The sequence below is a fragment of the Ictalurus punctatus genome, chromosome 16 (assembly GCF_001660625.3).
Source record: "Ictalurus punctatus breed USDA103 chromosome 16, Coco_2.0, whole genome shotgun sequence".
Classification (NCBI taxonomy): domain Eukaryota; kingdom Metazoa; phylum Chordata; class Actinopteri; order Siluriformes; family Ictaluridae; genus Ictalurus; species Ictalurus punctatus.
In genome coordinates this window covers 7,249,555-7,321,643 of record NC_030431.2, presented here as the reverse complement: position 1 = coordinate 7,321,643, position 72,089 = coordinate 7,249,555, and the positions used below count along the sequence as shown (strand labels likewise).

The 72,089-nt window shown below is 39.4% G+C and overlaps 3 protein-coding genes and 1 long non-coding RNA gene across 9 annotated transcripts in view; 3 read left to right on the top strand and 1 right to left on the bottom strand.

The window, feature by feature from the left end:
- The window catches only part of vps37bb (VPS37B subunit of ESCRT-I b), a 13,286-nt gene extending 10,126 nt beyond the window's left edge, over positions 1 to 3,160 (top strand). Inside the window, exon 4 of the mRNA XM_053686951.1 lies at positions 1,360 to 3,160. Within this exon, the coding sequence (XP_053542926.1) occupies positions 1,360 to 1,782 (423 nt within the window). The 3' untranslated portion in view covers positions 1,783 to 3,160. The remainder of the gene's footprint in view (positions 1 to 1,359) is intronic.
- A 22,232-nt stretch (positions 3,161 to 25,392) lies between these two features.
- sec14l7 (SEC14-like lipid binding 7) lies at positions 25,393 to 33,517 on the top strand. Of its 2 annotated transcripts, XM_017489242.3 has the most exons (12): positions 25,393 to 25,550; positions 25,690 to 25,765; positions 27,488 to 27,531; positions 29,121 to 29,183; positions 29,293 to 29,481; positions 29,683 to 29,778; positions 29,886 to 29,946; positions 30,103 to 30,186; positions 30,312 to 30,418; positions 32,055 to 32,194; positions 32,293 to 32,462; positions 33,014 to 33,517. In XM_017489242.3, exons 1-12 carry the CDS (start codon positions 25,497 to 25,499, stop codon positions 33,124 to 33,126), a joined length of 1,197 nt encoding a protein of 398 aa, XP_017344731.2. In that variant the 5' UTR covers positions 25,393 to 25,496; the 3' UTR covers positions 33,127 to 33,517. The 2 variants fall into 2 exon arrangements, with proteins under 2 accessions (XP_017344731.2, XP_047017057.2); XM_047161101.2 differs by lacking the exon at positions 29,121 to 29,183.
- Positions 33,518 to 34,500: 983 nt separating this feature from the next.
- LOC108277004 (uncharacterized) lies at positions 34,501 to 39,284 on the bottom strand. The gene is made up of 2 exons (XR_001815043.3): positions 36,949 to 39,284; positions 34,501 to 36,857 (listed from the first exon to the last, which is right to left on the bottom strand). It is a non-coding gene; the product is annotated as an uncharacterized LOC108277004 (long non-coding RNA).
- Positions 39,285 to 39,496: 212 nt separating this feature from the next.
- LOC108277002 (metal transporter CNNM4) lies at positions 39,497 to 70,400 on the top strand. Of its 5 annotated transcripts, XM_017489237.3 has the most exons (9): positions 39,497 to 41,055; positions 43,185 to 43,328; positions 43,417 to 43,551; positions 43,661 to 43,830; positions 57,700 to 57,792; positions 62,321 to 62,417; positions 64,089 to 64,178; positions 67,525 to 67,700; positions 69,399 to 70,400. In XM_017489237.3, exons 1-9 carry the CDS (start codon positions 39,687 to 39,689, stop codon positions 69,813 to 69,815), a joined length of 2,691 nt encoding a protein of 896 aa, XP_017344726.1. In that variant the 5' UTR covers positions 39,497 to 39,686; the 3' UTR covers positions 69,816 to 70,400. The 5 variants fall into 5 exon arrangements, 4 of the variants coding, with proteins under 4 accessions (XP_017344726.1, XP_017344727.1, XP_017344729.1 ...); XM_017489238.3 differs by lacking the exon at positions 64,089 to 64,178; XM_017489239.3 differs by lacking the exon at positions 57,700 to 57,792 and having other exon boundaries at positions 39,558 to 41,055.
- The last annotated feature ends 1,689 nt before the right edge of the window (positions 70,401 to 72,089 follow it).

The following is a 72,089-nucleotide window of genomic DNA, read 5'->3' as shown; positions in this document are numbered from 1 at the left end:
AAATTGTGAGGGCATCTCCTGTGCACAGCCCGGATCAGCTCACCCCACAGATTTTTAGTTGGATTCAGGTCTGGGCTCTGGATAGGTTATTCGAAAACATTGATCTTCTTTTGGTTAAGCCATTCCTTTGTTTGGATGTATGCTTTTGGTCATTGCTGTGCTGAAAGGTGAAATTCTTTTTCATCTTCAGGTCACTAGCAGACACCTGAAGGTTTTGCACTAAAGTCAACTGGTATTTGTAGCCATTCATGATTTGCTTCACCTTGGTAAAAGTCCTAATTCTGGCTGAAGAAAAGCAGCCCTAAAGTATGATTCTGCCTCCACCATGATTTACCATGGGTATAAGTGTTCTTTTGGTGGTGATTTTTGCACCAAACATGCCTTTTGGAATTATAGATTTATTACACCTTTTGGAATTTGACTCACCAGACCATAACACATTTTGCCACAGGGTTTTAGTAGAGCTTGGAAGCCCTTTCTCAAAAAAACATCCATCTAGCTACCCTATTCTATAGCCCGTACATGTGAATAATATATGAGAGATTGTTGTCACATGCAGAGAGTAATAAGTACTTGTCCAATATTCCTGCAGCTCCTTTAACATTGCCATAGGTCTCTTAGCAGCCTCCGTGGTATTGTCCTTTTTGGAGGAATGTCCTGTTCTTGGTAATGCCAGTGTGGTGCTCCATTTTCTCCACTTCTTGTTGATGGACTTCACAGTGTTTTATGGTGCATCTAATGTTTTGAAATTCTATTATACCCCTCTCCTCATCCATACTTAACAAGTGAGATGCCACACATACTTTGTAAGCTCTTTGTGGACCACGGTTTCAGCAGTCAGATGTAACCAAGAAGATGCCAAGAAAATCCTACAGAAACAGCTGGTCTTTAATTGGGGTTAATCAGAATAATTTCACTGACAGCTGTAAGATAATTACTACTGAACATGAGATTGAATCTGATTGATTGATTCTGAACATAGCCACATCCCTAATCATAAAAGGGTGTGCACACTTATGCAACCAGTTTGTTGGAAGTTTTAGTTTTTTTTTGTTGATGTCTTGCAAACCCCCCCCCCCCCCCCCCCCCCAATGTTTCTGATTGTTTTTCACTTTGTTTTTATGTTGTCGCTTCACATTTTTATATCCTTTGTGCAAACAATTCTCATTGGAACAGAAGTGACATGAGTGACTTGCTAGTGTGAATGTAGGATGAGGAATGTATATAGGTTTTTGGACCCACTAATGGATCGTGAGGATTATGTGGTTAAGCCAAAGCAAATTACCATCCCTGTATTCCTATCTACTTTACTGCAATACAAGGAGATTATTATTCTGAATTACCTCATTGTTATTTTAGAACATGGCAGACTCCTTCCTCACTGGTGATTTGTCACTGGACAACTTCATTGAAACCTATCAGAGCAAGAGAAAGCTGGCCCATTTGCGGCGTGTGAAGATTGATAAGCTGCAGGAGATGGTGCTCAAATGTTTCCAGATGCCACAGGCATCAGTCGAGCATGTTCAGTCTCAGACGCCCACTTCCACCCCTCCCTTCGATGGCCAGGTTAATGGCTTCCCGGTTCCTATGAGGGCCGCACCTTCAACTTCAATCCAGCTGACTGGGCAGCAGCCCGCTTTACCCTATCCAGCAACTCCTTACCCTCCTGTCCAAATGCCCAACATGGTGCCATCCTACACAGGTCCACTGACACAGCAGTACACACCAGCATTTCCTCAGAGGCCTGGTCTTCCCCCGAGGACTGGCTTCATCATGCAGTGAAATAATACTAAAGTATTTTTAAATGTAAACGAATAACCCGGGCATTTACCCTGTTGCTAAACAAGAAGTTTGTATGTTAGCACTTTGGTCGTTTATCCTCAAGTGTTCATGGATTATTATAAACTGTTCTTGCTTTTTGTTTCTTTGTTTCTTTGTTTTTGTTTGTTTGTTTTGGGGTAACTGCAGTCTGTATGTTTTTCAGTCAGAAATGACTTTTTGTAGACGTATCCACAAAATGGACCAGTCCATGTCCAACTAAATAGAAATCTAATTCTCTAAAGAAAATAGTCCTTTAGAAATATCATGGTAAAACCATCAAATGATTGCACTGAATCTGCAAGAAATGTAATTTCTTCATGTACCCAAGTTTTACATATCAGTGAGAGATCAGTTAAAATTTTTCAGAAGCACCGAATTACATACTCATTAGAAAGAAACATAGATATGTATATTTGCAACATTTTGGAGGGAAATATAAATTAGATAAGTAGTATGCTGTGCATGTAAGGAAATAAGTATGACACATTGTAAAAGCAAAGCAAAGAAAAAAAACCTACCATATTATCACCTAAAATTTTGGATTCTACTGACCAGCAACCAAAGACACTTTTCCTTTCCGATTACCCTAAATCATATTACCACAAAACCATAAAACTCCAAAAATATATTGTGTTTCATAAGAGATTTTGTTTTGGTTTTGTGGTATTCTGATTTAAACATGCTGAAAACTAAACATTTCAGCACATATGCAGTTATTCATTGCTATTCTATCTGTCTTAAGGCTGTACCATTACTATAATTAGAGGTAGCACACAAAATAGCATTAAACTAGGAACGTATCTAATTCAAATTATGAAGAGTTACAGGACTTGCAGTGTTATAAAAGACATTTGTACTATGCAGCTCTTTCTAAACTTCCCCAACTTGTTATTTCATCCAACAGTGGAACTCTAGGTGCCTGTACAAAGCCATGGCAAAGTTGTACATCATTAACTACATCCTAGATATGGGCAGGTCTCAAAAGCTATATATTTGACAAAAAAAAAACTGTATGATTTATGATCAGTTTTGTCTATGATGAAATTATTGGTGATTAGTAAAGTCTTTCTGCGTTCAAGTGAACAGCCATAACTCAAGCGTGCCTTGGAGAAAAGTTTAGTTTTTTTTTTTTTTTTTCTCCCATTGATTTTCAAACCATGATTTTTTCCTTGGTGTCTATCAGTCGCAGAAGGTGTTATAGCATAATGCACAGTTCTCAGTACTCTGTGATACACTATGTAGAACACAAGTATAATATGTTTAAATTCTTTCTTTAGTGGTGAATTTTTGGAGGTATTTGTCTTTTATAAAAATGCTAATTAAAAGAAAATTAGTCAAATCTGTTGAAATGTCTCAACAATTTTTGAGTAACATTTGCCAGAATCTGCACCACTGTTTTTCTCTAGTGGGGGAAAAAAATACAGAAAGGAAGTTCCAGTTAATGACCTTTGTTAAACAAATCTTTCACCAAAATGCCATTTGCACAAATGAACTGATTTTATGTAGAAAACACCAGAAATCTTGATCATTTGCAAGAGAAATCTTATAAAACCCAGTTTAGAAAAGAACAACTGCTTTTTAAATATTATTATTTTATTATTATACATGTGAATATTTATCAATATTTATTATTATTAGGAATGAACAACTTATGTAAAATTCCAATTATGAAACACACAAAAATGAACATTACAAAACAGATTAAATTCAAATTAAAATAATAACAAATTAATTATCAAATGCAAATCTACTCCTCTCCTTCTCCCTCCCCTTCAACCGAGTCAACAACGACCACTTCATAATCTTTCTCCAGATCTGTCAAAACTGGAGTTTTGACAAAATCTGTCAAAACACACACATCTAAAACTTTTTCCTCCTATCCATTTGCATACATCAGGTTGAACTTGTGATTCAGGCAGGCACAGGCCTTGGCAATGGCAGTGTTGCTCAATGTGCACACAGCCCTCTGTACTTTGGCAAGGTCACCACCTGGAGCCAAGGTTGGTGATTGACAGTTGATGCCAAACTTGAACCATTCAGTGGAATATTTTTGTTGAATCTTTATAAAACACCAACACAAATTACAACACTTAACATTCCCTAGAAAGCAAAATAAAATTCTAATGATTGTGTTATTACCACTGTATCAAATGTGTGTGAACAAATTATTTTTCTGATGAACTACAATATATACCGTTATTGATAACAATTAACTGATCAGACTCTGTCCTCATTTCACCATCAAAAATAACACCAGTCTGCTCTTGCAAATATAGGTGACCAGCTTCATTGTTCACATTAACATGCAGGTACCTCTGAGTCTATTTTGTTTAATTACATCTTTAATGGTTCATTGTAAAAGTATTTTGTAAAAGTTTACTTCTATGTATATAATTAAATGTGTTTTTTGTTGTTATTTTGATTTTATAAATCTTTTTATTTACAATATTGTTGCTGTTATAATTTCTGTTACAATACTGCTGTTGTTATTCAGAACCATACTAGTATCTTACAATCATTAAAATTCAATACACTTACTATTTAGATTTTTCCCCAGCTTTACATTGACAGTTGTCAGTTGTTATATTCAAGCTTACACTGTCATATAGTCCATACAGTAAATTGTAGTGCAATCTGAGGTTTGCCTATGGTATCTATATAATTTAACAGTACATTTTCATATTTAATATCTGCAAGTGCCCTGGACAAGCAAATTTTTTGTGAAGGCTATTAGTTTAGTATCCTGGGGGACAAATAGGTTTAACAACCAGATAAAGAGAAAAGCATCTCAAAGGAGGAAACTCTGCATCGACCCTAAGCACACAAGTCATTCTACCAGAGAATGGTTAAAGAAAAATAAAGTTAATGTTTAGGAATGGCCAAGTTAAAGATCTGACCTTAATCCAATAGAAATGTTGTGGAAGGACCCAAAGCATGCAGTTCATGTGAGGAAACCCACCAACATCCCAGTGTTGAAGCTGTTCTATACTGAAGAATGGGCTAAAATTCCGCCACGCCGATGTGCAGGACTGATCAACGCTTAATGGAAATGTTTAGTTGCAGCTATTGCTACACAAGGGGGTCACACCAGATACTGAAAGCAAAGGTTCACATACTTTTGTCATTCATAGACATATCTTCCAGAAATATGGAATTTCATTGTTACGCAAATGATACCCAGTTGTACCTACCTCTGAAACCTGGGGATATCCATACCCTCTTTGATTGCATTGCATGTCTTTTTTTTATTATTATTCAACTCTTAAAGATAGACATATCACTCTGTTGTAAAGAGTAACTTTTCTCAGTTGACACGTACCGCTAAATTAAATTCTATCTTTACATTTAAGGATTTGGAGACAGTTTTGCATGCTTTTAGTACATCATGTCTTGATTATTGCAATTCCCTTTACATGGGAGTTAGTTAGTCTTCACTTTCATGTCTGAAACGTCCTAAAATGCCACTGCTAGACCTTTTACAGGTACAAGAAAAAGAGACCGTATTTTACCATCCATGGCATCTCTACACTGGCTATTGGTCAAGTATAGAATTGATTTTAAAATTTTACTGTTTGTTTTTGAGGTACTACATGGTCTGGCTACACAATACATCAGTGATATGATGAGTCCTTCAGGCAGGGCATTTAGATCTACTGATAAATTACTGTTAACCATTGCACGTTAATTATTAAAACATAAGGGTGACCGTGCATTCTCAGTAGATTCCCCTAGACTGTGGAATATGCTACCTTTTAGAGTAAGATCTGCTTCAACCATTAATAATTTAAATCTTGCCTTAAGACCCATCTTTTCTCCTTGGCATACAACTGTATCTAACCCGTCTTAAAGTCATGTGTCTACTTATCATTTTAACAAGGGGATTTATAATTTGTATATTTTATTCTTTTTACTGTGTTTTGTTTTATGTTACCCTGTCTTGTGCTGTAATTGTTGATGTTGAACCTCGATTCTTTTCAGCTGTATAGCCCTTTGGTCAGCTTCTGCTGCTGTTAAATGTGGTCTACAAATAAATTGAATTGAATTGAATTTCTGGGGATTTTAATCATGTGTCACTCTCCACTACATTACCAAAGTTCCACCAGTTTGTCAGTTGGTGGATAACAAACTACATCAATTTCTGCATGAACACTATAGTTCCAAGCAGAAGGAACAGATGGGGTGGGTGCAGAGGGAGTTAAAGGTGAGACAGAGGCAGAACAACAAATCCCACAGAAGGAACCCGGAGGGTAGGCTTCAGCAGAACAAAGCAAATGAAGTGTGAGCTGGCATGAAGCAGATCACAGGCTTCAAGATAAACAACAACTTGTGGGGGCAGTCTAAAAAGTGGTAAAGAGCTGAATTTGTTCTTTAATAGGTTCAGCTTGACACCCTCCCCTATGATTTCCTCCACTCCCAAAGACCAAACATCTTTTCTCACCCTGTCATCTACACCAGTTCTCCCCTGCTCATCTCACAACCGTTCACCCCTCATCATGCCACAGTCTTCTTCAAAGGACTCATACTTCTACCTAGGTCACTACTGGCCAGGTGAAGAGACAGTTAGAGAAGCTGAAACTTGGGAAATCTGCAGGGCCTGACAGAATCAGTCCCATGGTACTGAATGTTTGTGCCAGCCAACTGTGTGGGATCCTCCAGCACCTCTTGAAGGTGCCAGAGCTGTGGAAAACATCCTGGCTTTAACTATAGACCAGTAGCCCTAACCCGAGTGCCTGCTGATTAGCACTGAAGCAACACAGGAAACCATGCTCTCCCCTTCCTCTTTACCCTGTGCACCGCAGACTTTCAGTATAGACTGTATCTCTGCCATCTTCAAAAATTTTCTAATGACTCTGTGGTGGTCGGGTGCATGAAGGATGGACAGGAAGACGAGTACAGGGACCTGGCCAACAACTCCATGGAGTGGTGTGGGAAGAACAATCTGCTCCTCAATGTGGCCAAGACCAAGGAAATGGAGGTGGACTACAAGAGTAAGAGGACCACAACTAACGCCATTACCATCATGGGCCACGGCGTCGAGTAGGTTGACACCTACAGATACCTTGGTGTCCGTCTCAACAACAAGCTGGACTTGAAGGTCAACTCAGAAGCTATGTACAGGAAAGGGATGAGCAGACTCTACTGAGGAGGCTCAGGTCCTTTAATGTTTGCAGCAAGATTTTAAAGATCTTCTACCAGTCTATGGTAGCCAGTGCAGTCTTCTTTGCAGTGGTATGCTGAAAAGGCAGCATCTGAGCTGGAGTTGAAAAAAATTCAATTCAATTCATTTTTATTTCTATAACACCTTTAACAATGAACATTGTCGCAAAGTAGCTTTACAGAAATATATCAATTCAGGTTATATATCTTAAATGTATGAATTTATCCCTAATGAGCAAGCCAGAGGTGACAGTGGCAAGGAAAAACTCCCTGAGATAATATGAGAACGCAACCTTGAGAGGAACCAGACTCAAAAGGGAACCCATCCTTATCTGGGTGACAACGGATAGTGTAATTATAAATAAATCCCTTCTATAATTGTGTACTACATAGTCAGTTAGTGCAATTATGTAACTAGAAATTTCATTACAGATTTCACATGAAGTCTATTTAGTTGAACATATCCACTTTTCACTGATGGAAAGATCAGTACAAAACTGTTTGTGGCAATTGCAGTCCTAAAGTTATCATAACAATTGTACTCCTAAGCCATCATAGCATAACTGTTCATATGTATTGTTGTCCAAAGCCATCTTCATGCTTTTTAAGTGGTAGCATCCTCAGTAATCTCAATGATCTTTAGGCTGCATCATGTGGGGCCATCCTCAGCAGCAGCGAGTGATTTCCAACTGATGAGAACTCCCACCAGAAGTAGAGCATCAGGATGGATTGGGTTGGTCCGGAGAGCAGAAGGGGTCAGGATCGCTGGAATCTCAGGAGTACCACATGTAGCTTGATGGAGAGAAAGAAAGGAAGAGTGGGAGATCATTATCTGCTCCGTTACCCAAGAAAAAATAATCACAAAAGGCATGACTAAACTAATGTTTTCAGCCTGGACTTATATACTGAGACTGTGTCTGAGCCCCAAACACTAATTGTAAGGCTGTTCCATAACTGCGGGTCTTTGTAAGAGAAAGCTCTACCCACTGCTGAAGTCTTCACTATTCGATGAACCAACAAAAAGCCTGCACTTTTTGATCAAAGTACGTGTGGCATGAGACCATTCAATGCTGTATAGGTAAATAGTAGTATTTAATAATCAATGCAAAATTTGATTGGGAGCCAATGCAGTGTGGATAAGATGGGAGTCATATGGTCATATCTTCTGGTTCTAGTAAGGACTCTTGCAGCTGCATTCTGGACTAACTGGAGCTTGTTTATGCACCTGCTGGAATAGCCAGACAGGAAGGCATTACAATAATCTAACCTAGAGGTAACAAAAGCATGAACAAATTTTTCTGTATCGTGTAATGACATTATATTTCTTATCATAGCAATATTTCTGAGATGAAAGTAGGCTATCCTAGTAATATTATCTACATGAACTTCAAATGAAAGACTGGAGTTAATAATCACATCAAGGTCTTTTACTGCTGCACATGATGAAACAGAAAGGCCATCCAGTGTTACTCTGTAATCATAAAGCTTATTTCTAGCTGCATGTGGTTCTAGTACAAGTACTTCTGGAAGAATTAAGTAAAAGGAAGTTGATGAACATCCAGTGTGTAATGTCCCTTACACAGTCCTTAACTTTTTTAAGTTGGTGTCTGTCATCTGGCTTTGCTGAAACATACAACTGTGTGTCATCAGCATAACATATGTTATGAAGCTAATACTATGTTTATGAATAATTTTGCCCAGAGGTAGTATATATAAAGAAAAGAGAAGTGGGCCTAAAACAGAACTTTATGGAACACCAAACTTTACCTTAGTATGTGTAGATAAATCACCATTTACATCTACAAACTGATTACGATCAGTCAAAAAATACATGAGCCAGGAGAGGCACATTCCCTTAACATCAACCACCTTTTCAACATTTTCTTCAAAAACTGCTCTAAGGTCAAGCAACAAGAGCAACTGACACAACCCAGATCAAAGGCCAGTAGTAGGTCATTTACCACATTAACTAACGCTGTCTGTCTGTGAGGCTTCTATCCTGACTGATACATTTCATGAATGTTATTCCTATGTAGGTATGAGCATAGCTGCTGTGCTACAACCTTTTCTAAGATCTTGGAGATAAAGGGTAGATTTGATATTGGCCTATAAATGGACAATTGACAGGGGCCGAGGTCAGGTTTTTTTAATCAGGGGTTTGATAACTGCTGGTAAAACATTCTAATTGTTAATCTGATATCTACAGGGTTAGTTATAAAACTGTTTTTAAATTAATAGTCAAAAATTTTTGCCTGATATTTTCAATTTTTCCACAGAAAACAATTCATGAAATCATTGCTGTTATATAATGATTGTGTTCATGTTTGTGTTGTGGTCTTATTCCTAGTTAATTTTGCTACAGTATTAAATTCTAAGAGATGCATTGATTTAGCAGCACTAAGAGATTTTCAATAGTTCAGGAGGCTCTCCTTCCATGCTGTTTGAAATATTATTAATTAATTTTGACGTCATTTACATTCTAATTTTCCACTGGTCTGTTTTAAGGTGTGAGTATAATCGTTATGCCAGGGCGCTACCCTTTTCTCTCTAATTGTATTTCTTTCAAGTGGAGCTACCTTTTCTAGCAATAAAACTGTGCAGTAACTGATGTGAATGTACGTTTGATGCAGTAGCGTGTCAACGTGCATATATTATGACTAAGACACATTTTAAATTAGATGAGATTATGATCTGAGATAGCTTCAGAATGCAGAAATGTGACTGTTTTCTACATGTTTTCTACATTTAATCTGAATGGTAGTATTAGATCAAGAGTGTGACCACCATTATGACCACCATTATCACCATTACATTCTGATTGACCCCTACTGAATCATGGTTATCAGAATGAATATTAAAGTCTACAACAATTAATGCTTTGTCTAAAGAAACAACCGAGATGAAATCTGCAAATTCACAAAGGAATTCAGAATATGACCCTGGGGGTCTGTAAATAATAATTAGCAAAATCGACTCTGTAGACTTATTTTTTGTAGCTACATATGTTGTGCTAGTATCAGTGGTGTAAAGTATTTAAGTAAGTGTACATTGTTACTGTACTTTAGTATCTTTTTGGCTACTTTGTACTTTGACTATCAATGATTTTATAAACTTTTAATCTCTACTCGACTACATTTTTAAATAAATATAGGTACTCTTTACTCCACTATATTTCAACTGACAACGACCTTTACTCGTTTCATTTTGCATGACACCCTAACTTTTTCTGCAGTGGTTTGCTTCTGGTATGTAAGAGGCGATATCACCATCTACAGGGTACAAAGGTACTAGATCTTGTGCGTTTTGCCCCTACCCAGCAAACGAGGCTACTCCACGCAAATGTGACTGCAGCTAGTTGCCAAATCGCAAACGTTTCATATATCAGATGAGGACGTGGCTGCAGCCAGTGGTGAGGCCGAAGCCAGCACATCTACTGCCAGCACTAACGACCATATATGGCCTTATTTAAAAATTTTAATTTGTTTAAAAGTTATTTAAAAGTTTTCGTTTGTTGGTGTACAGAATGACTCTTATAAGATGCAGGGTCTGCTTTCTTTGACACGAATCACCAAAATAAGTGCCTTTAAGAATTCAACGTCAAATTTGAAGCAACACATTGAGGTAATAGTTAATTTAATGTTAATTTAATATAAAGTTAGCTAGAGAGCAATATGCCATATTTAACCTTATAACTGTATTTTCGGCATATATTAATACTTTTACTCAGGTGGTATTGGAGTTGGTGATTTGTAACTTCTAATGGAGTCATTTTCACAGTAATTTTTACTCAAGTACAGTTTTCAGGTACTAGACACCTCTGGCTAGTATAAAGAGCTTTAAACGTGTTGAATTTATGACTAGGTTTTTGTGTGAAGCCTAGATTATCATTAGAAATTAGTTTGATTCCTTCTCCTCTGCCAGATGGACAGGGCTGATGTATATAACTGTACCCAGGAGGACTAGCTTCATTTAATGCTATGTACGTATTTGGTTTAATCCACATTTCTGTTACACAGTGCATTAAACAGATCAGTAATGGTTTTATTGATAATAAGTGCTTTAGATGTAAGAGATCTAATATTTAACACTCCTAGCTTCAGATCAATGGTGCTTGCTGTACATTCAGTATGATCCAATTTTATGTTAATTAGGTTAGTAAAACAAACTTTCTGATTATTTCTACAATTTTGTTTAGCTCGGGGTCTCGAAATTTTGGAACCTGAGTCAAGATTCGGTGCAGCTATTAGACAGTTAGCCTGCCTCCCTGGCCTTGGCTCTGTATTGTCACTGATTACCTAGACAAGTTCTGAGACTATGTGCTACAGTATACTGCAATAAATGAGAGCAGCACGTTCCAACTGAGATGGATACTGTCCTGTCCTAACAGGCCAGCCCTGCCCTCAAAACTACTCCAATTATTTATAATGCCCACATTGTTTTTGGAGCACTACCTATACATCTAGCAGTTCAGTGACCATAACCTGCTGTGAGCTACATCGCTACGCTGTATTGGCAAACTACTGCACTGGACATTGCCGTCGCTAATTTACACACCTCTACAATGTTACTCTTAGTAACCTCTGACTGCCGAAGGCATATATCATTAGCTCCTACATAAAAAAAACTATATTTGAAAACCTATGCTTGCCTAAGACCTAAGATTTGACCTCTTGTGTCTGGCACCCTGATTCTCTGTATACACCTAACTAAACCTGCTGGAGCCCCTAAAGGCATAGCTAATTTCACATGCCTTAAGATAGACTCTCATATAACCAGAGCTTTTTCAGGTTTCTCAGCAGGTGCTTCACAGAGGAGAGTAAACCTGTTTGACACATGAAGCAGAAAGTACTCCCATGGGCAAGCCTTACCATTAGCTTTGGCTTTGCTATCATGCCATAGATTCGTCACCCATTCATCCCGCTGTGAGGACTCTAATGCAGTAGTTGGGGGTTTGATAAAACTTCATCTAAGGTATTCAGACTTTACCCTACAGAAATTATGCTGCGCTTACTCTCGCTAACCTTCTCTAGAGTCTGGAGGTACACCTCTGAGGCCTGTTTCACACTGGATGTGTGAACAGATCAGAAGCAGCTAATTTTTTTCGGCACCCATGGTAACAACTTAGAGCATTCACACTGCACACCTAAGCGGCATGGCAGCACGTAGCAGGAGCAGAGCAGAAGAGGCAAGTCGTTTCGGCGCCTAGTCTATTTTTGCTGCACTGCTCACACTGAATTAAAGTGATAGTGCATTGTTCCTTGTCAAAATAAACATGGGTTGCAAGGGCGTAACAATTGGTAAGCAAGTAATGCAACTGCATCAGGGCCTGCGAAGTTCGCAAGTATTACATATGGGCCCTATCATCCATAAGCAGGACGTGTTTACATTAGTATACCCTGGAAAACCATACAATGCCTGGCAAATGGTGATTTAAATACCATGTATATGTATCAAACTTCTGCTTGATATTGTGTCTTTGACATCATTACCCAAGTATATAACACAGTACCAGAAACAATTATAATATATATGTATTTCTATAAAACAGTTTAAACAAACTATAAGAAGTTTTTTAATAAGGATTGATGGATTTTAGTTTGATTTTCCAAAAAAAAATAGGCAATGGGGATTCTGGGACATTACTAGTCATTGCAAACATGTGTAGTATATGCAAAACAGAACCTAGTTGAATTTGAGTTAAACAGCGATGCCATGGAGTTTAAGTATAGACACAAAAGCGGCTTTTAGAACTAAAAACTAAAAGAAGCGGCAGAGGGACAAAAAAATAAACTGCAAAAAATAGAACATTTCTTTAAAAAGCTAAGTAGGAATAGATTGAGTGAGCAGGAGAAAGAGAATGAGGAACCTGCAGTGACAGTTGGCAGCAGAAGCAGCTCGCTGGCTAATATTCAGTACCAGGACATGCAACAGTAATGAAGATGGAGAAAATGTGGAGGAGGAAGAGAGTGAGACATCTGTAGCAACCATTTGCAGGAAAAGCAGCTCGGTGGCTGGTGCCTGCACAAGCAGGTCATCGAACAGCACTGGAGAAGGTGAAAGTGTTGCATTATATAAGTGTCCCAATGATATGGGGCTTAAGAGGATCCCACATGACTAGATCTTAAAGATTTGATCGAAAACTTCGCCCAGAGGAAAGCCCAGAAATTGCCGCTACAGTCATGGAGTAATGGAGTCATAGCAGTCATGGAGCTGATTTTATATATACATATATATATATATATATATATATTTGTATATATATATATATATATATATATATATTTATATATACGTATGTATATGTATATATATATATACGTATATATAAATATATATATATACAAATATATATATATATATATATATATATATTTATATATAAGTATATATATATATATATATATATATATACGTATATATATATATATATATATATATATATATATATATATATATATATATATAGCGGCTCCATGACTGTTTAGATTGGCCATTTTATTGGCCAGAGACTCAGAACGTGAGCCGGCACTTGGTGGCAGCTGTCAGTCACCGCTTCTTCAGCACTCTCCGCTTGTAGCTCACTTTCCCAGCAGATAGCCCAATGATTTGTGCACTGGTGTAGGTGGCATTAATCTAGCTTGCACTTCAGCCGGCGTGCACTCCTCTTTTCGCCTTGGACTCGATTTTTGGCTCTTTTATTTTCTATCCTTTATCCATTTGAATAGTGGGCCAAGCTCATTACGGTTTCTCCCTTTATACCGAGCCCTCCCTGTAACAGTATGTCCACACCAGAACGTGAATCTGTGAATCTAGAGTGGATAGGGGAGATCGTGGCTGGCCAAGCCACAGCGCTAGGGAAACATGAGCAGACCAGGGGCTACCCTATTCGCCAAGGTCTAGGTGGTCTCGGAGTGGATAGGGCAGATCCAGGCCCTGCTGCAGCTCCAGGTCGCCTCCTCTATATGCACTGCCCTGGCAGAAAGCCCCCAATCTGAGCCTCCAGGGCCAGTTTCCCTTGTGGTCATGGAGAAACATTTCCTGTTCCACAGACTTGTGCATGGCAGCCAGGAGGGTGCAATTCCTTTATTTTACAGTGCTCCCTTGTCTTTGACATGCAACCCTCCCAATTACCCTCAAAGAAGGCTAAGATAGTCTATATAATTGCCCTATTGACCCGTAGAGCTGTGTCCTGGGCTGGCAGCACCGGTCTGGTTCTCATCTTTGGGAATGTAATCATTTGAGTGCCAGTTTGGATATCCTGCACCCATGTGTGCTGAGCAGGAGGAGGAGGTGGGGGTCCTGGCAGCAGAACAAATGGTGCTCCAGTATTGCAGGGTCTGGCAGCAGGCCAAAACAGCTCTGCAAGCAGCCGCCCAGAGGAGCACAGCGAGCCATAAGAGGCGCATGGCTCCCACATTTATTCATTTTTACATTTATAAATTTAGCCGACGCTTTTCGCCAGTAAGTGTGGCTGGAAACTAAAGACTTGCCGTTGCGGGTGGAATAAAAAAAAAATCTGGTGCTTCGGTATATTGGCCCATTTAAAATCCTGAGAAGGATAAATCCCGTGATTCACCGGTTGGATCTCCCCCAGTCCATGAAGATCAGCCAGACATTCCACATCTACAGACTTAAGCCAGTCCTTTGTAGTCCCTTGGGTACTTCAGCTGAGCCTGCCCCGCCCCCACCCTATATTGTGGATGGTTTCCTGATCTGTGGTACTGTGGATCCTGGACTCCGTGTCTGGGGTGGCACCCAGTATACTGCCAGCAATGCCAGCTTTTGACTTTGAATTTCCCAAATTATGTTAATAGATACCCCTTCTCCCTATGAGGGCACTAAATTGAAAAACTGGCAAACCATAAGCCTGAGGAGAGTAAGTAGCTGAGGCTTATGTTGTCCCAGGTCACTGGCCAAGCATGCCAGGTGACCTTCCATGGCACACTCATGCCAGAGGACAACGGGGCAGCCTCCCTTGTCCACCACCACTCCACCATCATTGTCATGCTCAAGCTAGAGGCCAATGGAATGGCCTCCCACTCAATGCTCAAGCTAGAGGCCGACGGGACTGCCTCCCAAGCCATGCTTACTCCAGAGGCAGACATTCTGGACCTTTTCAGCCTTATTATAGAAAATAAATTGATTCATGTATATTTACTGTAGTAACATCGATCTTACAGAAACCAGCATAGGGAGGAGAGAAACCCAATGATGAATGATGAAAACCCAACCTGATGAATTCACACTGTTGTTTTTAGACACTAGTTAATCTTGATTTTCATTCATATTTGCTGTGATTAAACCAGGAAGACACCAATGTGAAAACATTTTAGGGCATTTTAGAAAGCTTCAAAAAAGTGAGGCCTGTGGGGCCCAGCTATGTAACCTAGCCTAGGCCAAGAATTTTTTTCAGTTTTGGAATGCCCATTTCTAACAAGCCAAACAAAACCAAAATTTCTGCTCATGAAAAATGTGCTGTGTTGTGAAACTTCTTGTTGCTGAAAAAAAATTAGTTTGATTTTCATTTCAAATTGTCCTGTAGATGAGCAGATTTAGCTAAGGGGCTAACATTATACATCTATAAATCTTGAATATATGTGTAACTAATATGGATGGACTAAGATTTATACATCTTTTTATTTAGACATCTGTATATAAACTTTTATCTAAAATAGCCATGGAAAGTGGAAAGTAATTGTGCCGGCAGATGCTACCACTACTTCACACTGAGCTTATTTTAGAGGGGGAAAAAAATGTCTCTCTTATATGAGCCTTACCAGTTTGCTATTTTGCCTAGTCCAACACTAGATCAACAATTTTTTTTTGCCAATGGTATAATGGCTTCTTGCACAGTTGTTGATTGTATCCTCTTTTCCAGTAATGAGCTGTTCCTGGTGAAAGACCTGTCTGTAGGCTTCAGTACAAACCTCCTCTTAACAGAAAGAAACATGCATATCCAGACTTTTGTTATGTTGTCATTTAGCATCTTGTCATATGTATTTCCAATATAAATTGCAACAAGATATTTTAAAACATTAATGCATATGTACAGAGGCAATTTCAACACAAGGCAAAGGGTGTTATTCCAAGTACATGACACTGCAGAATGGAGGAAACTTAGCAAAACAAAGTTACAATATATAGTTATTTATATACAACAGTTAGTTCTGGTCCACTAATTTGATTGGTTGAGTGACATTCCAAGAGTGCCTATATTTATTATAACAACACTGGGACATTTTACTGTGTGTATAACTCTGCTTGTCTGTGTTCAAAACATAAAATTACATTTCCTAGTTCAAAATGATTACTACAGTAATGTTAGTGGCAACATTAGTGGACACGGCCATTAATCCACCCATCCATCCATCTTCAACTGCTTACTCCTTTTCAGGGTCACGGGGGAGCCTGGAGCCTATCCCAGGGAGCATCGGGCACAAGGCGGGGTACACCCTGGACAGGGTGCCAGTCCATCGCAGGGCACACAATCACACACACATTCACACACCCATTCATACGACACGGCAATTAATACTTTTCAGAAATATAACTTTTTCAAAATATGAAAGCTCGTCTGATGCAGAAGAAGGTACACCCATTTTACCCAAGGCACCTTTAACGGGAATGTAGTATAAATCAATGTGAGCTAGTTTTGGTGAGCTTGCACCCACTGCAGCCACAGATTTCTGTTCTTAGTTGACAGAAGAGGAACCCGTGGTCATCTGTTGTTGTAAATCGTCTGCCTCAAGGCTTGACATGTTGTGCATTCTGAGATGCTTTTCTGCTCATCACATTTGTACAGAGTGGTTTTCTGAGTTACTGTAGCGCCTATATATCAGCTTAAATCATTGACCTCTTTCATCAAAAAGGCTTTTCCATCTGCAGAAATGCTGCTCACTGGGTGCTTTTTCTTTATTGCACCATTCTGAATAAATTCTAGATACTGTTGTGCGTGAAAATCCCAGGAGATCAGCAGTTATAGAAATACTCAAACCAGCCATAGATACTCAAACCAAAGCATCTGGCACCAACAATCAGACCATGGTCAAAATCACTGTGATCACATTTTTTATCCATTCTGATGGTTGATGTGAGCATTACCCAAAGCTGTTGGCCGCTATCTGCATTATTTTATGCATTTCACTCCTGCCACATGATTGGCTGATTAAATAATTGCATGATCATTCATGAATGAGTAGGTATACAGGTGTTCCTAATAAAATGCTCAGTCAGTGTATATGATGTAGGAGTTTTCATGCTTTACGATTAGATTCACACAGGCTTCACATTATTATTATTATTATTATTATTATTATTATTATTATTATTATTATTATTATTATTATACATTATATCACCACATTATTATAGGGCAATACATTTCACATTTTTGAAGGTATTAAAGTATTTGGCAGTATTTTATTTTCAAAAGCAACTCACCCCCAATCACCAACGGTGAATGAATGAACAAAGCCCAGTCCAGAGGATGATAATATTTTTAATTGTGGTACTTATCGGTAGGCAATGGTTTATTACTTGTATGTATGTGGAAGTGCCTTCGTTAACATTATTTCTTGTGCGTTATCGTGTTGGTTGATTAAAACACTTCCCTGAGTTTAGGGGAAATTTACTGTCTACTGGTATCTCCTATATATCTCCTATATTTTTGTGCTTTATTGCTTCTATTAAATAAGATACTGATTTAAAAAAATATTCTTTTTATACCAAACGAGAGAGAGAGTCGATTTCTGCTGATGTCATGGGCCTAAACATCTCCTCTTCTCTACGGATGCAATCGGGCATGCAAGTCACATGGTGATATTGTACAGTTACCTGAGCCCTTGCCTGATTAATTAATGATTTACTGGTCAATTCAAATTCCTGCAAAAACATCACATATTACAAAACTTGCATGCCCATGGTTATAATGAACAAACACTAACTGGCAAATTTTTACCATAACATAAAAGGCAAAATATTAAACAGGCTGTTATTATGAGTATTATGAATTATGGTCATCTAAAGCTTCAACATTTTGTCTCCTTGTAAGGAAGGTTCCTTTTTTAAGATCAACTGATCAGATATTTTTTCTCTAGTCCGGTAACAGGGCCATTTTTAAAATGTGGACATTCTATGTAGTTTCTATATCCTAAAGAATTTAAAGCCTGAATAGGCCTACTTGATGAGACTATCTATATCCTTTTTTCCCCCCCGAATGAATCAATGCCTGGCTTAGGATAGTGTAAAATCTGTTTAATAGTTGCTTCTTTTTTGTGATTGCAATGTTGATTGCTAGGATTCTGAATTTTTGCACATTTTTTCTAAAGTTTATAATTGTCAAAAAGCGAAGTGACCGCTTGTGATCAGATTTCTTTATTGTTTCCACAGGCAAACAGCTGTTACACATATATTATGGCACCAGAAATGTCCTGCAAATGTATGGTGCCCTCCACTAATATTGGCACCTTTGGTGATATTGAGCAAAGAAGGCTGTTAAAAATTGCCTTTATTGTTTAACCTTTTGATCTTTTGTTCAAAACATTCACAAAAATAGTCTGCTCTCATGAATAGCAAACGATTGCAAACATAATTATCCAAAAAAAAAAAAAAAAAAGCTTTGTTAAATATAGGTGTAAAACAATTATTGGCACCCCTATGAATTCATATGAGAAACATATATTTGAAGTAAATTCCCATTGACATTTATTTATTTATTTATTTATTTATTACTACTCCTGGGTGAGTAAGAACATTAAATTGTTCAACCATGACTTCATAGGCCAAATTCCCTTAGCCATTCATAACAATGGATAAGACCAAGGAATATAGCTGTGATGTGTGGCAAAAGGTTGTTGAGCTTCACAAAATGGGAAGTGGCTATAAGAAAATAGCACAAGCATTGAAAATGCCCATTTCCTCAACCAGAGCAATAATTAATAAGTTCCAGTCAATTGGAAATGTTATGAATCAACCTGGAATTGGACATGGGTCTATATTGTCTCAGGGCACTGTGAAAAGTGTTAGTTCAAGTGGCCAAAAAATCTCTAAGGATCACAGCTCGAGAATTGCAAAAATTAGTTGTCTTTAGGTCAGAAAGTTTCCAAAACTACAATCCGAAGTCAACTACATCACCATAAGTTGTTTGGAAGGGTGTCAAGAAAAAAGACTCTACTCTCATCCAAAGACTCAAGCATCTTCAGTTGGCCAGACACTACTGGAACTTCAAATGGGATTGGGTTCTATGGTCAGATGAAACCAAAATAGAGTTTTTTTTGGCAATAAACACCAGAGGTGGTTTTGGCACACAAGTACCTTATGCCTGTTGCCCCACAAGTTTAGTGTACTGTAGAGGGGAGGGGCTGTTTCAGAGTTGTAAGCAGACTGAGTAAGAGCTGAGTAATGCTGCTCATTTCTCCTAATACCTTTTTGTTTTTTCTACATTCTTTCATCCACTGTCCAGGTTTACCGTAGTAATGACATATACCCTCCTTCTTAGTGCATTTACGAATTTGTTTATTCTCTCTGTTTACCTTGTTTCTGCAATCTTTACTTTTGCTTTGAGTTTCATTTGACCATTTGAGATTTATGAAGGACAGTGCATTTCTGTACACTGATGAAAGGCCATCAAACCAAATACAGGCTAGTGGACCATTGTCATCTAGAACCTTCTCAGGAGTATTAGCTATAACACTGTTTGCTACAGCTGCTTGACAAAATCTTTCAGTGACTTACAGTTTTATCTTTCTTCTGTACACAACTAGTGACCATTGACCAGTCTACCTTTGGACCAACAATGTTATTTAACACTCTCAGAATTCCCTCTCAGTTCATTTTTGCTGGCATGTTGAAATGCAGAACTATTTACAACAGTTCCAAAATCAATTAACTTAACCCAGAAAAATTATCATGTGTTCATGGCAAACTCAGCAAGTCTTTCGAATGCCTCAGGATGTAGAGCTTTATTGGCTGTTACCAGTTGGAAAGGGGAGTTGCAGATGGAACAATATCAACCCCTTCTACTCTACTTTTAGCTTTTTTACTCATTCCACACACTTCAACTGCATTTACAACTTTATCTACCAATCCAGTATTGCCATTGTCCTCTTGTCAATATAAAGACAGTTAGTCAGGATAGCTTACATATGACGGTTGGGTTGGTCTTTTTAAGGGAACCAATTAGGCCCCTTTTTACAAGATGTAATATAAGTCTCAGGTGTCCCCAGAATTTGTTTGAAGTTTCAGCTCAAATTACCCCATGGATAATTTATTATACCATGCTGTAAATGCCCATTTTTTTGTGTGTGTGCCGCTTGAAATGCAAGTGAGCTGCTGCTCCCTGCACCCTTTCCAGAAGAGGACTGTGCCTTTACAGGTCGTGCTTCAGATACTATGGCAACAACAAATCAGGAGAACCAATATAACTGACACCGTTAATACCAGTGTTCAGCCCTATATGTATGAATTATAAAGACAGTAAGCGTTTTCGGCTTAAAAATAAAAATAGCAACATAGCTCTGGTTTCTGTGAATACAATAAGAGACAATGGTAACTTTAGCCACATTAGCCATGGAATTTGCTAAGAAGCAAATTCAGAAAGGCGATTTTGCAAACATTTGCAAAATATAAAGTGCGAAACTTATGTGTTCTGGATATAAAGCTGGATCACGAACAGTTGGTACTGATTCATCCTTGAGAATCAACTTTTCAACAAATCCTGCTTTGTATTGGCCCTCGTTCACAAAACAATCTGGTGCAAAATGTGTCGAACAAACATATATGAACATATTTATTTTTTGGGGCACATTTCCTTTAAAAATGAAACTACTGCACTTCGTCTTCAGTGGCTCTGATGCTGAGAGTACATGAAGTTCATTCTTACAGCCAACAACAGAGCACTTACAAAGCTTATGAAGCTGAGACATTCTTCTTATCACCATAGCTGATCCAGTGTGGAGAACATGGCAGGCTGTGTTCAGCTCACTCAGGGGAGGATCTATGCTAATAGAGTCCATCACCAGTCGTGGGCAGGGCCTGTTCCAGTGTGACATCACATTGGATAGAAAACACAAACAACTCATTTTGAGACACTGTTTATGATTTATGAGGAATATAAAAAAAAGGAGTGGGTGGATTTTTACCTTTATAGGGTGGTTGTGTACACACACTGCCAACACACATTTACTGTATGTTCAAACACCATGTAAAACTAAATTTTGTATAATAGGTCCCCTTTAAGACACTTTTGGTTGAGGCCTTGTTATGGTCCAGCTTAGCAATACATTCAGCTTGTTATTGCGCTATGGATAAGATAATTGTCTCTGACGGCAGATAATGCCTTTTATAGTTCTCTTCCTAAGACATGCACCCAACACCTTCTTCCACTCTTCAAGAGACCATACCTTTTTTGGATGAATACCAAATTTCTTTGTTAAATTTAGTCTGACTGAGTCTGTCACTATTGAGTCCATGTGTTCGCCTAAAAATAATTTGAACTCACTATCTGTCCATAAAGGGGTAGCTAGTCTACCTTTCTCAGTGGTTGGAATTAGTCTAGCATTCCTTTTAAACATTTCTAATGTCTTTTTGACACAAAAGGACACTTCCAACACCTCCCTGACAAGCAGAGGATAATTTATTTATTTATTTATTTTTTTAAACACACAACACTGTTGTTAGCCTTCCCTGATGGGACAGAGGCTACACCAATAACTTTTCTGACAAAGCAGATGATTAACTTTATTTGTGTTACGGTACCTTGTTAGGAAGCAAGCGCGGGCGGTTCTAAAACAGGAAGGCGAGGATCAGGCTGAAGGTGAATACGGAAGACAGAAGAAGGTCAGGTGATCGGGCGAACAGTCAACACTGGGCAAGGCAGGTAATCGTGGTCGAGACACAAAGTACAAGATCCGAGAACCAGGTAAATCCAAAACAAGTACCGAGGCACGACAGAGACGAGAATTCTGAACGTTTACTTCGCGAGCTAGTACTGTGCGAACTTCCACTTAAATACTGTGTTTGTGAGTGTGTGTGTCTGTGATTGAGTGCAGGTGTCCGCAATCAGAATTCCGGAGAATGTGAGAATGTGTGTGTCTGGGAAGTGTAGTAATTGTCGGCCATGTTTGTAGTTCGCGCTGCACTCTGGGAACTGTAGTTGAGAGTTCGCCGCGATGTGACAGAGCCCCCTCCAGGAGGGCTCACTCCGGGAACCAAATCCCTTTGAGGCCTCCCTCTCCTCTGCAGTCCTGGTTTTGCTAGGTGAGCGGCATGAAAGTCCCTACACAGACTTGGGTCCAGAATGTCCTGGGACAGGGATCCAGCACTGCTCCTCTGGGCCATATCCTCCCCAGTCCACCATGTACTCTAGTTTACCTCTCCGATGCCTGGAATTTAGGATTGTCCGGACGCGGTAGGCTGGTTGGCCGTCGATTTCTAACGGCTCTGGTGGGGAGTCACCTGGCACCGCCGTGGATAATGGACCCAGTATAATTGGTTTAAGGAGAGAGACATGGAATGACGGGGTGATGCTGCTATGCTTGGGCAATTCCAGCCCGTACATGACCTTATTAATTTGTTCCTTGATTCGGAAGGGGCCGATATACCTGGGGTTAAGTTTCCTGCCCGGGAGTGTCTGTTTCAGGTCTTTCGTGGAGAGCCACACTCTGTCCCTGGGTTGGTAGTTGGGATGGTCCCTCCGGTGATGATCCACCTTTCGTTTGGCTGTGCGTGAGGCCTGCACTAGATGTTGGTGTGTGCGTTCCCAAACCTGCTCACTCCGGTGGAACCACTCATCAACCACAGGCAAGTCAGTAGGGTTGGCGTTCCAGGGGAATAAAGGTGGCTGGTAGCCCAAGACACACTGAAAGGGGGTGAGCAGTGTTGCCGAGTGTCGCAAGGAGTTCTGTGCATACTCTGCCCATGGGAGGAATTGGCCCCAATCCCCCGGGTTCGGGGCACAAAAGGTTTGGAGGAATCTAGTTAACTTCTTGGTTTGCCCGCTCTACCTGTCCATTAGCCTGGGGGTGTTAACCTGAGGTGAGGCTAATGGTGACACCTATCTTCTCCATGAAGCTGTCCCAGACTCTTGATGTGAGTTGTGGACCCCTATCACTCACGATCTCTTCCGGGATCCCGAAGTACCGGAACACATGTTAGAACAGCAGCTCAGCTCATCGATCACTAGGATTGTGGTGTTCCCCTGCGACTCTAGCAAGTCGGTGATGAAGTCTAGGGCCAGGTGAGGCCATGGGCATGCCGGGATGGGAAAGGGCTTAAGCTTACCAGCTGGAAGTGTACGCGGTACCTTAGCCTGGGCATTTAGAGCATGAGGACACTATTAATTGTACCTCCCTAGACATATTGGGCCACCAGTATTTCTCGGCCAATAATCGGTAGGTAGAAGAACAGTGAACAGCGGGCCTGGCGAGGCATGAGATGTTTGGCTGTCCTCAGATACTCAAGGTTCTTATGGTCGGTATAGATAACAAACGGGTGCATGGCACCCTCCAGCCAGTGCCTCCACTCCTCCAGCGGAACTCCACATAATAATTGTGTTCTGGTGAAGATAACTTGTTGGAGAAGAACACCACGGAGTGCAGCTTGGGCTTATCTCTGAGCCTCTGTGAGAGAAAGGCCCCTACCCCTGTTTCCAAGGCATCAACCTCCACAACGAAGGGTCTGGAGGGATCAGGGTGCCTGAGGATGGGGCCGTGGTGACGGCCCTCTTGAGCTTGTCCAGTGCCTCCTGGTCGACTGGGGTCCAAACGAGTCACCTTGGCTTGCCACGTAGGAGGGACGTCAGGGGGTGTGCTATGATACTGAAACCTCGAATGAACTGTTGGTAAAAAAAAAAGTTTGGGGTGTGGGCCATTCTACCACCGCTTGAACCTTCCGTTGGTCCATGGTGACCCCCTTCTGACTGATGACATATCCCAGGAAGGAGATTGTGTGTTGGTGGAATTCACACTTCTCGGCCTTTACGTAAAGCTGGTGTTGCAGGAGGCGGCGCAACACCTGCCGTATGTGGCCAATATGCTCCTTTAGGGGCACAGAATACACCAGGATGTCATTGATGTATGTAATGACGCTCTTCCCCAACATATCTCTAAGGACGTCATTACTTAGACACTGGAACACCGAAGGGGCATTAGCAAGCCCATAAGGCATGTCCAAGTTCTCGTAGTGTCCGGAGGTGGTGCTAAATGCCGTCTTCCACTCCTCCTCCTCCCGGATGCAGACCAGGTTGTATGCGCTACGCAGGTCCAGCTTCGTAATGATGGTCGCGGATCTTAGCTGTTCAAGGGCCGCAGGTACTAGTGGCAGGGGATACCGGTATTTGACTGAAACTTGGTTTAGGCCTCTGTAATTGATACAAGGTCGTAGGCCCCCTCCTTTCTTATTGATGAAGAAGAATCCGGCAGATGTGGGGGACGTGGAAGGTCTAATGTATCTGTTGGAGTGCCTCCTGAATATATTCCTCCATGGCTCTATGTTCAGCTTGGGAGAGAGGGTATACATGACCTCAAGGTGGGCTGGCTCCGGGAAGGAGCTCAATTGCGCAGTCGTAGGGGCAGTGTGGTGGTCATCTGCTTGCTCTCTCCTTGATATTATATAATGATATTGGGTCTTCTGAGTGTGCATTGGTGAAGATGGAAAACACAGTTGAACAAAGCTTTGTCTAAAACTGCTCAAAAAGAGCAGCTAGACTGTTTGGTGGATGACTGTATGGTGTTGACTCACAACTGCCTGTTATGGAGTTTCGTCATTAGATAGTAGCTTATAGCATAACTCAAGTCTGATTGCCTCTCAACTTAATTTTGTTTGGGGCTGTCTAGTTTTTATTAATGTCATCCTGCCCCACCAAAATTTATGACCACTAGCTGCTGTTGAATTCTGTTCTGCATATAAAACAATATGATTGTTAATCAATGCCCTCAAATGCTCAGTAACCCTGATCATTACTGTAGATCAGTGGTCACCAACCCTCTTCCTTGAGATCTACCTTCCTGCAGGTTTAATCTCCAAACAAAATCTAACACACCTGTTAGCTGATCAAGAACTTCTTAAGGCAATGATTAGATGATCAGGTGGGAACAATTACAATTAGAGCTAAAGTCTTCAGTAAGGTAGCTCTCCAGGAACAGAGTTGGTGACCACTGCTGTAGATGAATGAAATTAAAATTAAATTGATGAATGTTGCCATTTCAGTCATGTAATAATTGCATGATTAAAGCCATTATCAGTAGTAGACTTTTGCTGGCAAAGCATACAAGCTTGGTGGTTTCCTACTTGGCCCCCTCATCAGTGAACTCTAAAATGACATAAAAACAAACATTTCTCAGAATGAGCAAAGGTACTGTGTGGCTTCTCGTTCTCCATAAACCCTGTCCACACATGTTTTTCCCAGAGGACAAAGAGCAGTTCTTACCCATACCTTATAAATACAACAGGTATAGAAATATGAACACAGCAATAAATGAGCAATTCACACAAGTTTCAGGTTTATTAATTACGTAAAGCAAATGAGTGGACGTGTAGGAGATCTCAGTCCTAACCAGGCTGCGGCTCTGGAACAGGTAAGCATGGTTTTATGTGATCCACCTTAAACTGCAAATTAAAATATTGCACCAGGTTCAGGAACCATTATATGCATTTATAAAAAATGTAAACACTGTTGAAAAATAAATAAATAAAATTTGTTGTCATTTTGTCTAGTTTTGTGAGAGAATTGAAGATGTATATGCCCAGCTTCCTAATCAAAGCGACCATTACATGCTTCGCTGGCTCCGAGGTAAATGGCAAATGATTCACATTTGGAGGGTATTTTTGAGTTATATCATTTACAGGTCTGCTAATAATAGTGCACTTTTATTTATATATACACACACACACACATATATATATTATATATATATATATATATATATATATATATATATATATATATATATATATATATATATATATATATATATATATATAGAAAGAGAGAGAGAGAGAGAGATAGGGCTTTACATATACAATGTATATGCATCACATTACTGCTTAAGCATTCTGATAATCTAAATCCTTTTCATTTTCACAAAAAAAACATTTTTGAAAAAAAAATTTAAAAATGTATTTAAAATATATTGTATAACAATAACAAGGCCAAAATCAAATGGAAAAACATGTTTACATATAATTATAATTGAAATTCTGTGCCTAGCACTGAAAGTTGCACAGAAACACTCTAGAGACAGGCACGATGAATGTTTTGTGCATATAATTTTCTCACTCAATATTCCTAAATTTTTACAATTTATTCTATTCTCTAATTTAAATAAATTGACATATTTGTTGGCTCTGCTAACATTTTATGGAAGAGAGATTCTTCCTTTTTTACATTAATGATTTAGAAAATTTGCGTTGGTATGCAACAAATGTGCAATCATACATTTTTTTTTTTAAATTATCAAATTAGCAATCCGCAAGTATCCATCAGTCTAGATCAAATCAGTTCAAGCCATTTATCAAATTAGAAGAGTCAGGATTACAGGCAGATAACTCAGTCCATTGCAAAAAATTATATCATAGGTCGATTAACTTGTTTTGTTTTAGGGGAAATATGTGCAGTTAAAGCTACTTTCAGAATCACAAGGTTTTATTCACTTGTAAATGGAGTACAAGGAAAATTTCCTAGAGCAGGTATCAGCAATCTGTGCCTAATAAGCGGGCTTCTTCAGGTAGTCACGTTTACTACCCAGTTAATAGTTTGTTCATGTTTGTCCTAATGACTTGCAGTTTTAACACATGTGCCACAAGAGAAGTTCAAGGTGAAATGCTTGATGCTTCTGAAGCAAATATTTGTAGTTCCCTTCATCTGAATTTTTATATATTGCAGAAGTATTTGCTTTTCCTTTTGAACCATATTAATGATTAAGATGTGTCCTATTTACTATGAACTGCTTACAGCGAACACTTATTTGCACATTTAAAGATTTAAATTTAAATCTTGGAACCAGAATATAAATATACAATAAGATAAAGCTGATAGTATGAGCCATATAGTGATTGTACAATATGGTGCAAAAGCCTTAGACACTCTAAATTCCACCCTGAAACACATTAAATATGTTATTTTATTTATATATATATATATATATATATATATATATATATATATATATATACACACACACACACATACATACACACACACACTCACACACACACACACACACACACAGTATTTGTGATGTGCTTAGGAATTCTGATACTAATTTGTTGGTTGATGCTGTATTTTTGTTATTCCCATGTGAAGCAGTTGAGCTGTTTCTGAAATACTCAAACCAGCTCATCTGGCACTAACAACTATGCCAAAAAATCACTGGGTTTCCATTCTGATGATTAATGTAAACAATTAACTGAAGTTCTTGACCTGTATCAGCATGATTTCAAGCACTGTACTGCTACAAGTTTACAGTTTGTAGCCTATTCACCTAGTGTTTTCTTCTGTTTTTGTCTCTTGTAGCCAGAAGCTTCAATGTCCTGAAGGCTGAAGCAATGCTGAGAAAGGTGATTCTTATTATTCCTTATTAATCTAATCTAAATTAATTCAAGGCTTTATGGCCAATGGCATTGCTCTTTTGAGACAAAATGTCATGCAAAATGTTTTTACGGCTATGTGACAATTACAGTGCATCCGGAAAGTATTCACAGGGCTTCACTTTTTCCACATTTTGTTATGTTACAGCCTTATTCCAAAATGGATTAAATTCATTATTTTCCACAAAATTCTACAAACAATACCCCATAATAACAATGTGAAAGAAGTTTGTTTGAAATCTTTGCAAATTTATTAAAAATAAAAAACAAAAAAGCACATGTACATAAGTATTCACAGCCTTTGCTCAATACTTTGTTGAAGCACCTTTGGCACCAATTACAGTCTATTTTGGCACCAATTACAGCACATGTATTTTGGGGAAGTTTCTCCCATTCTTCTTTGCAAGACCTCTCAAACTCCATCATGTTGGATGGGGAACGTCGATGCACAGCCATTTTCAGATCTCTCCAAAGATGTTCAATTGGGTTCAATTCTGGGCTCTGGCTGGGCCACTCAAGGACTTTCAAAAAGTTGTCCTGTAGCCACTCCTTTGTTATCTTGGCTGTGTGCTTAGGGTCATTGTATTGTTGGAAGATGAACCTTCACCCGAGTCTGAGGTCCAGAGCGCTCTGGAGCAGGTTTTCATCAAGAATGTCTCTGTACATTGCTGCATCCATCTTTCCCTCAATCCTGACTAGTCTCCCAGTTCCTGCCGCTGAAAAACATCCCCACAGCATGATGCTGCCACCACCATGCTTCACTGCAGGGATGGTATTGGACAGGTGATGACTGGTGCCTGGTTTCCTCCAGACATGACGCTTGCCATTCAGGCCAAAGAGTTCAAGCTTTGTTCAATCTTTGGTCTGAGAGTCCTTCAGGTGCCTTTTGGCAAACTCCAGGCAGGCTGTCATGTGCCTTTTACTGAGGAGTGGCTTCCAGATGGAAGGCTGGCCACTCTACCATACAAGCCTGATTGGTGGAGTGTTGCAGAGATGGTTGTTCTTCTGGAAGGTCCTCCTCTCTCCACAGAGACATGCTGGAGCTCTGTCAGAGTGACCATAGGGTTTTTGGTCACCTCCCTAACTAAGGCCCTTCTCCCCCGATCGCTCAGTTTGGCCAGGCGGCCAGCTCTAGGAAGAGTCCTGGTGGTTCCAAACTTCTTCCATTTACGGATGATGGAGGCCACTGTTCTCATTGGGACCTTCAGTGCTGCAGAAATGTTTCTGTACCCTTCCCCAGATCTATGCCTCGATACAATCCTGTCTCAGAGGTCTACAGATAATTCCTTGGACTTCATGGCTTGGTTTGGTTTGTTAACTGTGGGACCTTATATATAGAATTATATATATTCATAATTCGACAACGCGGTAGTATAGAAAGTTTTAATGGCACAAATGTTGTGACAAGACACTTGTTTCCTCAATTAACTTTTCTCTGTGAAGAGTTAAACATTTTGAAAATTTCTGTACTTTTTTGTAGTTCCTTTCAAGTGTTAAATCTAGTAAACACTTTAAACAAGTTGAGAGCAAGCATGTTCATCAATGTGACTGATTTCCAGCATTTGGAATTTCGCAAGCGTTTGCAAGTAGATTCAATCCTAGAAGACTGGAAGCCACCAGAGGTAAAATTGTGATCAGCAAAATTCAAAAGAGCCAGCACAATTAATTAGTAATACTTTTGCCTTGTATAGTGTATTTTGTTTTACATCTTATGTGAGATGATATGTTCAGGTAATCGAGCACTACGTGTCTGGCGGGATGTGCGGCTATGATCGAGAGGGAAGTCCAGTCTGGTATGACATTATTGGCCCCCTTGATCCAAAAGGCCTCCTCATGTCTGCCACCAAGCAAGACTACATCAAGACCAAAATTAGAGACTGTGAGCTTCTTCGGAGAGAGTGCTTAAGGCAGTCTGAGAGGGTAGGATTTGTCTGCCCTGTTTTAACTACTTAACTCTCTTATTCTGTTTACTGCTTAGCAGTGTCTCAAGGTGTCTCTTTTAAATCTATTAAAGAAATCATACCTTTGCAAACCTTAGCTTTATATTAAATATATACATTCATACAGTATACATATAAATATACATTTTGTATGTTAATCTTGTGAGGATTTTTTTATCAGCTTGGGAAAACAGTGGAGTCCATTACTCTTATTTATGATTGTGAAGACCTTGGCCTTAAACATATCTGGAAGCCTGCAGTTGAAGCATACGGAGAAGTAAGAAACGACAAAAAGTCTGTGCAATTTTAAAACATTTAAATAAAGTTCAGCTCTTCTTATTGAAAATATTTGCATTTAATCTGCATTTATTTACACTTTTGCAGATTCTGACCATGTTTGAGGAAAACTATCCTGAGGGCCTTAAGAGGATTCTTCTTATTAAAGGTTATAAACAAAGTTATACTGTATATGTTATGAGCTCACTGAATGAGATGAGTGAGTGATTATGTAGTAAAGTATATTATTTTGGGTTATGATCCGATTGTACAACATGCACCACTGTATGTGACCCATTGATTCTTTGTTTCCTATTTCATGTAGCTCCTAAAATCTTTCCTATTGCCTACAACTTGATCAAGCCATTCCTGTGTGAAGAGACTCGGCAAAAGATTGTCATCATTGGCTGTAGGCCTGCTGCATTTGATATTCTCATTTTTAGAATGCAGGAGAAAACTGATGCAATCTCTGTTATATAGATATAGAAATAAAGCCAAATGTTCAAGAGAAATTCTCAATTTATCCTCCTACAGCCAACTGGAAAGAAGTACTGCAGAAATACATAGCATCAGATCAACTGCCCGTGGTCTATGGAGGCACATTGACGGATCCAAATGGGAACCCTTACTGTAAAACTATGGTGAGTATATCTACTGAAACATGTGTACTACAGATGGAATAGTATAAGAAATCCTCAGTCTCATGGTTTACAGTTTAAAATTTTATGCGTCCAGGAAGGATGGCATTAAATAGCATATAGCAAAAACAAGTAAGTTGATATACTTGAACAAAACCCCAAGGAAATTTAGCTTTTTAAAACATTTATTCAACAGAAATATCAATAGATGTGATATTCTTCTGTGGAAAATGTAAGTACACTCTTGGCCTCAGAAGCTAGTATTGTCCCCTTTAGCAGAAATAACTTCTTGTAGGCATTTTTGCATAATTGTCCACCAATTTTTGACCACTCTTCCATGCAATATTCTTTCAGTTGCAAGATGTTTGAGGGTTTTCTTGCATGTACTGCCCATTTCAAATCCCCCCACATCATTTAAATGGGATTCAAATACAGGCTTTGACAAAGACCGTTCCATAACCTTCCATTTCTTTTTTGAGCCATTCCTTGGTGGATTTGCTAGTGTGCTTAGGATCATTATCGTGTTGAAAGGTCCACTTTTGGTTCAACTTCCACTTTTGGACAGATGGCCTCACATTATCTTCAAGTACTCTTTGATATGATGCAGAATTCATAGTTGAATCAGTAAATGCAAGCTGTCTGGTCCCTGAGGCAGCAAAGCAACCACAAACCATAATATTTCTACCACTATGCATCACAGTTGGTATGAGGTGCTTCTCCTGAAAAGCCATCTTTGGTCTGTGGCAAACATGTCTGCTGTTACTGTGGCCAAACAACTCTATCTTTGATTCATCTGTCCAGAGCACATCAGCCCAAAGGGCCTGGTCTTTGCCTATATGCTCATTTGCAAACTGTAGTCTTGCAAAGGCTTTTTCCTGACATGCCTCTTATGCAGGTCAAATTTGTGAAATCTTTTTGTAGATTGTAGAAGCATGCACCAACAGTTGCAAAACTTACTAGCAGATCCTGTGATGGAATATTGGGGTTCTTGGAGACTTCTTTTTGAATCAGAGACAAATTCAGCCCAAGAGACGGTTTGCTCTTGGGCTGAATTTGCTCGGGCGACCAATCCTGGACAAATTGGCAGTCGTTTGAAATCTGAGCCGTATGTAGATTATTTTCCTTACAGTGGAATGATGTATTTAAAATAATTTGGAGATCTTTTTAAATCCCTTGCCACACTCATAGGCTCCCACAACATTTTTTCTGAAAGCCTTACAGAACTCTTCAGATCTTGGCATGATGACACCACACACCTTAATAACAAAAAGAACACCAGACACTAGACATGAGAGGGGTATAAATAAAACCAGTTCCACCTGCACTCCCTAAGCAGGTTCTAATCACTGACACCCAATCTTGAACACCTAATTCTAATTTTATAGGCAAATTGGTGTATAGCCTGTTATTTAATAAATAAAGTTATTCTAAAAGGATGGTCATGTCATGCATTGCCTTGGAAAAATATATTTAATGAAGAATAAAAAAATTTAGGAAGATTTGGAAGAAATTTTGGATGGTATATTGATATGTAATATTGGGCTGCTTTTTGATCTCTTTGTCATTGTTGTCTATTCTAGCCCCCAGTGCAGAAAACTCAACACAATCTTCTTCCTACCTAGTTGCATTTTTCTTCCAGATTAAGTATGGTGGTGTAGTGCCAAAGTCCTACTACATAAAATATTCTGTCGATGTGCAGTATGAAAAGTGCATCACCATCAGCCGTGGTTCTGACCACCAGCTGGAGTATGAAGTCCTTGTCCCTAACTGCTTATTAAGGTGAGTGATGGATCCATTCATATTCTTCTATATAGCCTTCTTGTTTTTTCAAGCATTATTCATTCTTTCATTCATTCATTCATTTATGCTAATTCTAGATGGCAGTTTGCTAGTGATGGTAGTGATATTGGTTTTGGCATCTACATGAAGACTAAAGCAGGAGTCAAACAGAAAATCACAGAAATGCAGGAAGTATTGCCAACTACACGTTATAATGCACATCTAGTGCCAGAGGATGGATCATACACATGTGAAGAACCAGGCATCTGTAAGTACAAACTGTCAATGTTAATGCTCTTTGCAGGGACTTGTAAGGCAGATGGTTTACATAATCTAAGGCTAATATTAATTGGATTTTAAAATGTGTTATATAACAAAAAAAATCTTCAGGACAGAGGACTTGTAACAATAAACTTTTAAAAAGAATGCAGTGACATTAATCAATAAATTAAATGGTTAGTATTAGCAGGTTTCTATGGGATTCGAGGAATAAAACACTTTGGGACGTGCTGTCCCAAAAAGGAAAATAATACATTTTGGGGTGTTACAATACTTCTGCTTTACATTACACTGCATCACACCACCTAATCATTGACCATTTTCCCACAGTAGCATGCATGCCCTCATTGTGTTTTATTTCTTACCCAACACATGTGTACGATGACACAACTCAAGTACGTGAATAATTTTAAAGTTAAAATTACACTATTTTATTACTCATCATGACATGTTTTTCCCCAGATGTTTCATGTGCTTTGGAATATTATTTTTAGAGCTATCTGTGGCTGAGTTATTTATTTATTTTTTATATCTCTGCAGATGTGCCACGATTTGATAACACTTACAGTATTCTTCAGTCAAAGAAGATAAGCTTCACGATGGATGTTGTTCTACCTGAAATACCCACTCAGAACTTAGAAGAAAAGGCATGACTTGAGAGTACTTCACGTAGCCAATATGAGACAAGGTCACTGTCTAGTAATGATTAATTTTTTTGAAGTTAAATCAAAAAATTTCTCTTTGTTTTTCACTTGATTTTTGTTTGTTGCTATATCACATTAATGGTGGGAAATGATCTGACATGATTTATCTTGGTTTCATTTGTTTTGTTTTTACATCACAAAAAAAAGTGTGTATTATATCCACAAAGTTTTATATCCACTGTACGAAAGTAGGCCTACACACTTAAGGTGCAGATAATACTTTGTTTTGGATGATTAGTAATGTTATCATGTGTATTAAAAGAAAGACAAGTTTACTTTTATTTTCAACTATAACTTTATTGACATTTGAGTAATAAATAATATGTTTTAGGCAAAAGAATTGTTGATATTCTTTAGGAAATTTGTTATGGATTAAATAAGTGGATCTCAAACTTTTTTAGCGTGAGGCCCCGTTGTGTAAGGTGCATACCTTTGTGGCCCTGTAGAGTTGTCAAATTTTCACAATTTCGTTTTTTCACACTAGGCTTTTCTGTATTAACGCTCAACTAAGACACTATGTCCTCTATCAAAAAACATATACATTAGTCTTAGGTTTATCAGCGTGTGGCTAATAGTACTGTACACTAGTATATCAACAGATTACTTTTATAGGTAAAATGAAATATATATATATATATATATATATATATATATATATATATATATTTTCTATGCGCCCCTCTGGCTCCATCTGCTGGCACCCAGTTTGAGAACCACTGGATTAAATGTTTTCATGATAGTTCTATTAATAAGAGTTGGCTGATACTTCTTAAAAGGAACCCCGACTATGAAGACTTGTAGGCCTTAACACGCAGTAATTGCCCTCTCCTTCTAAAATACGTTGTTAGAAACACATGAAATATGTTAATTACTTCAAAAATCCTTAATATTTAACATATTTTAACCTACGGAGACCACCATTACATGACATGTGCAGTGCACTCTAAGTTGATGACATAAAATGGTTGCACTTGAGCACTCAAAAGAATTAGCTACTAGCCCCTGCAGCAAGAAAAGAATGGCACGCTGTGCTGCTTTTGGCTGTAATTTTTAGTTCTTGTGTGCTGTGATACAGGGGATATCTGTTAATATAATCAGACCCGTAAGCATCTTGTTAGTGCGTTTTTCTGTATATTCTCATAACGTAAAACGCCTAGCCAAGGCATACCCAAAATAAAATTAAAGCTGTTCGTGAACCATTTGGAGTACATGCATGGTTTTGGCCTATTTTGAAAGGTGGACTAAATATTTTTACATAATTGGATTGTTTGGACCTTTGACAGTGTAACAAGACTGTTTTTGTCAGGATGTTATCGATCAGTGGATTACTGTCAAAACAGTTTTTATCAATCGAAGCACAAGAATCTTAGCTTTCCGATATGAGTACCTTCATATACACAGAAGCTGTGTAGATAGCATAGACTTGATCATAACATGGTGATAGTGCACTGGCCGTCAGAATTTTAACAGGATAAAGTATATGACAACAAGATGGCTGATAATCTTTAAAAAAAAAAAAAAAAAAAAAAAAAAAAAAAAAAAAAAAGTATAGATATTAGAATGCATTTCATCATAAAACGATAGATTAATCCAAATGCTTACCTTGAACAACAAACACTCTCGGTTGACATAGACGTGCAGTTGCCACACAGTCACCATGGATTTTGCCACACTCTCTCGCCTCCTCACCTCTCTGATCGTTTTCATTTTGATGTACATTTTGAGTAATGTCTTCTATATTAGCCTGATTGCTTATGTTACGCTCGGGTTCAAATCGAAGACATGAACACTTATTGCTGTGTTAAAGAGTAGAATGTGAATTTGTATTTAGTTGAATGAGGACATCCCGTTTTCCAGATCTAATTTACTTGGAACTGATTTGTTCGATAATGTTAGCTTGTTAAAACTGTTAAAAGAATGCTTGCTTGTCTCTTATTTTGTCGTTCTGCCACAAACGATGTGATTTAGTCATCATCAATGAAAGCTATTTGAAATGATTTGTTCATTTAGGGGCTGGGTTATTAGTTTACTCACAAAAATGCTAATCTTACCTGGCTGTAATTAAGTAATCCTGAAGACTTTGGTTAGATTTTTCAGGTGTGTTTGATTAGGGATGGAGCTAAACTCTGCAGGACACTGCAGCTGCCCTCCAGAACAGGTGTTGTGTCGAACGGAGGGGAAAAAAAACCCCAACATGCTGTGCTCATACCACTGAGGTACTATGGAAAGCCCTAAAGCTCAAAACTAATGTTTTTAAAGACTATTAGCTGTAGAATGTTGTATTTCAGAAGTAAAAGGCATATTTCATGACAGAACTGTTTGTTGTGTTTTTTTTATGTCTTTATTAGCACAAACACCTGCTGTTATTTCCTTAAATAAATAATGTAATATTTATGAGAGTTTTCATTTTGAAAATTGTAGACTTCTGGAAAAAAACCTGTGCCCACTCACATAACTGATTTTCTAGGCTAAATATGTGACCGTTCTCAAAAGGCACAATATCTGGACATATTGATCATATTTCCTCTTAGTACAGTTTAGTCTTTTTTGTTTTTTTTAAATGCAATTGTGTGATTTGGTCATAAGAGAGCTCCATTGCCCACTTTAGTTCAGCTGTTTAGAATAAACTAAATCTGATGGTTTTCTGTCCCAACAAGTAAACTTTTACTGCAATTTCACTACAAGGAAGTGCTAATTTTAGCGGCATCAAGCTATCCAGTACTTTACAACACAGCTTTGAAACATTGTAAAAACAACTTCAAAAGAGACTCTGCCTGTTTTGCAGTGTCATTGAAAACAGGAACAGATGGTATATTTAACAGATGGAAACATATTTTTTTAATTGCTTCAAATATTGTCTGACATTTTACTGCTGTAAAACATGATTACATATGAAAACTTCAGTTCCCTGAAGTATGATGATGATCTCATATCCTGTTCCCACCCATATTCACAGCTGCATCTGACAAAAATATGCATGCTTCAAGCCTAGTGTGATCGCGGCATATGACTGTGTCTGAAATCATGTACTACCCTACTACACAGTAGGTGAAAAGCAGTAAGCCAGAGGGGTCATATGTCTGAATTCACAGTAGGCGAGAAATACCCGGATACTGCTTCCGGCGAGATTTTGCAGTATGCAACCAATGGACACAAAAATCCCATAATGCAACAGGGCTGGTGTGGACGAGCTCAGAAAAAAACGCAGAAAACAGCACGTCAGTTCTTTTTAAGTATTAAACCTTGGTTAAATAGGACTTGTTTAACAATACCCAAATAAATTGTTAACGTGTTGAAGTTTTAAAAAACAAAACAATTGTCACAGCATTTGAAACCTTTTTGTGATCTCAATCATGCCTAAGCCGGCCAAGATAACACTAACGAATTTACCTCAGCCTGATAACACTGCCCACATTAAATTACTAACTCAGTTAACTTTCCTGTTATGCATTTTGCCATTAGTGCGGTTGCCTTAATCTGGTGTTCCCTTTAAGATTTTTGTTTAAGGGGATGTCAAAGGTCACATGACAATGCCAAAATGGTGGATGTAGTTTGTCCAGTATTTGCCTTTTTCACACTTCCGGGTTTTGTGTTTCCGGCACTCACCGTTAATTTACTTCCAGTGATAATAGCAAATTCTCAGCGTAAGTGGTGTTGTAGCATGCCTCAGTGTAGCAATTCTAAACAAAACAAAAAAAAAAAAGATTTTCCTTCAAACATAGATCAAAGAAAGAAGTGGGTTATCGCTATTAGAAGGGACGAAGGGCCTACGTTTATGATTCGGAGAGGTAGCACACGTCTGCAGTCAGCATTTCACCGCTGGGATTCTGTAGTGCCACTCACCTAGTCAGGAAGCATGAATCAGATCTGGCATAATTGCTGTTTTATGGTTAATTACCAGGGACCAATGTTTAAGCAGTGAATGTTTTTTCACTTGTTTATATTATTAGAGTGACATTGTGATCGAGTTTTACAATGGTAGTGTTTTAGTGGTATTTAACTTGATAGTTTCTTAAAATACATTTGTTTTGTTTTATTTATTGTTACTTGTTCTTTTAGCTGTACAGTAAGTTTCCTGAAAATCATTTGACAGGCACAATGAAATAGGTTGCAATTAAATGTCTTTTTAATAATAATTAATGAAAAAAAATATGACAAACCTCAATTATATTGTCCAGTTGTTATTTCACAAAATTACAACATGAAATTGTACATCTGCACTACATTTGTAAGATAAACTACAATGTATTCAATGTAAATATATACATAGGAATAATCTAGGTAATACAATATATCTATCTATATTACAAAAGATCTCATACAAAATCTAATTATACATTCACCTTGGTTTGTCTATATTTACATATGTTAATAGAAATTAATACAATATACTTAATACAATAATAAAAACAATACACAAAATGTTCATGTACTACACTATGAACAGAAACTTAATTCATACCATTGACAAATACACAACCATGTAAACATTACAGTAATACACATCTAGCTTGTCTTTCATGAACACTACAAAGGAATCATCTCGCCAAATCATCTGTATTGTGAGATCTGATTTTGTCTTAGTCAAAAAGTCACACCACAGTAGACCAGTCACTGCAAGCTGGTCTTGTACCTGCCAATAATACTTATGGGTCTCTTTGAGTAGGGCTGCACCATTAATTGAATATTGATCTCGATTACGATTTTGACTGCCCACGATTAAATGAACATGATCGACTGCGATATTGACGTTTAAAGTTCGTCCTTCGCTCATAGAAAACTCCGCTGCAGATCAAATCAAGCGCTTCCTAAACTTACAGCCAGTCACCAGAGAGTGGCGCATGGATGACCTCATTTTGTAGTGCAAAAACCCAGAAACGGCGTTAGCATTTTAACTCTCGATCTGCCAGCTTTGCTTCATGTTCCAGCGCTTTGTGCGTGGGGAAATCATGACATTAACATGTTGCTAAATGGCACTACAGAGGTTGTCGGGGACATTAAACGTCAGCGTGCCGAACGTGAAAAAACTTTGCAGATAAACTCAGGGCTCTACAGTGTGACCATTTCACTCGCATTTGTGACTGAAAAGTGCTTTGTGCGACTGTGAATAAATATTTAGTCGCACCGGTGCGAGTAACCTGTTTGAAGTTGTGTAATACAATCGGGATAAAAACTACAGGAAGTCCAAAATGCATGTACACCACGCAACAGTTACTTTCACACTGCTTTTTATGCTGTTTATTTACAATTAACCAACAGTATTTCTCATTGCTGTTATTTTAATTCAATTAACATTGAATTAAATGTTCAATGGGGGCGGGGGGCACTGGTAGGATAGTGGACTGCCATGAGGTACAGGACCAAACTGTGAGGGGACCAACTCTATTTTTGACATACACTCTTGTTCATTATTAGTCCATAAAGCTTTCATGATAGCATATACAATGTTTGTTTACTTACTGTTATTAGTGTTCTTTCCAGATGCAGAAAAGAAAAAAAAGACAATATACTTGCCTGTGTCCTTGGACGATGCCATCTCTGTGGCTCACTCGTGCAGGCCAGTGGTGGTGGGACAGACTGTAAACTAAGCTGCACATAGCGGGCCGTCTGATACATTATAGCTGTCAGATGGTTATACAACCCTTTACCAGCTACACATATAGGCAGAAACACAAACATCCTCTTCCGACTCAAATGTCATCTGTTTGAAAAGACAACAGTTTAGCTAGGGAATTGTAATTTTGTGCTGTCAGCTAAATAAAAAGTGTTGTTAAATGAAAGCTGCAAACTGCAGTAAAAGCAAGACACAGTGATACTCTACAACCGCAAAAGGAAAGAAAAAGGTCATAAATTCACGTTAAAATTAAAGGAATTCCTCTTTGATCGGTAACACCTAGCTCTAACTACCACCTCGCGATCAACAACATTTGAGATACAACTGACATACAAAATTGTTAGCATTCATACTACTGCAAATGTTAGCGCCAACTAGTTGTCAACTTACCTTGATAACTGTGTACAAATTCCTCAACGAAAAATTTATATCCATTGTTCAGCCTTGTTTCTTTAGTTGTAGAGTGCTTTAGTTGTAGAGAGAGAGAAGTAGTGAAGAATCTCTCCATGTTTACTCTGCATACAACACAGTAGCTCATTCCACGGCGGAAATAACGTTAGACCATGGTGACGTGGTTTCCGATTTGAGTGAAAAATGCTTATCGTATTCATACTACATACACATACTGATTAGTACGTACTGTCACCATATGTGATTCCGGACGCAGCCTATGTACTTATATGTCTATGGTTCCATACTGCAGAATCGAGGCGGAAGCAGAATGTCATCCGGCAATTCTAGCTTACTGTTTTGTGAGTACTGGGAATTAGGATATACTACTCCTTTGGCGTACTGCTTTTCGCCTACTGTACAGTAGGGTAGTAGGGATATTCGGACGCAGCCAATGTCGAAGGTAGTTACGTCATCGCACCGCTCGCCGTAGAGCGAAACAAACATGGCGACAGAGTGGACCGGACATGGCTGCTTGCTAACTTTAGTCGTAGTCCTTTGGAGCTCTGTGGGCGGTCAGACGGAGATAACGAGCGTTGGCTGGAGCCAGATACTGGGAATGAGACTGGAGAGGAGCAACAAACCAGCCACGATCACCGAGGACGGTGTCATTCAAGTAACAGAAGAGAGCAGTGTCCAGCTCAGGTTTTATGGGCTGCAGCTCAGTTCGGACTCCGCGTCCCAAATTCGGTTCATGGAGATCGGCGAAGAAGAGGATGACAAAGACTCCGTAAACAGTGTCGATTTTACCAAAGACATTAGCGTCGGAACTTATATGAACGTTAGCAGTCGAGGGACATCAGGTGTGGTGAGTGTAAACGTTAAGCCGCTTCGCAAAACTGAGCGCGAGCGGGAATACATCGTGTGCATCAGGAGTCCGGAAGATAAGTGGCACCTGCTGACGGAGAACGACGGTAGGATACGAGTTGTGGAGGAGAAAACTTCTCTGCTCCCTCTGTGGCTTCAGATCATCCTGGTGTCATGCCTGCTTGTCCTGTCCGGCATGTTCAGTGGACTTAATCTGGGGCTCATGGCATTAGATCCGATGGAACTTCGCATAGTGCAGAGTTGTGGTACTGATAAAGAAAAGAGGTATGCCCGCAAAATCGAGCCCATTCGTAGGAAAGGGAATTACTTGCTTTGCTCCTTATTGCTTGGTAATGTCCTTGTAAATACCACACTTACTATCTTGCTGGATGATCTTATTGGATCAGGCTTTGGCGCAGTAGTGGCATCCACTGTGGGCATCGTGATCTTTGGGGAGATCGTGCCACAGGCGCTTTGTTCTCGCCATGGTTTGGCGGTCGGTGCCAACACCATCCTGCTGACCAAATTTTTCATGCTCCTCACCTTCCCACTGTCGTTTCCCATCAGCAAGCTACTGGACTGCATTCTGGGCCAGGAAATTGGCACAGTGTACAACCGGGAGAAACTAGTGGAGATGCTCAAGGTGACGGAACCATACAATGACTTGGTCAAGGAGGAGCTCAACATGATTCAGGGTGCATTAGAGCTGAGGACCAAAACAGTGGAGGATGTCATGACGCCACTGAACAACTGCTTCATGATCAAATCTGATGCTGTGCTAGACTTCAACACCATGTCCGAGATCATGGAGAGCGGCTACACACGCATCCCCGTCTACGAAGATGAACGCTCCAACATCGTTGACATCTTGTATGTAAAGGACTTGGCCTTTGTTGATCCAGATGACTGCACAACACTTAAAACAGTCACCAAGTTTTACAACCACCCAGTCCACTTTGTCTTCCACGACACCAAGCTGGATGCCATGTTAGAGGAGTTCAAAAAAGGTGAGTCATTTCATTGTGAGATCTATAAATGATTAAGAATTGTTGACCAAATTCTTTAAATGTATTGGGTGTATTAAAACTGAATTGCTGAAGTCTAATCTGTTGAAACTGATTTTGAGTCCACACTTGCACTCCTTGGGACCTGATTCAATAACCACATGACTTCTATATTCGCTTACTCTGCAGTGTTTTTGCACAATCATATTAATTATTGAAACCACAGAAGTGTTTTATGCTAGCATAATAATCTGCTAGTAGTAAAGTAATTATGGGACTTTATTAAATTACTAAATTCTTGTTCCATTTCTCAGTGAAATACCTGACTTTGTAATTTGCAATCACTTGGACTACAACATCATGATTTAAGGATTTATGGTATTGTATTAAATATTTGTTCAAATGCACAGTTTGAAGAATATATGAAAAATGATATTAGTTTTGTGGTTTCATGTTTGCTTCTTACACTAAATTATATGAATTATTATGGTTCTGTAACATCACTCATCCCTAATCCTAAGACCTGTGCATTGACTCTAGTTTGATTGTGGATACAGATGTAAGTAAATCTGAACCGTGGCTTATGTACCGCAAATATAAGAATGTGTGCCAACATGGTCAAGTCAGTAACATGACTTGATGAAAAATGAAAAATGACTCCTTCCAGCACATCTGTTATGCCTGTCACATGCTTTTCTTTATGATCACCAGCATACTCTGCTGTGATGTGAATAGGGCTGCAACTAACGATTATTTTCATAATCGATTGTTTATTTATCGATTAATTAGATGGTCGGGGGGGACAAACTTTCAGTAACATTTTTTGTTTAAAAAAATTAATGCATAAATGTGTATTTATTTATTTATTTATTTAGTATTTATGCATTGCTTTTTATGGATGCACAAAAAGCCCTGAATTAAATTACAGTCCTAAATTAATAGTAAAAACTCCCTTTCACTGCACCTTATTGTTTTACTTTTGATCATAGTGTTTTAATTAGACATTACAGATCTTACTTGCGCTCCTACTGCAAGTGAGTAGCATCGCGGGCGGCCTCGTTACTAATGGATCACTTCCGTTATAATAAATGACTGAAGTTACACTGCAAGCACACAAATACACCATATAATGACAATAAACTTAATTTAAACTAAACCTTTTAAGAAACTTGCACCAGTTTCCCCAACCCCTTACACACAGTGGAGCATTTTGGATACAAACATAAGTTTGTGCTTGGGCATCACTGTCGTGTTTCCCTGCTACACAAACTCCACTTTATAAAGTTTTATCTACTCTGCTGTGTTTAATATAAAATGCTGTCCTGCCTTAGAGGACTTGGAGGTTGCACACGTTCTTCCTTAGTCAATTGACGATTACACCTCTGTCTGATGTCTGATGGTAACTGAGGTCATGTTGGGAATACAAGGTAATGTTGACATAAACAGTAAACTGAAGAAAGTCATTGTCTGTGGTGACTCTGGGTGTCTGCTAAAGCTAGTGGAATCACATTATGTGTTTGATGTCATGCGCCACTGACTAGGAAGTGGCTTATACTTGCGGGGGAAGGGGGGGGAGGGGGGGTTTGGGGGGGGGGGGGGTGTTGGTCAGTGATTTATTTCACTGTTGCAGCGTCGGGTGTAAAATTTTTAGCGGTGCAGAGTTTACAGAGCTTACAAACTGCAGTTTTGTCATCATTCAACACAGGAGACATCATCTTTACAAAATCGGATGTGTTTTCTCGCCCTCTTTTGATTGACAGGATATAATCGGCACTGATCATTGGAAGAATTTATGCATTATTTTTTATGGATGCACAAAAAGCACAGAATTCAACTACAGTCCTAAATTAATAATATATATTCTGGTGTGTGTCTGTGTGTTTTGGGTTCTTTACAGTCTAATATAATTGGACAAACAGTTGTGTAAAGTTTTAGTCTGAAGTTTATATTTGTAACACTCAGTTTGTAGATTTTATTTTAAAGAAACTAAAAAATGGTACTGAAAGTTTGCCCCCTCTCTGATTAATCGAAGGAAAAAAAAAAAAAAAAAGGCCAACTAATCGATTATGAAAATAATCGTTAGTTGTGGCCCTAATCTTGAGTCTAAAATGGTTTCACCCCCACTCTACCAGGCAAATCTCACCTGGCCATAGTGCAGAGGGTGAATAATGAGGGAGAAGGAGACCCCTTCTATGAGGTGCTTGGTTTGGTCACGCTGGAAGACGTTATTGAAGAGATCATCAAGTCAGAGATCCTGGATGAGTCTGATCTCTACAGTGAGTTGCCATGAATATATCCTTTTGCTTTATTATTGGCAATAGTATCCTTCGGGTTAGTTTAATGCTTGATTTCTTTCTTTCTTAGCTGACAACCGAAACAAAAAGAAAGTGGACCCAAATAAAAACAAGAGGGATTTTTCAGCCTTCAAATACGAAAGTGAATCTAAAGTGAAGATTTCTCCCCAGCTGCTCTTAGCTGCTCATCGGTTCATGGCTACTGGTGAGCTCATTGCAGCTTCTCTGTTGAACACAGACTTCCTCCAAATAATTTGTGTACAAACACTGTTTTATATCTAAATAATATTCATGGTATACATATTTTTTCTCAGAGGTGAGCCTCTTTAGTCCACTACAGATATCAGACAAGATTTTGCTGCGAATCCTGAAGCATCCTGACGTCATCCAGGATCTACGGTTCAATGAAAATGAAAAGCGCTCACAGCTTCACTACCTATATCAGCGTGGCAAGCCTGTCGACTATTTCATTCTCATCTTGCAGGTAAGCTTTAATTTATCACTTACAAATCGTGACACTTGCTTCTTATTAGCACATCATTGCCCATTTTATCAGGGAAACCTGCCATATAATTTACTTTGTAGGCATACAGTTACTGACTATACTCCATCTGTTGCTATGCACTATTTATCAACCTTGGATGGAATGAAACCAACAAAACTACAGCTAAATGGATATTATTTGGGTGATGAATCATTCTCAGCACAGAAGTAACATGGCTGTAGCATCTATCACGTGTGTTGTGCTGGTATGTGTGTATCAGGCACAGCAGTGTCGCTGAGGTTTGTGAACAACTCCGTAAACAGCACTGTTGGCTGAGCAGTCCACTAAACCAAAACTATCAAGCCTGCAGCAGTTCTCTTGTCACTTACCATTGATGTTGGGCTAGAAGATGATTAACACAGTGTGTGCATGTGGAAAAATGAGCTTTAGCTGCTAACTTCGCAAAGTTGATATTTCTATTAAAGTAGGCAGTAAGAGTGCACAGTTAAAAAAAAAAAAAAAAATCCTGGCAAAGCTGCTGTGTCTGAAACACAAAAATTCCATTTTTTTTTTTAGAATTACTGCCATGTTGAGAATACTATCTAAGCTCCATTGGCTAATAATAATAATATTTATTATTATTATTAGTAGTAGTAGTAGTAGTAGTAGTAGTAGTAGTAGTGGTGCTTGTTAATAATAATATCATCATAATCATTAATAATAATAATAATTTATATAGAGCCTTTCTCAAACTCACTCGCTTTACAGAGTCCAACAGTAAGCAAGTAACAAAGACAATAATAAGTATCACATACAAAGATCTTATATAACAAGACATAATGGAGATAGCACTTGGATGGAGGTAAACTGAAATGTCAGGAAACAGCTAGAGATAGTATATTGAAGGAGAGGAGCTGCTGATAGAGACTGATAAAACAAGACATAATGGAGATAGCACTTGGATGGAGGTAAACTGAAATGTCAGGAAACAGCTAGAGATAGTATATTGAAGGAGAGGAGCTGCTGATAGAGACTGATAAAACAGAAAAAGAGATTAGTTTTAAGTTTAATTTGAAGAAAAAACGAGGTGAAGCTTCTAGGTGGTTTTGTGGAAGGCAATGCTACACCACTGAAAGGACTTCCACCCATGGATTAAAGTCTAAAGGACCATAACAAGGTATGTATGGGTATAAATGGGTACCCCAAGACAGCTATTTGAAAAATAGTAACAGCACCAGCTATAGCAAATAGTGCAAACAATGGTTCTTTTAAATAAAGGATATTTAAAGAAAGGATATTAAGAAATGTTTGCATTATTTGTTATCGATGGCTTCCCCCTTACTATTTTTGCACAACTTAGTGAACCCTTCTTTCTTGACAGAGTAAATGGGGACATGAAATGTCACCGCAACTAGTAAGTCAACTTGGGGTATTTTTCTCGAATCAGAGTTCCTTCTCCATTTATGGAGTGACATCAAATCTGCATGGCTGTGCTGTTTGTTTTTTGTTTGTTTATTTTTTTTATTCTAAGCTCATAATGTTTTTGGTAGCACAGGCTGTAAGAAGCGTTTATCAGGTTAAGAAGGCTGTGTTTTTCTTTGTATCGGTTTCTGTTTCATGCCTTAGATAATGGAGAATAATCTTGTGTACCAAACCTTTTAACAGGTGAGAAGGACTGCTGTTGGCCTTGGAAGGCATTAAAAATTAAATCTGCTGGTAACACCCATGTTACCATGCACAAGTACACACTGTTTATTCAGTATCATTCAATGTTGATAAACAAAAACATAAACTAGACTTATAATTAATAATTACTTTATATATATATATATATATATATATATATGTAATATCTCACAAAAGTGAGTACACCCCTCACATTTTTGTAAATATTTGATTATATCTTTTAATGTGACAACACTGAAGAAATGACACTTTGCTACAATGTAAAGTAGTGAGTGTACAGCTTGTGTAACAGTGTAAATTTGCTGTCCCCTCAAAATAACTCAACACACAGCCATTAATGTTTAAACCGCTGGCAACAAAAGTGAGTTGGGCCCAAAGTGGCAATATTTTGTGTGGCCATTATTTTCCAGCACTCCCTTAATCCTCTTGGGCATAGAGGTCACCAGAGCTTCACAGGTTGCCACTGGAGTCCTCTTCCACTCCTCCATGACGATATCACGGAGCTGGTGGATGTTAGAGACCTTGTGCTCCTCCACCTTCCATTTGAGGATGCCCCACAAATGCTCAATAGGGTTTAGGTCTGGAGACATGCTTGGCCTGTCCATCACCTTCACCCCCAGCTTTTTTAGCAAGGTCATCATGCTGGAATACTGCCCTGTGGCCCAGTATCCGAAGGGAGGGGATCATGCTCTGCTTTAGTATGTTACAGTACATGTTGGCATTCATGGTTCCCTCAATGAACTGTAGCTCCCCAGTGCCGGCAGTACTCATGCAGCCCCAGACCATGACACTCCCACCACCATGCTTGACTGTAGGCAGGACACATTTATCTTTGTACTCCTCACCTGGTTGCTGCCACACACGCTTGACACCATCTGAACCAAATAAGTTTATCTTGGTCTCATCAGACCACAGGACATGGTTCCAGTAATCCATGTCCTTAGTCTGCTTGTCTTCAGCAAACTGTTTGCGGGCTTTCTTGTGCATCATCTTTAGAAGAGGCTTCCTTCTGGGACGACAGCCATGCAGACCAATTTGATGCAGTGTGCGGCGTATGGTCTGAGCACTGACAGGCTGACCCCCCACCCCTTCAACATCTGCAGCAATGCTGGCAGCACTCATAAGTCTATTTTCCAAACACAACCTCTGGATATGACGCTGAGCATGTGCACTCAACTTCTTTGGTCGACCATGGCGAGGCCTGTTCAGAGTGGAACCTGTTAAACCACTGTATGGTCTTGGCCACCGTGCTGCAGCTCAGTGTCAGGGTCTTGGCAATCTTGTTATAGCCTAGGCCATCTTTATGTAGAGCAACAATTCTTTTTTTCAGATCCTCAGAGAGTTCTTTGCCACGCGATGCCATGTTGAACTTCCAGTGACCAGTATGAGGGAGTGTGAGAGCGATGACACCAAATTTAACACACCTGCTCCCCATTCACACCTGAGACCTTGTAACACTAACAAGTCACATGACACCAAGGATGTAAAATGGCTAATTGGACCCAATTTGATCATTTTCAGTTAGGGGTGTACTCACTGTTGTTGCCAGCGGTTTAGACATTAATGGCTGTGTGTTGAGTTATTTTGAGGGGACAACAAAATTACACTGTTACACAAACTGTACACTCACTCCTTTACATTGTAGCAAAGTGTCATTTCTTCAGTGTTGTCACGTGAGAAGATATAATCAAATATTTACAAAAATGTGAGGGATGTACTCACTTTTGTGAGACACTGTGTGTGTGTATGTATGTGTGTGTGTATGTGTGTGTATATATATATATATATATATATATATATATATATATATATATATATATATATATATATATATATATATATATATATATATATATATATATATATATAAATATACAAATATATATATATATATATATATATATATATATATATATATATATATATATATATATATATAAAATATATATATATATATATAAAAATATAAATATAAATGATCAAATATTACGTATCTGTGAGTGGCAAATGAATGTTAAGGTGAAATTAGAGTCAGGTGTTTTAAATCAGTGGGAATACAATCAGGTGTGAGTGAGCTCCCTGTTTTATTTAAAGAACAGGGATCTATCAGAGTCTGATTTTCACAACATGTTTGGAAGTATGTCATGGCACGAACAAATACCACTATACCAAAAAGTAATATTTGTCTATTACAGTGACATCAACATCCTTATCTACATCTGTAAAGATACAGATAATACATTATTTGGCCAAAGGTTTGTGGACACCTGACTATTACACCTATATGTGTGTAACTGTTACCACAAAGTTGGAAACACACATAGTATGTCTTTGTATGCTATAGCATTATAATTCCCTTCACTGGAACTAAGGGGCCCAAACCTGTTCCAGCATGACAATGCCCCTGAGCACAGTGAGGTCCATGAAGACATAGTTTGCCAAGTTTGGAGTGGAAGAATTTGAGTGGCCTACAACCTCAACCTCAATGAACACAACTCAAATGCTCATTGTGCCCCAGGCCTCCTCATCTGACATCATTTCCTGACCTTGCTAATGCCCTTGAGGCTGAATGGGCAAATCCCCACAGCCACTTTCCAAAATGTAATGGAAACTATAAGGCAGTGGTAGCTCAGTGGTTAAGACAGTGGACTTCTGATTGGAAGGTTGTGAATTGTAAGGTGCCATTGTAAGGAGATAATCAATGACTATGTTTACCTGGACAGCAGTAATCTAATTATTGACCTTATTCTGAATAAGACCATATTGTGATTTAAGGTGTTTACATGAGTCGCTTTTAGAATATTCCTTTCATGTTCCCGTTTTACATGTTATAAAACAGTTTGGGGTGTTTTTATTTTTAATTTTTACGAATGCTTCCAGTGCAGTTCATTATTTGTCATGCTGTATGTGCAAATAGACGACTGCTTGAAGCCGTGGGCTGCATCCGAAACTGTGTACTTACCTACTATATAGTAGCTGAGGTACATCTATTTCGCCTACTATATAGTAGGTAAGTACATGGTTTCGGACACAACTGTGCGCTCTTGTTTGCCGTATAACGGTTGAGTACTGCCGTGTGTGTATGTGTCCTGTCGCAAAATGCGGTGAAAACTTCCACACGACATTAATAGTGTGATTAAGGTCTGTACATGTCTGTAATGCACGTCGATGATGTGACTAAAACAGGAATACACAATGTCTTAATTTGATTTGTGTTTACTTCAAGTATGACTTTTTAATTATTAATTTAATTAAGGAAATTAAAAATTGCTGTTTACATGGTAGTTTCTTAATCAGAGTATTGTCTTAATCAGGTTAACATCGGATTATTGTTGTCCATGTAAGCATACAAAATGTTATTCACTTTACCTTTCAGTGATTTTAATGTTATTGCTGATCAGTGTATGGATGTGATGGTCAGGTGTCCACAAAACTTTAACTATATAGTGTATTACATTATCGTATTGGTAAAGCATAACGTTAATTAGATTTTAGATTTCCCTAGTACTAAATACTAACCGGTCGCTGTCATGTTGATAAAATCACAATTATACAATACTATCGAAGGCCTTTGTCATTGGAATGTGACAATGCCAAAACGTGTGAAAAAACATGTTGTCACATCTAGAACCTTATGTAAATTGTTGAACAATGGACCAACACTGGTGTGATTATTAGTGGTGGCTTGGCGGTTAAGGCTCTGGGTTACTGATTGGAAGGTCGGGGGTTTAAGCCCCAGCACTACCAAGCTGCCATAGTTGGGCACTAGAGCAAGGCCCTTAACCCTATCTGCTCCATGGGCATTGTATCATGGCTGACCGTGCACTATAAAGACTCATTATCATTATCACTAGCCTACATGTTTACATAAACCCTTTGTGACTAGCAGTCTGTCACAAAGTTAGTACACTTTGTATGTCCTATGCTTGTTACCATTAGTGATTGTTCATGCATGTCCTTCTCTTGGTGTAGTGTTTCACAAAGAGGGATGGTGCAGTGTGTATGACCTTCTTTTTTATATTGTATTCACGAGGCCTGCCCTTCACTAATTAATCCCTCTTGCGTAACGGAGACAGAAAGTCCTGCTGCATTGTGAGCTTGTGTATCACAGCACTACTTGCACCACTTCCTGCACCCCCCAACGCACATATACAGTGGGGGAAATAAGTATTGAACGTGTCAAAAAAAAATTTTGTAAATATATTTACAATGAGGTTATTCATGTGAAATTTTCACCAGACATCAGTATTAACTCGAGAAATCTGGAAATATTAAGAATTCACAACATTAAAGTCCATAAATAAATTTATGTGTAATAAAGTGGAATGACACAGAAAAAAGTATTGAACACACTAAGAAAAAGCCATTCTCCAAGGTAAGGCAAGGAACCAGCTGAAATCCATAAGTAATTATAAAGTAATTATACCTCCTATCTGTGCAAATTAATATCAGCTTGGTTAGTATATTGATGGTCTATAAAAAGGCTTTTCGTTACCAAGGTGTCACACAAGAAACAAACAAATAGCTCTCCTAAGACCTTGGGGGCATTATCTGCAATTGAAGGAACATCACTCCATCGTCTGACCAGGGAGTCAGAAGAATAGACAGAAGAGTAGACCAAGAGCCAAGAACCACTCAAAGAGCTTAAGAAACACATGGAAGCAGCAGGTGCCGTTATCACAGAGAAAACAATAAGCAATGCACTCCACTGCCATGGCCTGTATGCACACTCACCCCACAGGACTCCCCTGCTAAAGAAAAGGCATGTCGAAGCTCGTTTAAAGTTTGCTACAACTCATTCGGACAAGCCTATGAAATACTGGGAGATGAAATACTGTAGTCTTGTCAGACGAGAGCAAATTTGAACTTTTTGGCTGTCATATTACACACCATATTTGGAGAGAAATGGCACTGCACATCACCCTTAAAACACTATACCAACAGTGAAGTATGGAGGTGGACGCATCATGGTGTGGGGCTGTTTTTCATCGCATGGTACTGGCAGACTTCATATAACGAAGGAACGATGAATGGAGCCATTTACCGAGAGATTCTTTAGAAGAATCTGCTGCCATCCACCAGGATGATGAAGATGAGACGTAGGTGGACCTTCCAGCAGGACAACGATCCGAAGCATACAGCAATGGAAACTTTTAATTTGTTTCAGAGAAAAAAAAATCAAGGCATTAGAATGGCCCAGTCAGTCACCTGACTTGAATCCAGTTGAACAAGATTTAAAGACAGTATGTTTAGAAGAGTGGGCAAGAATCACACCTGAATACTGCAGCCGATTCATTTCTTCATACAGGAAGCGTCTTGAAGCTGTCGTTACAAACAGCAGCTTCTCCACTAAGTATTAAATAAAATTCTGTTAGTATATTCAATACTTTTCTCCTGTGTCATTCCGGTTTATTACACATAACTTAATTTATGGACTTCAATGTTGTGAATTCTTTATAAGTTATATGTGTGGATTTCTTGAGTCTGGTGAAAATTTCATGTGAATAGCCTCATTGGAAATATATTTACTAAAGAAAAAAAATGTTGATGCGTTCAATACTTATTTCCCCCACTGTGTACACACACACACACACACACACACACACACACACACACACACAATAAATCAATGCTTCCACTGTTCCTATTTTAGTAATGGTACAATCAGCTATGAAGCTGACAAAGAGACAGACATAACCCCTTATATACTGCATATATTAGATAGCACATTTCTTCATGCTTTATTCCTATATACTGTATTACCAATGATACAATGTGAATAATTATTTCTACCCCCAAATTCCCATTTGGGACACCAAATCAATGCTGTAGCACTTGAACAAAGAAGGAGAATTCATTGTCTGTACTGTGCTCCAGAGGTGACAGAGGCCCAGTGTGATCGGAGGCAAAGATCAGGATGTCATGTTCTGGATTTTATGTCCTGGACCTCTGTTGTGGCTGAACAGGTACTCCCCAGGAACTTTGCAGTAAATATCAGCAACACATTGCTTAATGGAAGATATGGTTAATTTGCAGTACTGTGCCAGCCATTGGACAGGCAGAGAACAGTCTGTCTGTTAGGATTTCATCTGGTCTAACTCTGTCAATAGGACTGATAGCAATAGGTTATATCGGGTAGAGAGCAGAGCATTTTTGGTGTGGACATGCTGGGTGATTCAATGTTAGTTTGTAAGTCTGTAATTAGTTAGTAAGTCTGGAATTACTTATGACTCGTTTCAGGTGTTCAGAATCAGTTCTTTCTCTTGGGAGTCAATAACTCCATTTGTCGTGCAGTTTTGATTTTTGAAACTTTGTGAACTTGTTACATTCACAAACTGCTATATAATACACTACATGAAAGGTAATATCTTAAAAAGCATAATAGGTGCTCTTTAAGTCAGAATTTACTATTTTAGTCATGGCACAAACATCATGGGTTCATGGAGATTTCTGAGGATCTCTAAAGAGGTCTGAGAGTTTGGACTTCACCAATCCACATTCAGACAGTTTGTGTACAAATGGAGGAAATTCATGACCAGAGGAGATCCAAGACGGTGGCACTGTAGCACGCAGTGGTGCATGTTACATGTACAAACGTTTTAAACAGATGTACATCAGAAGCACTGGTGTACATGTCTACCATCGCTAACATTAAGGAAACGCTAAGTGAACTCCACTGGGCTATCAGCAAATTGCTGACCGCGCACCCCGATGGATTTTTCATTGTCGCTGTAGATTTTACCCATGCAAATCTGAAATCAATGCAACCCATGGTACAAATATTTTAGACCGTGTTTACATCAACATTCATGGTGCTTACAAGGTTGCACCCCGCCCCCACCTCTGCGGCTTGGACCGCATCTCTGTTATGCTAATCCCAGCATAATGGCCACTTCTGAAACGTGCCAAACCGGTTCTGAAACAGGTGATAACTTGGTCTGAGAGAGCCGTCTCAGCACTTCAGGACTGTTTTGAGCACACAGACTGGAATATGTTCAGAGACGCTGCTACTTACCAGACTTGGAGGAATACACAGCATCAGCGACTGGCTACATCCGCAAATGCATAGATGATGTAACTTCCTTCAAGACAGTCACCAGAAATGTAAACCAGAAACTGTGGATGACTGCCGACGTGTGCTCGCTGTTGAAAACTTGAGACTCTGCCTTCAGGTCTGATGACAAGACAGCCCTCTGCACAGCAAGGCCACATCAGAGAGGCAAAGCGCAACTATGTAGAAAGAATCCAGTCACTTCACAAACACCAAGTATTCAAGGCATATGTGGAAAGGCATTTAGGCCAGCACAGACTACAAAGCCACAACACCTGTCTGTGATGATGACACCTCGCTCCCAGATGCCCTGAACAGTTTCTATGCACGGTTCAAAGCACAAAACAACATGCCAGCAAGAAAGACCCTATCTCACTGAACAGGCTGCAAAACTACTAGTCCAGGCTCTTGTCAAATCAAAACTGGACTACTGCAACGCACTTCACTCAGGCCTCCCAGCCAGCTCCATTAAACCCCTTCAGATTATTCAGAATGCAGCAGCATGCCTTGTCTTCCACCAGCCCAAAAGGACCCCTGTTACGCCCTTGTTCATCTCCCTCCACTGGCTTCCTGTAGCCGTATCAAATTCAAGACTTTGATGCACACGTACAAGGTCTTGTCTGGAACAGCACCCCCTACCTCAACTCTCTCCTGAAGGCTTACGTTCCCTCACGCAATCTGCAATCGATTAATGACCGACGCTTAGTAGTGCCTACTCAGCGTGGCTCAAGGTCCCTTTCCAGAACCTTCACACTAACTGTCCCTCAGTGGTGGAATGAACTTCCAACCTCAATCTGGACCACAGAATCTGTCACTATCTTCAAAAAATAGCTAAAGACCCACCTCTTCCGTGAACACCTAACTAACCCCTAAAACTCCAACCCCATATTATTCTTTAAAAAAAAAAAAAACTTACTCTGGCTATTACAGCTCTACTATGTGCACTTTGCTTTTCTAGAACTCAATTAAAAGATCTTGTATGGTAGCTATACTTGTATTGTTCTCCGCTTGATATATCGCTTTGCTTGTATTTCCTCATTTGTAAGTCACTTTGGATAAAAGCATCTTCTAAATTAATAAATGTAAATGTAAGACCATGCCAACTTCCATTGACTAAGTACATCGTCTGTCTGCAGTAGACGTCAGGAAAATTCTGGGCCGAGTCAACCCACGTAAAGCTGCAGGTCCTGACAACATATCTGGCCGGGTGCTCAGGGGATGTTCTGACGTCTGACGACCATCATCATCCCTGTGACGAAGAAATCTTCTTTGTCCAGTCTGAATAACTACCGGCCTGTTGCACTCACATCTGTACTAAAGAGATGAATGTCAAGTTCAGGAGAACTCAAGTGGACCACTCTCCACTACACGTCAATGGAACAGCTGTGGAGAGAATCAAAAGCTCCAAGTTTCTTTTTTTTCTTTTCAACCCGCCTAGTTTAGAGCAGCATGTCCACTTCCTGCGGAGGCTGAAGTGAGCCAAACTTCCCCCTGCCATCCTCACCTCCTACTTCAGAGGGACAATAGAGAGCTTCCTGACCAGTTGTCTCACTGTGTGGTACGGGTATGCCAGCTGGTCTGTGCATCCTCTGAGCACTCTGCCAGGAATTCTGTCTGTTCCTCAGCCTTCCGTAGGTTGACTCTGTGTAGAGTTCTCCTCACATCAGCTGTGGTTACACTCCTTCAGGTCGTTGGGAGGAAGGGTGGTCCTCCTCGTGGCCATGACATTCTGACATACACAGAGTGTAGTTGTTCAGTGCATCTGGAAGGGAGGCATCACTGTCACAGGCTGGTGATTATGTTCTGGAGTTGCTGATGGCCTGAATGCACTGCCACATGTGCCGCGAGTAGACGCTGTCCATGAAGTGACTGTACATTTTCTGAGCGTGTTCACACTTTGCCTCTCTGATGGCCCGGGACAGTTTGGCCCTCACCTGCCCTGAAGGTGGTGTCTCGGGTCCTCAGTAGTGCACACACCACAGTCATCCACAGCTTCTGGTTGGAGCGTGTAGTGATTGTGTTGGAGATGGTGATGTCATCAATGCACTTACTGATGTAGCTGGTCACTGATGCCGTGTATTCCTCCAAGTTGGCAGAGTTGCTGTTGGTTGCAGCCTGCCTGAACATGTCCCAGTCAATGTGCTCAAGCAGTTCTGAAGTGCAGAGATTGCTCCTGTTGGCCAGGTTTTCACCTGCTTCGAAACCGGTTTGGAGCATCTGAAGAGTGGTCTGTATGCTGGGATTAGCATAACATAGATGTGGTCTGAGTAGCTGAGGTGGGGGCGGGACTCTGCCTTGTATGTGCTGGAGATGTTTGTTTAAACAAGATCCAACATGTTTGCCTCACTTGTTGCAAAGTCCACGTGCTGATGGAATTTACGGAGCACTGATTTGAGATTCACATGATTGAAATCTCCGGTGATGAGATGATACAGTCCATCGGGGTGTGTGTTCTGCAGTTTTCTAATAGCCCCATACAGTTCACAGAGTGCCTCCTTAGCATTATCGCTGGGGGGAATGTACGCTCCGATTATAAGGACAGTGGTGAATTCCCATGGTAAATAAAATGGTCTTCATCTAACAGTCACAGACTCCACCAGCGATGAGCAGTAACTAGAAACTAGTACCGAGTTCTTCCACCATTCCGTGTTGATGTAAACACACAAGCCACCACCGCCAGTCTTACCGCATAGAGCTGCATTTCTGTCGGCATGAAATGAGGCAAGCCTGTCTAGCTGAATGGCGGCATCCGGAACTCGTTCGCTGAGCCACGTCTCTGTGAAAACAAAGACGCAGCAGTCTCTAAACTCACGGGGAGTTGCCTGCTGGAGTCGGATGTAGTCCAGTTTATTGTCCAGAGTGCAGATATTGTAGAGCAAGATGGACGGGAGAGCCAGCCGGCTAGGGTTTGTTTTTAGCCTAGCACGGACCCCCACCCTATTTCCGCGCTTATGCTTCATCAACCCCTCCCCCAGCCACTGGCTTCACGCAACGCAGAGGACTGGAGGCATGGTCTCCACAGCAAGCCGACGTCGCGTAGCTTCTAGAGAAGATCATCATGCAGGTTGGTTGTTGCATGATTTCTCGTTTTTCTCACTCTCACCACATTGAGAGTTCCCATGAGCATTTTCAGCTGAATTTGGGGAAATCACTAGAAGCATTCATTGGGTTGAACGATTTCAATTTCTTTTGTTTGATTTGTACATCGAAAACAGCTGGTCTGTAAATTTTGACAATAAACCTGTATTGCAATGGGGTTGAATGATTTTAATTTATGTATATATTTTCTACTGAATGGTCCAAATACATAGTTTTTTATGTTAGCCTGTTAGCCTGTTTTATATTGGCCTCTGCTAACTTGCGTTATTGCCACATATAAACTTACCACTGAGAAACGTCCTGTTCTCGTCGTGCTTGCCATGGTGGTTCAGGTTGATTGTCTGAAGTATCACTATCAGACTCTGGCTCAAATTGATACAGTAAAACCAACATTGAGCTGAAATTCAGATATGGTAGTGGGCATTTCCTTTCCGACACGCGCTGTAAGCGGTAGACCAATCACGACGGACTGGGACATCTGGCCAATCAGAGCAGAGTAGGCTCTCTGAAAGGAGGAGTTTAGAGTGAACCGAACCTTGAATGATTAGTTTGTGACCCTGAGGGAGAAGAGGTGATGCTGCATTGTAAATTATGAGAAAATTTGTGTTTTTTGACCTTGGATGCATGTAAATCTATTGTATTATACCTCTAAAACAAAATTAGGCACGTTTAAAAAGCATAATAGGTACACTTTAATGTGCTCAGAAAATTAGTGCACTACAGTAAGTAACTGTGGCGACAGGGGCGTGGTCGAGCGTCAGCTGTGGACAGAGAGGTGGCGAGTCGAACCGGCAGGTAAAGCGTGATGATTCTCACCTGTGTTTTATTAGCTCAAGTTTACTTGTTTGTCTTTTTGTGCCTTCAGCAACATCCATATCCCGCGAGCGAGAGAGAGACAGCGTGTGAGTCTGCTCTGCAGAGGTTTCAAGATGTACACACATACACACACCAAGAAGCATGAACTTGAACCTGACCCCTCTGTTGAGTTTTGAAAGTGTGCTGAAATGAATGGTTTGAAAAAACGTGAGCTCAGATTCTGCCTGTCTCTCTAGTCTTCCTCCACATCCTGGCACAACAGGGTTCTGCAGTGGTGCCAAAACCCAGGATTTGAGGTAGACTACGCCGCTGCCATGGAAGCCTCCATGTCACACTGGGAGTCCAAGATGTCGAATAAGAGGTCAGGTGAAAAGATAGAGGTGATGCACTTCAAATATATCACCTCAGTCTCCTGATACCATGGAGAGAGGCGTTCCTGTGGCTCTGAACCACCATTGGGACTGGAGGTAAATCAAAAAAGTGCGGCCCAATTCACCCTGTGGAGTCCGCCTCGCACTGTCCCAAAGAGCACAGGTTGCCAGGTTGCAGGAGGAATTTTCCAATGAGTTTTTGCCTCTACCTGGTCACACAGTCCTCATAGAACACCACATTGACACTCCGCCATGCGTGGTGGTACGCAGCTTCCCATACCAGTTGCCTGAACAAAAATAAAATAGTGATTTGAGATGAACTCAGGGCTATGCTCGAAATGGGAGTAATCCTATGTCGATATCCTATATTCTATATTCTATGTCGGAATAATATGCCTGCACAATGCATATGACGCTGCTTACTTAGATGACATAATCATATAGAGTAATGATTGGCAGCGGCATCTACAACATCTGAGGGCTGTCCTGAGATCCTTGACATGGGCAGGACTCACAGCAAACCCAAAGAAGTGTGCAATTTGGCGGGTGTACGGTATCTGGGCTTCCACATGGGCCATGGGTAGGTGCATCCCCAAATTGATAAGATAGCAGTGATTGTGGTCTGCCCAAGACCAAAAAGGGGGTGAGGCAGTTCCTGGAGCTGGCTGGCTACTATCGAAGTTTTGTACATAATTTTTTGGATGTCGTCAGCCCGTTCACTGACCTTACTAAAAAGGGGATGCCAGATCCAGTCCAGTGGACGAAGCCGATCAAACGGGCTTTCTGGAAGGTAAAAGCCGTTTTCCCACGGTTACGTTTGACTTTTCTCTCCCTTTTGTTCTGCAGACCGATGCATCAGACAGAGGGCTGGGGGCAGTTTTGTCCCAGGTGGTGGAGGGAGAGGATCGCCCCATACTGTACATCAGCCGGAAGCTTTCGGTGAGGGAGACAAAGTACAGCACGATTGAGAGAGTGTATGGCCATGAAGTGGGCAGTCCTCACCCTCCAATACTACCTGCTGAGATGCCCTTTTACCCTTATGCCCTTGTTCCGATCATGCCCTGCACCAGTGGCTCCACCACATGAAGGTTGCCAACACATGGATCACTCCTTGGTTTCCTGGCTTAGTCGGGTAGTGGGGGTATGTCGCAGCTGGAGCATCAGCTGTGAACAGAGAGGAGGCAGGTTGAACTGGGAGGTAACACGTGTGATTTTCACGTCTTATTATCCCACGTGTACTTATGTGTTGTGCCTTTAGCGCTGTGTGTCTTTAGCGACTTCCATAACCCGTGAGAGAGAGACAGCATGCGAGACCGCTTGGCAGAGCTTGCGGACATATACACATACACACTCCAAGAAGCGTGACCTTGAATGTGACTGAGAGAAAGCCGCAAGTTTTTTTTGTTTTCTGTTAAGTTTTGAAAGTATACTGAAAAGCGAAGCCTGAATAAACATAAACCAAGAGTTCGGTTAAGATTCTGCCTGTTTCGAAAAGGCTTCCACTGCACCTTCACACACCGGGGTTCTACAGTAACCAATCAGCCAATTAGAACCTATTAATGAACTTGTACCTGTGTCAGTTAAATCCATCATATCTAACGTTAGATCAATAGCTAAATTTAGCTAAACAAGATCGCAATTGATTATATTAATTAATTAACTAGGCCAAAAATGGTGTTATCTGTGTGACCAAATTGTGTTGTAAGTTTGGATCTGTCCTCTAGAGCCCTAAGCATATTACCCTAAGCATATACCATTCTGTATTATCTCCTCACTCCAGGTTCTGATTTGTTGGCAGTGCTTTCAAAAACAGGGTGTGTAATTGAGCTTTTACTAATGTGTGCAACCGACCTAGGAAAGTAGAGGTGAGAATATTCCAGTCGTGTGTCATGCAAACAGATACCCATATCTGGTTTCTGGTTTTCTGAGGGGAAACTGGTAACTGGGGCAAGCAGATGCGAAAAATATGAGGACCGAGACACTGAACCCTGTGTGTGTGGTCTGCTGACTGCATATACACTATTCATGCTGCGATCTGGTTTCTTAATCCTAGGATTACTGCTCCCACACTTCTCGTAAGGTTTGTATTATATAGGCTGTTTGAAAGTAGGCAAACTCAGTTTGATGAAGCTTTAGGAGCTAGAAGAGTTCATATAGACACTCTGGTGTGATGCAGAGAACAATTTGCAGATGATTGTTGGAGTCAGTAATGTAAAACGTTTCTGTTTAGCCACTAGATTTATGAGTTACTTCACAAATACAGGAAGAGCCAGTGTTGCCCACTGTTTTTTATTCCACTCTAGTATGACAGGTTTTGAGTTGAGCCTCCTTGAAGAAATGGCTCCAAGTGAGATTTGCGAGCAAAGGGTGCCTGGATTTGTTAATTGGCTTGAAAAAGGTGGTGAAGTGTTAAAAATAACCATGAATTATATCCACTCTGAGATGGACATGTACAATAATATTAAAACTGTTCTCCTTGCAATGTTAAGATAATGGCTTTGGTTAGTGAGTAGTATGAAGTCTCTTTCATAAACATGGATGTATCTTGGTTTGAGGTTTTAAACACAAACCATTTTTTTTATGTTTATGTATTTTTGTTTTTGAACAAACACACATTTTAAATATTTAGATTTATTTGCATATAGTATTTTGGTTGTATATTATTGAATCTGGCTTGGGTACTGAACTCCCTGTGTTTGATACTTGACTGAATTATATTTTTAATCATATTGAAGTATATTCTTTAATTTGTACACGAATTTACACCATTTAGTATGTTTTCAAATTATATAAACTAATGTGGACAAAAATCAGTTATTTGGCTGAGTTAGTATCTGAGTTTTTACCAGTCAAACATTTGGACACACTAGCTTGACTACACAGGCAGGTCCTTTTAAATTAAAAGCAGATAAAAGGTCTAGAGTTGATTTTAAAGCCCCAGCCCCTTGATTAAAGCCCCAGTTCCAGCTAAAGAAAAGCAGCCCTAAAACATGATATACTTCATATTTGCATACTTCACCATGGGGATGGTGTACTTTTGGTGATGTGCTGTGTTTTGTTTTTGTTTTTTTTGTGCCAAACATATCTTTTGATATTATTGCCAAAAGGTTCAACTTTGGTCTCATCAGATAATTAGACATTATTCCACATGGTTTTGTGAGATTGGATGTATTTTTTTTATTTTATTTTTTTGGTTAAAAAAGGCTTCAGACTTGCCACCCTACTCCATAGCCCAGACATATGAAGAATTTGGGAGATTGTTGTCACATGTAGGGAGCAACCAGTACTTGTAGAAATTGCTGCAGTTCTTTTAATGTTGCTGTAGACCTCTTGGCAGCCTCTGTGACCAGTTTTCTCCTGCTCTTCTCATCAAATTTGTTCTCAAATCCTGTTCTTAGTAGTGTCACTTTTGTGCCATATTTTTTCCACTTGTTGATTATTGTATTCACAGTGTTCCATGGTATATCCAATGCCTTGGAATGTTTTTTTGTAACCCTCTCCTGATTGATATTTTTCAACAATGAGATCCTGTACCTGCTTTGTAAGCTCTGTGGCCCATGGCTTTTCTAGTTGGATGTTATCAAGATGTCAGGAAAAGCCTATAAAAACAGCTATTCTTTATTTGGGGTTAATCAGTCACTTGGTGGCAGGTGTATACTAATTTGTGTATAACATGAGTTGAATGTGTTTGGTTGATTCTGGACCCTGCCACATTCCCAATTATAAAAGGGTGTGCACACTTATGCAACCAATTTATTGTATAAAAAATTTATAAATTTCCCTCAAATATGGTTCTTATTGTTTTTCATATTAATTTATAGGTTAAAATTTCACAACAAAAGTAGAAAAGGTTCTGCCATTTTAACAGGGGTCTGTAGACTTTTTATATCCACTGTATGTCCACATATTTATGGACCTGATTGTGTAGTTTTCACTGTAATTAAAAACATTTTTTATAAAGGCTTATGGTTGAAATCTGTTTCTAAGGCACATGTAAATAGTGAAACTAATGCCAATTTAAACATTTGTCTCTGAATCAAAATGTATTTTTAATAAGTAGCTTTTACTTTAAATAACAAGTAGTTTTCATTTAGAACATATGATAAGCAGCCAAGAAGTGCAGAGCTTCACCATGAATACTGTTAAGAATTTACAATTTAGTCACTGCATACTTGAATGTGTGTGATTTCATATTATACCACAGTGTGGTTGAATTCTCAAATTTGATTGGTCATGAGGTGTGCATTATTATTGTACAATGGAACCTCTCTGACAGTAGTTCTGGCTGTAAAATGAACAATAGGTTAATATTAATCCATTAATTCTAATATGTTGTTGTTTCTATAATAACTACAGGACAGGCTAAAATCAGGCTTCACTAAAATGACAGGTTACTTTTTTACGAGAGGGATAGAGAGAGAGAGATCTTGAATACATCATGGCTGTTTATTGCAGCTATGATGTAGCCAAGAACAGGAACTAACTTGTCTCTTGGATGTTCCACAACATTAAATCTAACAATAAACTGTTAAAATGTGTGATTTATCATTCATTAATAAATTAAACATTGTAATTGTTGGCCAATCATTGTGGTGTAAACAGAGTAACACACTCCAGACCATGCTGTTATGCGTGGTCTGGAGTACTAATGCCTTTTGTGGCAGTAGTGGCACTCTGCTGCATGTCATGCCGCATAACTTCCCCCAGCGTGCATTATTTTTGTAACAGTACAGGCTGTTCGTGTGTTCTTTACATTATACACTTCGTGTTGTAAGGTATCACATGACACCTGCAGTGGGTTATTTTTGTAGAACTGCTTGGTTTCTAATGTGTTGTTCCGTACATGTTAATGTCTTTTTTATTGTTCTAAAATATTAAATATTCGAAATAAAATCCATGAGCAGCAGTGTCCAAACTTTTGACCTGCAAGCTGCTCATATTGTTTACTGACTATAAACCTTGTATAATTTTCTTTTCACAAAGTACACAATTCTACTGTAATTAAATGAGATTTGTAGAGGAAATTGTACTTTCCTCTAACTCACAGTACAAAATTTATGGTTAAAGATAGATAGTCAGTTGACAGTCTTTAAACCTGCTGTACAAAACAAAGTGAATTTGTCTTGCTGAAGTGAATGTGCTTCTTAAAGTGGAGATTTTAATTTGATCTTTTCATGATTTGGTGTAGTGTAGCATAATGTAGTAATTTTCATTATGGACATTGACTCCATCCAATATCTACCATGGTAAATTGTATATTAACAGTGTTTATGTAGTATTTGACCTACTACTTACATACAGTAATATGCAGTTTTGACCATAGCCCTGGCTTTTCTACAGTAGTCCCCTTATTAGTCCACCAAAATAAAAATCAGTCCAAAAAATGCTTTTATACTAACTCAGAATGCACAGTACCAGTGGCATTTCTAAAAATGTTATTTATTTACCCCCCTTGTCCCTTGTTCAGGGCCGGGTGGAAGTGGAGGCAGGCAATGAGAACATGAAGTTTGAGACTGGTCCATTTTCTTATTATGGAGTCATGGCATTAACTACATCATCCTTGGGTGAGTCTTTTTAACATGGACTTCTTGTCTTACATGTGTCTTGTCAACAGACACTTCTTGAGTAGTTCAACTTTTTTGCCAAAGCTACAGTGTGTATGATTGTGGAACTTTGCCCTATCTGATAAAAAAAAATGCCATTGCAAGGTACTTGAGGAATAGCATTTCATAACGTGGGTTGTGTTGCGCTCTTCCTCCACTTTGCACGTTATTCTCATGGCTGCAAGTGTGTGCATTTTCATTTTAAGGTTGTGTTCCAAGCTGCATAATGCATTCTAACTAGTATGCCTAGTTACAACACCAATGACATGCTCTTTAGTACGGTAATATGCAGTTTGGAATACAGCCCAAGTATTCAAACCTTGCAGTTGCTCAGTATTAAAGAAGGGTTATGAGAATAAAATAAGTGTATTGTCCTACATATCCTACAAAATGGTCTAAGTCACCTAATTTTAGATAACTAGCTACAATATAAGCTTTGGTTGAAGGGAACATGTTTGCGCTGGTTTAGTCTCACAGCACACTACTCGGGGCCAGACCACACAGTGAATACAGTGGCTTTCCACAAGGTTCTGCACATCTCTATGACTGATTGACACACGTAGCCCACTGGTGGTGTAGTGAAAATATGTACACAATACTGTAAAGCATGATTATTTCAGGCAAGAAGAGGATTGTCACAGCTGCTTAGAAATATCCTATTATAAAGTATTCTTCTCCTTTGGCACAAAAATCACATATACACTGTAGCTTTAAATATAGCACACTTTGCTTGGAAAAAATATTCTGGTAACACTCCATATTTCTCATTCAGCTGAATTCAAATGGCATTAGGGCATTTAGGACATGATCATAATGGCTGTTCGTTTTAGGCTTTACAAATGTGAATAGCTCTCTTTTTTTGTGATTGAGGCTTTAAAGTTGAGATATAGATCGGTCTTGTATAAACCTTAGTATTTCAGAGTGACTGGAAGTGATTGTGTATCTTATGCCAGTGGAGCAAAAGGCTCTATGACTTTATAGACTACAATGTGTGCAGAAAGAGCAAAATCAAGTCTTTATACCATACATATTGCAAAGGTTTAAGACAGAATGCAGGAGCTTTACTTACATCTAGTGTTTGAATCTCAAACTACAAGTCTTTCCATGCTTCATTTTTAAGTGTCACTGGGATTTCACCTCACATGTGTTATGTGCTGGGCATTTGTCCGTGTGTCCACATGTGTTTTTATGTGCACAGTATATGATCAAGATGTTTTTAGATCACTGTACATTTATCTGTTCTGCTTTTGAGGAGATAGACCATAATGTTATCTTAATCCCTTCAAAATGTGTTGATAATTGTTAGCATTTGACTCTTCAGCTTCATTATCTCATACTAAAAATAAATTCCTTATCACAATAAATTAGATGATCGTCTCATTGTAAGACAATATTATATTATATTTCCTCTCTGGGTCTTTAGCAATAATCAGAACTCGGCAAACGTGAAGGCTTGAAAATGTACAATAAAAGCCAAAAATATTTTTCTTAAAAGATATCATCTGCAGTCCACAGTCTGATACAAGATTGACAGAATTAAAGAACCCAGTGCTGAGATTTTTTGTTTGTGATGGACCGTTGTTTAAAGATCCTCTCTATGTCTCCTCCCTGACTCCCTCCTTCTCTGCTCAGCTGTCACCCCCCCTCTGTCCCCCTCCGTGGTGCTGCCTCGGCCACGGCGCCTTTCTCTTAAGAGGCTTTCTCTGTTCTCTCGCTTCCCAGGTAAACCCCTGCACATTGGGAGCTAACCCGGGGGGAGGAGGGGTGAGCCAGGTGCCACTAACATGGGTTGGGGCAGTCAGGCAGGGCTTAAATAAATAAACAAACAAACAAAATCACTTTTCCCCATCCTCCCATGAGCCCTCATTCAGCAAGTACATCAGTCAGTGAAACCAGTCACTCAAATGTAGTTGTTAAAGTGGTTGTTCAAATTATTTAGAGTTTTAAAATATATATATATATATATATATATATATATATATATATGTATATGTGTGATGTGTGGCTGGGAAACACTTTCACATAGTGACATTTTGACATTATGTACTATATCGCTCTGAAAACTGTAAGTTTTCATGAATTTAAATGTTTCTGTTTTGCGTGCATGATGAAGACGTAAAGTTGTAGTATTTTAAAATCTGATTAATCTACTTCTGTAAAGGTTAGAAGGGACAAAATTGTTATAAAGGTTCAACTGCAGATTTTTTCTGCTGCTGTCTCCACAATGTCATTGGTGCTATGTGTGCATTATGGATAATTTGGCAGCTGGTATTTAGACCATTTACACACTGGATCTATTAAGGTTGTGTGTGTTTCACAATGGCACATGTGAAAGGCACATTCTTAAGGCAAATTTATAAATAGGCAAAGTTTAAACTAAATTAAAACGGTTCTACATTTTTGGGGGAAATGTATTTTTGGTTTATCACTTTAAATATGTCAACCTGTTATAGACAGAAAATTCAGCCACGGCGACAGATATTTTCCCAGACCACCACACATGTATAAATGACTCTTTTAAATGTGGAAGAAAGTCCATGTCAACATTTGCTGATTTATTCATAATTATGTGCTAATGTATTTCGGGCAATAGAACATAACATAGGATTGTATGTGTTTAAGTATCATTAATTAAATGTGACTTGCTGGACTTGAGGGCTTTAGCATTGGTTCCCTGAATTACACTGGAGTTTTATTTCCCCATTTTTCTCCTGAAATCATATGCTCTGCCACAACCTCACACTTCCTTCTTCACCATGCCCTTGCACGAGAATTGATTGTCTAGTCAAACCTGATCATAGAACTATATTCTGCCATGCTTCTCATGTCCGTGTCAAATCAGTGAAGTGTATCTTAATGTGGTTCAATATGGATGTCAGAGCAAGGCACAGCTTTCAGCCAAATTACAATCAGTAAATTCTCCCATTTTAACTAGTAGCCAAAATAGTGGCAAAAACCTTTTCTCAATTTTTGTCTGCTCCATAACTGTTCCTATTGCTTCAGTCAGCACAGATTTTTGTGTATGACCACAGAAATGGCACCGCCATACAGCAGTAATATAGGTAAAAACAGTTACTAACATGACCTATAGAGGGAGCCAGCAGATTAACTCAAAGCATGCACCCTGATCAGTTATAACATTGAACATTATCTTGTCACAGTGGCACCTCTCTGCACGGTAAGACTCAACTCGGCTCACTTTACTTTTCTGAGCTTGCTTTTCCACTGCAGTTTTGTGCCATCTCACATGGGTGCCATCTTCCACTCGCCTTCATGCAGGAATAATGTTGTTATCGAAGCCCTGTATACACGGTCATGCCGTATTCCAAATGCCTTTCCTGTTCACTGAACATGGACCCTGTTAAGGATTTAAGATAACGGCGTTCTAGAACCTACGTAGCGCTTTATATGACTAAGTTAGATTCATCCACAACAGGAGTGAAATTGGTAACAAGTGAGGTGTAAAAATTTAAGACAGAAACCTTTGTTGTAATTTTATCTGTAATGAGATAAATGATACATGAGTTTCAGTTAATAGAATATTACCATATGCAAAGTATGTATTAAATGATTAATTAATTTATTCAGGCAAAATACAGAACCACTCGTTAAGGAGAATTCCCTACTCCCTCAGTGCATGGCTCACATTTAGTATCGGCTCGGCTCTCTTGGAATCTAAACCGAGGTGGTACTAAAAGAAAATACCAGGTACTGTGGAAAGCCCCCAAAAAGTGAGCTGAGTCGAACTGTCCCGTGCGGTGGAAAAGTGTCATTAGGCAGCAAGTGACAGTTCTCAAAATCGATGTGTTGGAAGCAGAAAAAATGGACAATTCTGCAAGGATCTGAGGAACTTTGACAAGGGCCAAGTTTTGATGGCTAGATGACTGGGGTCAGAGCATCTCCAGAACGGCAGCTCTTGTGGGGGTCATGGTATTCAGTGGTTAGTACCTATCAAAAGTGGTCCAAGGAAAGACAACTGGTGAACCAGAAACATGGTCATGGATGTGTATGGAGAGCGAAGGCTAGCCTCTCTCATCTCACAGAAGAGCTACTGTAGCACAAATTGCTGAAAAGGTTCATTCTGGCTATGATAGAAAGGTGTCAGAACCCACAGTGCATCGCAGCACGCTGCTTAGCCGCATACTGGTCAGAGTGCCCATGCTGACGCCGTCCACCGCCAAAAGCGTCTACAATGGTCACATGGGCATCAGAACTGGACCATGGAGCAAATTAAAGAAGGTGACCTGGTCTGATGAATCATTTTCTCTTGCATCACATGGATGGCGTGTGCATCGCTTACCGGTAGAGGAGATGGCACCAGGATGCACAATGGGAAGAAGAGGCAAAGGCAGTGTGATGCTCTGGGCAATGTTCTGCTGGGAAACCTTGGGTCCTGGCATTCATGTGGATGTTACTTTGACATATACCACCCACCTAAACATTGTTTGAAAAAATCTCCAGTCCATGGAGGCCCCACCTCGCAATTTACAGGACTTAAAGCATCTGCTGCTAGCATCTTCATGTCAGATACCACAGCACACCTTCAGATGTCTTGAATTCTCCATGCCTTGATGGGTCAGAGTTGTTTTGGTGGCACAAGGGGGACCTACACAATATTAGGCAGGTGGTTTTAATGTTATGGCTGATCAGTGTAGATGTTTGTAGCACACATTGACATGCCATCACCTTGTTGATGTATTCTGTAAATGTTCTAACATATATGTTTTGTATTTGTAGTCACTCTAACCATCTGGCAGTGAGGATGATGTAGATTAGTTGAGCTGATCCTCATAAGCATGTGCAACTGATTTGTCTCGATATTGTCACAACATACAATCATCATTTCCCATTTTGTTGATGTTGGTGTTTTCTTGTTAAACTTATTCAAACACACAGTAAGTAATACGTGATCCACATTGTGTTTGAGATGGATGTGTGAATATTTTTTACCACCTCTGCTGTTACACACATATTTGTAAAAGAGTCTATCAGCGTGACAGTTTGAGATATGTTGGCAGTTCTCAAGCTTTTTTTTCTCAGCTCACTCAGCTTTCTCTGGTTGTTTCAGAATTTCGTTCTCCTTCACACATTAGCGGGCTGAATCGCTCAGCTTCCCTGTGCTACACAGAGAGAGTGGACTCTCTGTCCACCAGCGGCAGCACCTCGCAGCTCAACAGCACCGCCACATCCCAGTACATCCCCGACTTCAATGTGCGTGCCCTCTCAGACCTGCAGTTTGTTAAGGTATGAGTCAAGTTTTCACTTTATTTCCTGTGATAGCTAAGGATTAAGATTTTCTTTTTATGTAAATTAGTTCCAAATATGATCCAGCCTCAGACCGTGGCATGGCACAAATTCATCCTGATCATATCATAGTGTTTCAGTCAAGTGATTTTTTTTTTTTGGTCATCATATTTGGAACCGAATTTATAGCATACCTGCAGTAAAACATATTTTTGTTGTGCAGCAGAAAGAGGGTTTATGAGTAAGGCCTGGTTTATACTTCTGCATCTGCATATTTGAACATGCAAGGGAATGGTATGTTAGATTCTTGCACATAATGATGACATGAATGTGCTTGCTAGGGAGCAGAAAATGTAACACTAAATGAACATCTCTGGTTTCACTGCAGACTGTATGGAGAAGAAGAAGTAGATCAGTACTACCAATTTCCTAAGTTACTGATTCCATGCTGTTAGATATTAAATGTGACCAGATTGGGAATAATTTAGGATTTATGGTCAAAAACAAGCATTATAATTCTTATTAAAAAAGAATAAACGAAAAACCCTACTGCATAGTTTATTTTTCAAACTACCCCCAAGCTACGTAACATGAATTAAAATGCTATTTTTAGTTTTATACATAGTTATGTTCCTCTGTATAGATAAAATATACTTGCACATGAGCATGAATTCTATGCTCAAAGTGCAGCTCTACACTTCTCTCTCTTATCTCACTGCAGTTTTGAGATGTGTTGTGCTGGTTATAGCACTATATCAGAGCAATGCCTGGTTTGCAGTCAGATTAAAGAATTAATATCAGTAATATTATTCTTGTGAAGAAGGATCACAGTGTCTCCTCACAGCATTTCTACCTCAACCAATCAGTGTCATTCTGAAGGCTGGTTGACACACAGCACCATAGATGTGCACAACATGCTGTTAGGATTTTCGAGGACTCCACATGATTCTGTTAAGTGTGTCTCTGGCAGTAATTGCACATGACTAAACCTATTTTTAAAGTAAATCAAAGTAATATATTAAAAAAATTAGCAGAACCTCAAAAAGGTGGGCAGTGCACAATCACAGGTGACGACAGTAAAGGCTTCTCTAAATGCCCACAAGAGGTGAACTTGGGGTAGACATCAGCAGTTTGTTTCCTCTTAACATGAGAATTGTTTGAGGTGCTAGACTGAAGAGGTAGTAGACAAACAAGTGACATGCTGGGATGAAATGGTTCCCAGTCCTGGTTTTGTGCTGCCCTACTGTTTTAACAAACCCTCGTTGACTTCCCCTCTGCCTTGCTCTTGTGGAAATCTCTGCTGCAATGTTAAGGGTTATTCCAATATCTTATCAGCTCAAGGGGAAGAACCTGCGCAGAAGACTTTATCTGATGCAGTTTATTTCTCAACAACAAAAAATGAGTAGGAGAAATAGAATTTTAAAAAATTATATTTACATTACATTAAAATTACATTGGACAGCTGGTGAACACTACTAGTTGTCCATATAATTTACAAGTATGCAGAAGAGTTAGGACAGCAATATGTTTCTTTAGCCTATATAACTGGAAAGAAATTGAGTAAATTGCTTTATCTACATTATGCTTTCCGCTACCCACTTCACCCTCCACTTCTTATGCAGCCGTGATGTACACTTCTATGTCATGAGAGGAATACATTTTGATTCGTTATTTTTCTTCTTTCCCGCTTTTCCCCAGGTCAACCGTGCTCAGTACCAAAACGGCCTTTTGGCCTCCAAACTGGACAGCACGCCACAGTCCCCGCAGAGCAATCACATTCGATTGGACAGCATGCTTGCACCACCCCTGACTCCACCCACGTCTTCAACGACCTGCAGCACAGCACCGTTAGCGCTCAGAGAGGGAACAGCCGAGACCACAATGCTGCTAAATGACAAGAACAGCCCGAATAGTCACTGGGCTGCCCAACCACAGTCCTACTCTAACTCCAACTCAAACCTCAACACCAGTACTAACACTAACTCCAGCCCTCACCCTCCATCCAAAAACCACCCTCAGTCACAGAGTTACCCCAACAACCCAAACACTCACACACCTCACCTGCACATCCACACCATCTCTCACAGCCACGCACACACAGAGAGCACAATCTGACAAAGCTCATGGGGAGCCGTGGTTGGCGTGAAGCTCTAGAGAGGACCACACTGATCCACAAACATGCACATACACACAACTCTGTACGTGTACATGGCCATTTACAAACGATATGCAATCTAACACAGAAGCACTTACGCAGATTAACTTTCAAACGGGCCTTGTATCTCCTCCCTGCATGCCACCTTTTTTCTCCTATGCCCAGTTTTATGGCATTTCAGTGGAATATGGAATGGAGATGTCTACAGCAAAAGTGCAAGAGATTTCAGCTTGTGCATATGTTGTGAAAGAGATCCTACAGGTGTAGTTTGAGATTAAGAAACTCCAAGTTCATTAATAGGTCAGAAGGACCATTGATAGGACTCTATTTTTTATGCTAGAAGTCTACACATTGCATGATGAACACATATGCACATCTCCATCTTTGATATTTTGGATAAGTGTTTCTGTAGCATGCAATGACCAAAAATGTCATCGAAACACTTGGGCATTTTTGAATGACATAAGAGTGTAACATTACATAAGAAATGATTGCAAGATATGCACTTTTTATTACCTTTAAGAATCCATACCAATCCTTTTGTATGTCAGCGTTTTATTTCTGTTTTTAGGTTTTGGGTAGTAAGAGCATCAGCTGTTACCAAGGCTGTCAGTGGAACCTGTGGTGAACCCTGTTCGGCATAAGCAGGAATTTACACTGCTTTACTTGGTTTATCGTCAGTTTTTCATGGATTTATCAGGTTTACAGTACACACAGTGCTTTCTCAAGGTTGATAATATCACACTTGTCATGCTACAGTTTGGACTGTATATGTCAGCCATAGTTATGTAAATCATTTAAAATATTATATATATTTGATACAGTATTTGATATTTATTTAATTGCTTTCAACCATGAAAGCTATGTAACAGACCCAACCACAGCCTATTGCAGGTAAGAATAGAATATATGGTATCAGTAAATTATTAAATATTTATTTGTGCCTAAATTAATGTGTATATAGGATTCCCCTTTTGAACTGGAATTAATGTTTTATGTTCAGATTGTATCAGTTTGTCAGGGCGCATCTGTATATTGTTCATTTAAGAGGCTAAACCTGGCCAAAACTGTCCAGCATTAAAGCACAGATTTTACCATAATGTGAATTAATATTAGATTTCCCTTGTGGAAGTCATTGTCAATTGAAAACTCCCTGTGCTCTCTCAAATATTGGAGTTGGGAGTAAAAATTAGTAATGCATTCCAGACTATGAAAACAACTATAGCTTTACTGGTGCTGAAACAGAATCCACTGTGACTCAAATCAAACTGTAAATTCAGTGTTTTTTCTTCCCTCACCAGACTAAAAACTAGCTTAACTACTGGAAATGTTTAGCTAGACCTGCCTATATAATCTTATGCGAATCAGATTATATCCATGTAGCATGTTCATTAGGACCAGTGATGCATTTGAGTGAGCAGGTTATAAATCATAGTGTGAACTCTGCTCCAGCTTTATTGCTTCCTAATATTACAGTTCTAGCAAAGCGGAAATGCTGTGTTCCACAACGTTAGTGTGTTCAGTTGTTATGACAATGGGAGAATATTCGAATACTCATGTGAAGTACTCATTACTTTAAGAGAGCCTAATAACACAGATTGAGGTATGCCTAACAGTTTTGTCATTCATGTTCCAGTCACTCAGTTCATACACTGTTGTTACTTCAAGTTGAAATGTCAATCAGTTGAATCAAGAGCAATGTTTTCTGTTAAATAGTATGTTTTTCTGTTGGATAGTTTTGTTTTTTTAATATGACTCAAGTTATTTGTGTTTCTTTGCCTTTATGACATGTCTAAAAAGCAATAGCTAGATTAATGCAAGGGTTCATTTTAATTAAATTGCACAAACAAAAAGTGGTTTATACTTTACCTCAGTTGATATTGCATGTGTAGAATAATTTGCTGCTCTTTTTAATTTAATCCAAAAAGTGAAGTTAAAGGCAAAGTGGCAAATGGGTTTTCATGAGCATATTGATCATGACCATACATTGTTGTTTAACATGCCGAAAGGTACAAGGACACATTTAAATTCATAGGGAAAGACATTGGCCAAAGCTATTTGCACTTTGATCTGCCTGTATCTCATTTGTTAGAGTAACATTTTGCCCTTGTTAGGCCCTGAGTTGTGGAATGAGACACCCCTGCAGCTCAGAAGTAATTAAATTCCTTTGGTCTAGAGGTCCAGCAGGTAATCTGCTTTTAATATTCAATGGCGCTTTTTGTCAATGACCCTGG

Excerpts from the sequence above, each read along its gene's own strand:
- sec14l7 (XM_017489242.3), top strand. The coding sequence starts at position 25,497 with ATGAGTGGACGTGTAGGAGATCTCAGTCCTAACCAGGCTGCGGCTCTG. Across the intron at positions 29,779-29,885 it reads CAGTTGAAGCATACGGAGAA|ATTCTGACCATGTTTGAGGA; the intron begins GTAAGAAACGAC and ends ACACTTTTGCAG. Across the intron at positions 32,463-33,013 it reads ATGTGAAGAACCAGGCATCT|ATGTGCCACGATTTGATAAC; the intron begins GTAAGTACAAAC and ends ATATCTCTGCAG.
- LOC108277002 (XM_017489237.3), top strand. The coding sequence starts at position 39,687 with ATGGCGACAGAGTGGACCGGACATGGCTGCTTGCTAACTTTAGTCGTA. Across the intron at positions 43,831-57,699 it reads ATTTCATTCTCATCTTGCAG|ACCGATGCATCAGACAGAGG; the intron begins GTAAGCTTTAAT and ends TTTGTTCTGCAG. Across the intron at positions 64,179-67,524 it reads TCTGTTCTCTCGCTTCCCAG|AATTTCGTTCTCCTTCACAC; the intron begins GTAAACCCCTGC and ends TGGTTGTTTCAG.